Source organism: Apium graveolens, chromosome 11, assembly GCF_009905375.1.
Source record: "Apium graveolens cultivar Ventura chromosome 11, ASM990537v1, whole genome shotgun sequence".
NCBI lineage: Eukaryota > Viridiplantae > Streptophyta > Magnoliopsida > Apiales > Apiaceae > Apium > Apium graveolens.
This window is the reverse complement of record NC_133657.1, coordinates 131,924,643-131,996,731: the sequence shown is the minus strand read 5'-3', so window position 1 is coordinate 131,996,731 and position 72,089 is coordinate 131,924,643. Positions and strand designations below refer to the sequence as shown.

Below are 72,089 nucleotides of genomic sequence, written 5' to 3'. Positions count from 1 at the left end.
CTTTGTTGCTTGCCTTGGTTCCTGACCAATGGTGGTTGGCAACTTGATTATTCCTTCCACGGGGCACTCCACTCCCGCAAATCCATATATCGGTATGTTAGTTGGGGTCAATTGGGAGTCATTATAACCCATCCTTAAAAAGGTGTCATGGATCAAGATATCCACTGAAGCACCATCATCCATAAGGACCCTCTTAACCGGGTTATTTCCTATTATAGGTGTTATGACCAGCGGGTCGTCATGAGGAAATTTCACACCCTCTAATCATCAAAAGCCATTGTTACTCCTGTCCTGGCCCTCTTCGGGGCTTCTCCAACAATATGTAAAACCTCTCTGGCATATGCTTTCCTGGAGTTCTTGGATACTCCAGCAGCAGTTGGTCCTCCAAAAATCGTGTTTATGACAGGTCCTCGGGGTCGTGGTCCTCCATAGATTGCATTTATGACTGGTCCCCTAGGTTGGGTATTCTACCCCTGATCGTCTTGGTCCCTCCTACGATCTTCAAAGTTCTTTCTTCCATTGTTATTCCTATCTCTTCCTTCCCTAGTGTACTTGTTCAATCATCCTTTCCAAATGAGGAACTCTATTTCATCTTTCAGTTGCTTACACTCATCAGTGTCATGACCAACATCTTTGTGAAATCTACAATATTTGCTCTTGTCTAGCTTGGCAGGATCTGCCTTCAAGGGTTTAGGCCAACGAATATCTTGCTCTTTCTCGATTTCCATCAAGATCTGGCTTCTAGGAGCATTCAGCTTAGCGTATTCAGCAAACTTTTGCCCAGGTCTTCCCTTCTTAGGGGTTGAATTAGGGTTTTGCTTAGTTCTAGGATACTTATCCTTAGCGATATATTCCAGATCAGTTTTCCGCTTCTTGCCTCCAGCGGGCTCGTTGCTCACTACGGTCTTCCTCATGCTCTCTTCCAACTTGATGTTCTTCCCGGCCCTATCTTGGAGCTGCAACATGCTCTCATGGGGGCGCTTGGCCAAGGACATCTTGAAGAACTCATCCCTAGTTCCATGTTGCAGTGCTATCATGGCTACCTATCATCAAGGTCCGGGACTTTTAAAGCTTCCTTTGTGAAACGATTCAGGTAGTCTCTCAAGGATTCTTTCGCTCCCTGCACAATACTCATGAGGGATGCTGAACTTTTCTCATGCACTCTCCCGCTGATGAATTGCTTAATAAAATCCTGACTTAATTCTCTGAAGGACCCAATAGAGTTCGGGGGCAAATGACTATACCATCTTTGAGTCATATCCGACAGGGTTTGAGGAAAGGCCTGACACTTAATAGCGTCATTCATGGGCTGCAACAACAGTGCATTGGAGAATGTCTTGACATGATTAGCGGGGTCTCCCGTGCCATCATAAGCTTTGATAGTGGGCATCTTGAACTTCCTTGAGATATGGGCATTCATTATTGCTTCAGTGAATGGTGGAGTAGGATCATCAGGATCCCTAAGGGGAAGAAGATTGCTTGGATCAGCTCTTGGGACTACAGGCCTTCTTTGTGACGGACCATCCAGGTCTATGATTGGAGGAGAATTTCTCTCCCTAGGTGGTAATGGGGGCCTGGGAGCCTGGTGCGCCTCTAAGTCGCACTTCAGCCTTTGAATCTCAGCCTCATGGGCCTTGATTCTCTCCTGCACTTCTTGGGGATTCACCCCTTGGGTGCTCCTAGGACGTGGGTTACCATCAGCCATCGGCTCTTTTCCAGCACGTCTCCTTCTTGGGGCCACTTCATCATCCGAAGATTCGGAGTCTCTCTCAGTATAAGAACCGTAAAATTCCTGATCCTCCGGGATAGAAGCTAAACCTTGTATGTAGGGGGTGTTTTCCCCCATGCTTCACTCCATCCAACATGTCCACTTCCTCCAACCTCGGGGTAAAGGGGCATCCCATAAGGGGGGTTAGTGGTCACAATAGTTGAATACTCATACCCAATGGGTCGAGAATTCACAGGCGTATGTAGTTGGAAGTTGGGGATTCGTACCTTGAGGAGCCGGGGGAATCGTCCCTTGAGGTTGAGGTTCAGTTGCCCCTACCTGGGCTCCTCCTTGGGTGATGGCATAGGTTGAATGCGGAGGTACCTCCATGGTTGACGAAATCATTTGGGTTGTCCCCGCGGGTGTTCCTCCTTCAAGGATGTTGCTTGTTCTCCGTGTTCTCGGCATGATTGTTGTTGTGCCTTTCCCATAGACGGCGCCAAATGTTATGGATCAAAAACTAAGGTATAATAATTGTTGTATTTATTACTAAGGAACGTGAGTTCGAGGCTCGATTTGACTGCTCTTGTGTTTTGTGACTCGATCTGCCTTAACAGGATGCCTACGTACCTTGCTATATGCCAAGGATCAAGTCAAAAAACATAGTTCTGATTGATGGGGTGAGTCCCTTTATATAGATGTTGGGAGTCCTTGAATTGGACTTGGGTTAGGAGACTTGGTGGTCAGGTATCAGAATTATAATGGACTTTGGAGTCCTAAGAAGTAGGAAGCTGATTCCTTATCCCATCAGGTTCCTTGGAGGCCAATCTACAAGGATTTATTTCTCCACTAGGACTCATCTTTCCAGCTGACTTATCCATTTTTAATTAGTTATGAAATTAATTAATATTTAGGGTTTTGGGTCTTCTCAAATGGGATTTGCTGCTGGCCCAATTCTGATATGATTAATGCAACATTAATTACATACCCATGCCTTATTTTCTTCCCTATCAGAAAATGTTTTCAAAACAAATATTTATGTTTTACAAAATCTTTTCATAAAAAGGGTTTTTATTTAAAGGCTAAATAAGTTGTTTGATTCTTTACAAAAAATGCCTCCAAGAAGAAATACCTGTTCTACCAACCAGAATGAAGAAACCAATAACAACAATAACACCCAAGACAACAATAACCAGAATGCTAATCCAGGTCCCATAGACCTAACTGTAGCCCAGATTCTTCAGATCTTGGCCCAACAAATAGTTCACCTGACTCAACAACGGCAGAGGCAGACCAACCCTTAGGTAACCTTTAAGACCTTTCAGGTGGTGAATCCACCAGAGTTTAAGGGTTCTGTAGACCCTATTGAGGTAAGAGTCTGGTTGAAGGAAATTGAGAAGGCATTTGCCTTAGTCAAGGTGAGAGAGGAGCAGAAGACTGAGTTTAGGAGTTACTATTTGAAGAATGAAGCCACCTACTGGTGGGAAACTGTTAAGATGTTGGAAGGTACAGATGATGTTATATGGGATAGATTCAAGGAGCTGTTTTTAGAGAAGTATTTCCCTCAGTTTGTTCAGGATAGTCCTTCTCAAGGACTATCGATTACCAGTCCTTGAGAAGGACAAGCTGACAGGAACAAACTTCCTTGACTAGAAAAAGAACTTGAGGATTGTCCCCAAACAAGAGCGCAAGCTCTATGTGATAGATGTTCCTCGCCATGCACCTCTGCCAAAAGGATCATCTCGTACTCAACATACTGCTTATCAGAAACATATCGATGATTACACGGATGTTCAATGTCTCATGTTAGCGACCATGAGTGCTGAACTTCAGAAACAATATGAGAATATGGATTCTTATGATATGATTGAGCACCTTAAACGTATGTTTGAAGGACAAGCTCGTCAGGAGAGGTTTGATACTTTCAAATTATTGAACGCATGTAAGCATGATCCGGTTGGACCGCATGTTCCAAGGACGATAGGGTATATTCAGTACCTTGCCAAATTGTGTGCCTTGATTGCTATGGAGCACCAGATTGATCTAATTTTGAAATCTTTAAACATTGGTTATTCTCAATTTGTGATGGATTACAATAGAGATAGATAAGAATCCCATCAAATTGTTGGCAATGTTGAAAACTGTTGAGACCAACATTCAGAAGCCATCCCCTTCTCCTATGTTGATGGTGAATAAGAGGAAGGCCAAAGGAAAAAGGTAAATGGAAAGGAAAAAAGAAGATGGGATCTAAATCTAATGCAAATCTGAAACCTGATCTGACCAAGGCTTTGAAGACTAAAGGTGGTGTTCAAAAGGTTGGTGATTGTCACTATTGCAAGAAACCAAGTCATTGGAAGAGGAACTGTCATGCTTATTTGGAGGATCTGAAGAAGAAGAATGTTGTTTTTGGCGCTTCTGATTAAGGTATTTATGTTATAGAAGTCAATTTGTCTACTTCTACATCTTAGGTATTAGATACTTGATGTGGTTCTCATATTTGTATAAATATGCAGGAACTGTGGGGAAGTAGGATATTGGCTAAGGGAGAAGTTAACCTACGTGTTGGCAATGGAGCAAAGGTTGCTGCTTTAGCTGTAAGGACTTATCATTTATCGTTGCCCACTGAGCTTATGTTAGAGCTAGATAATTGTTTTTACGTGCCTGCGATTTGCGAAATCCTTATTTCGGTCTCTTGTTTGGACAAGAAAGGTTTTTCATTTTTAATTCAGAACAATAGTTGTTCCTTTTCATTGAATAATGTTACCTACAGGGTTGCACGTTTGTTTAACAGTTTATATGTTCTTGATCTTGATACTCCTGTCTATAATATAAATAGTAATGATAATAAACGTATTAAGATGATAGACTCAAATCAAACATACCTCTGGCATTGTCGTTTAGGTCACTTAAATGAGAAACGCATTTCCAAGTTACATCAAGATGGCTACTTGGATAAGTTTGATTTTGAAGCATACGAAGAATGCAAATCTTGTCTCATTGGAAAAATGGCTAAAGCTCCTTTTACCGAACAAGGTGAAAGAGCCATCGACCGATTAATATATATACATAGTGATGTATGTGGTCCAATGCGTACGATGGAAAGATATTGCTTTTACTAATTCATTACGTGTACTGGTATTTTAGTAGATATGGATATGTGTACCTTTTGAAGAACAAATCGATTCTTTTGAAAAGTTCAAAGAATACAAGGACGAAGTGGAAAAGCAAGCATGGGAAAGTATAAAAGTTCTACGATCAGATCGTGGAGGAGAATACTTAAGCCTCGAGTTTAAAGGTTTCTTAAAGGAATTTGGTACCATATCACAACTTACTCCTCCTGGAACGCCCTCAATGGAATAGAGTTTCTGAGAGGAGAAATCATACCTTGTTGGACATGGTGCGATCGATGATGAGTCTAGAAGATCTTCCAATAAGTTTTTTGGGTTATGCTCTAGAAACGGCTGCATATACACTAAACCGAGTTCTAACTAAATCGGTTTAAAAGACTCCATATGAGATATGGACTGAGAAACATCACAGCATGTCATTTATGAAAGTATGGGATGCGAAGCATTTGTGAAATGCTTGGTGTGTGACAAGCTAAGATCAAAATCGGATAAATATTATTTTGTGGGATATCCTGAAGAAACAAAAGGGTATAGTTTCTATAATCCTACTGAAAATAAAGTGTTTGTTGCTCAGACCGCTGTATTTCTTGAAAGAGAGTTGCTTTCCAAGAATGATAGTGGGAGGACTATTGATCTCGATGAAGATCGAGATATATAAAATAAAATTGAACCAGGGTTAGAAAATGGGCAGGATAAATATCAAGATGTTCATGTTCCAGAAACACAGGTTGTTCGTATTCTAGTAGGGTTCGTCATGAGCTAGAGAGATATTATGGATTTCTCTTGACTCTAAATGATGATGTGATGCTCATAGACAATGATGAGCCTCTTACCTACCAAGAAGCTATGAATAGTACAAATTCCGAGAGATGGCTAGAGACCATGAAATCCGAGATGGAATCCATGTAACAAAATAAAGTATGGAATTTAGTTGATCCACCCAAAGGGGTAAAACCTATAGGGTGCAAGTGGGTTTTCAAGAAGAAAATTGACATGGATGGTAAAGTACAGGCCTATAAGGCGCGACTAGTGGGAAAAGGTTTCAAACAAATTCATGATATAGACTATGTTGAGATTTTTCACCAATTTCTATGGTCAAGTCCATCAAGATTTTGCTCGCAATAGCTGCTTACTACAACTATGAGATTTGGAAAATGGAAGTCAAAACCGCTTTCTTAAATGGGAGCCTTGAAGAGGAGGTATATATGACACAACCTAGGGGTTTTGTCGATCTAAAGTTTCCTAAGATGGTCTGTACGTTGCTTCGATCCATTTATGGATTAAAGCAAGCCTCAAGGAGATGGAATCATCATTTTGATGAAATAGTCAAAGAGTTTGGATTTATTCAAAACGAGGATGAACCATGTGTTTATAAGAAGGTTAGTGGGAGCCATGTGATATTTTTAGTACTATATGTAGATGACATATTACTAATAGGGATTGATATACCTTCTCTATAGTCTGTTAAGACTTGGTTGGGAAATAGTTTCTCGATGAAGGACTTAGGCGATGCTACCTATATATTAGGGATCAAGATCTATAGAGATAGATCAAGAAGATTAATCGGCCTAAGTCAGAGTACATGTATTGATAGAGTATTGCATCATTTTGGGATGCAAGAGGCAAAAAGGGGATATGCCTCAATGTCTCATGGGATAATGATATCAAAAGATAACTTCCCTAAATCAATAGATGATAAGGGCGTATGAATAAAGTTCCATATGCTTCGAAAATTGGTTCTATAATGTATGCAATGATATGTACTCGTCCTGGATGTTTTATATTTTGAGCATGACGAGTAGATACTAGTCCAATCCAGGTGAGGGTCACTGGACGACAGTCAAGAATATTCTTAAGTACCTTAAAAGGACTAAAGAATCATTCTTGGTGTATGGAGGTGATGAGAAGCTAGTTATACAGGGTTACACTGATGCTAGCTTCCATACAGACAGAGATGATTTTGTATCTCAATCAGATTTTGTATTTTGTCTAAATAGAGGTGCTTTTTTAGCTGGAAGAGTTCAAAGCAAGAGACAATAGCTGATTCTAAAATGGAAGTTGAGTATATTGCTGCTAGTGAAGCAGCCAAGGAGGCTGTTCTGATACGGAAATTATTAACGGGACTTGGTATGGTTCCATCGATCACATAACCAGTTGATCTTTACTTTGATAATAATAAAGCCATCGCGCAGGCTAAAGAACCAAATTCCATTCCCGAGAAAAGCATATACTTAGGAGATATCACCTTCTTCGAGAGATTAACGAAAGAGGATATATATATATATATATGTAAAGTGCAGACTGATGATAATATTATAGACCCACTGACTAAAGTTTTGTCGCAGTAAAAGCATGATGGTCATACTAGTTCCATAACTATTAGATACATGGGTGATTGGTTCTAGTGCAAGTGGGAGATTGTTAGCGTGTGTCCTAGAGACAACACTATTATGCTTATGTTATGAGACATTTGGATTATTAATTATGATTCTATGGTTTATTCTTTAGAAATTTATTTTATCTTTATTTTCTGCGATAAAATATTGGATTAATAAATATCTTTGGAATATGATATATAAATCTATATCTCTAAGTACGTGACTTAGAAATAAGATTATGAGAATTATATTGATATTCTTAAAGGTCCCTAGTCAAGTATTATTGTTATGGGATGATAATAATATATTGAGACTAGTGTTTTTGTTGACTGATGATGACATCTCATTAATCATAGGTATGGTGATACTAAAGTCAAAACACGCCCGCGAGGATTGGCTCAGTTGGTTAAAGAGGGGATAATTATCCTCTTGGTCACAGGTTCGAATCCCAAGGGAGGAGAATTTATGATTATGCCTCATGAACCAGAGCATGTCACTTAAGTGCGGTTTATCTTGGTTCACGTGGTTTGCAGGCTATTGCGTGAGTTCGTGGGGTTTACCCAGTACGCACCTGAAGGGTAGCGACTGTGAGTTCCCTATGATAAAAAAAAGAAGTCAAAACACAGGCACATGTATTAGATACATGATGCTGGATTGACCCGTTGTCAAATACTACATGTTTATAGTGTCATAAGTTAATCTCATAATGATAATGATGTATTGGTCCTTATACCTGAAGTCATTATATTTCTATACGAGAATTGATACACTTTAATTTTATCAAAAGTTATCATTGACCAGGTAATAATAAAAGTAGTCATTGGATATATTATGAATCGTATGAGAAATATGAATGATCTAGATGGGATTTAGCCCTCCTATATTAAGGAGTGATATTTTTGGCCTCTTGATTGAGTGAGACTATAAAATGTATGGATGTGCTCAAATATTGATTCATTTAATAGTTTACTCATTAATCAAGGAAATACGGATTAAACATTATAGAGGATGACAAAGTTCATGCCTCGAGTTTGATCTATAATATAAGGTTAAAGGGATTATATTACATTGTACACTATTGACGAAAGGTTTAATTGGATAACGAATTATTATACTACTTGGGTAACAATGATGTATTACTAGATGCCGCTGATTGTTTATAATTTTATTATTAGATATTAAAATTATTGCCAACGTAATAATAACCTAAAGGGTCACACACTAAGAACATTTAAGATAAGTTTTAATTTAAGTTTCGAATTTAAATTATATGATTATAAATTCAATATTAGTTATTTAATTAATTGATTTGAACTTAATTAATTAAATCATAAATTGAATTGTAATCTAATAACCCAATCAGTTTTGGTTTTACATGAAGCCCAAAACGGATTAGGGTTAAGCCCAAATATCTATATCCCCTATATATACATGATGTTGTATAATTTTAGAGTTAAGAGGTTGAAAATCATTTTCAGTAAAACCCTAGCTGCTCTATACAAGGAGAGGCTAGAAAATAGAGATAGAGAGGGGCAAAAATTTCGGCTAGTACCGGCTCCGGTGATCGTTGGGCGATCAGGCATTCGTGTGGACATCTTTGGAGTACAGACTTTTGTGTGAAAGGGCTGCTATGATTCATTCATCCAGGACCTCCATTATAGTCACTTGTAAAGATTTTTAAGGTACATATTCCGTTATGGATAATCATTCACTAAATATACATAGATCTTGCGGCAGGGATTCGCTTTTTTTTTTGCTTTTTACAGCTTTTTCCATTACGTCTTGTGTTCAAATCCCTACAACATGTGCTCATGTGGAAAGACTGGAAGCTATCAGAATTTTCTTAGCTTATGCTGCTCATAAGAAATTCAAAGTCTTTCAGATGGATGTCAAAAGTGCTTTTCTGAATGGAGAAGTGGAAGAGGAAGTATATGTTGAGCAACCACCTGGATTCATTGATCCAAAATTGCCCAATCATGTCTACAGACTTGAAAAAGCACTATTTGGACTCAAACAAGCAACAAGAGCCTGGTATGAAACACTTGCCAAATTTCTGATTAAAAGTGATTTCAAGAGAGGTACAATTGATAAAACCTTATTTTATATTAATAAGGGTAAAGATCTGCTTTAGGTACAAATCTATGTTGATGATATAATATTTGGGTCTACTAACAACAAATTGTGCAAGTTATTTTTTTGATCTTATGAAGTAGGTATCAAATGAGCATGATGGGAGAATTAAGCTACTTTCTGGGATTGCAAGTTACACAGACTGATGAGGGTATCTTTATGAACTAGTATAAATATATAAAGAACCTATTGATTATATTCAACATGCAAGAAAGTACCACAACTACAACTCTCATGGCCACAACTACTAAGTTGGATCTTGATCAAGGTAATGAGATTTATATAACTGCTTATAGAGGTATAATTGGTTCATTATTGTATCTAACTGCAAGTAGGCCAAATATTATGTATGCTACCTGTTTGTGTGCAAGATTTCAGGCAAAGCCCAGAAAACATCATTTGGTTGCTGTCAAAAGAATTCTGAGATATTTGAAAGGGACTCAATCTCTTGAGAAACTTTCGTTATTGGGTTAGCCATACATATGAAAGGGACTCAATCTCTTGGTTTATGGTATTCAAGAGAATCGGATTTTAATCTGATAGGTTTTTCAGATGCTGATTTTGCAGGATGCAAAAATTGACAGAAAAAGTCAGGTGGATGTCAGTATTTAGGTGGAAGACTTGTTACATGGAAAAGTAAGAAACATAAATATATTTCCACATCTACACTTGAAGGTGAGTATATTGATGTAGGCAGCTGTTGTGCTCTGATTCTTTGGATGAGAAATCAACTGATGGACTATGGATTGTCTTATTTAAAATTCCTATTTACTGTGACAATCAAAGTGCCATAGCCATGACATGAAATCAAGTTTAACATTCTCTCACAAAATACATCAGTATCGGATATCATTTCATCAGAGAACATACCATGGAAAGAATAATTGAGCTTCACCTTGTTCCTACTGATCAACAAGTAGCTGATATCTTTAAAATGCCATTACTAGCAGCAACTTTTTCTAAACTCATACATGAACTTGGGATAATCAGCTATGAGAAGAAATGGCTAGTCAAATCCTGACCGAACCAGTCAGATCCTGACAAGGTAAGTCATATCCTAACACAGTATATAATGCCACGGTTTGTCAAATCATGACAAGGACAATCAGATCCTGAAAAGGCATAACAAATCCTGACAAGTTGTATATTGATGAGGTAACCATATCATGACAAATTTCAATACTGATTGTTAGTAATTTATGATTGTATAAAATATTTTTCTTAATTCATACTTGATTTAATTCAGTATATTTAAGAGAAATTTTCGTTCTTGAATTAAGAGTCATTTATTATTCAAGGTAATGTGTTAAGGTATATGTTGTTTTAGAGGCGCAGTAACACACTATTGCTCCTTAAAAGTCGTGCACTAGTAACTATTTGAACATGTTATCTGGTCCACTAATTACTCTCATCCAATTAATTATTTCCATTATACAATTTGTATTATTGTATGATTATACAATATCAGTTTTCTAAAAACTACTCATATTCATAATACAAACGATACACACAACTTGTACACCTTCTACTCTCTCTATGCAAAACTTACACACTTAATTTCTCTGTGACACCCTAATTCTCATCAATGGCATATATTAATCCCATCTCCAAACTTGTTTCTACGAAGTATATTCTTCATGAGCCAACTTTTGGTCCAAACAACTTCAAAGAATCATTATCTTATTATGATATCCACTCTGATTTTCATATGATTCAAAGGTTTGGTTTAAACAGGTAATATAGATTTGGACTACTGCTCGCATTGATTCAAACAAAGGCACCATCTTCTTTACTCATGCTGACAAGGAGTATGAAATCACGGCTGAAGTGGTGGAAAAGGATTTGGTTCTTCCTGAATTAGGTGACAAAACTGTAATTGTGACACCTACTGCTACCTTGTTTGACTTCATCGGGAACATTGGTCATAGTACTGAATTTACCAAGGAAAGAGAGCTTTTTGGGACTAAGCTCAGAAAAGAATGGAAATTTTAGTTTGATTACATCAGTCGCTGCTTTCTTAGTAAGGTATTAAATTTTGATGCATTTCTGTTGGTTTCTTTGCAGTTGGGTTATTCTTTAATTTTCAGTCAGGTGTTTGATTATGGGAATACTATATTGCAATTCATGATATCTAGGTTAGGTGATAAAGATGGAATCATGGGTTATACAAGATTTTTGCAATTGATTTTCACACATTTGTTGCCTGATGTCACTTTGGAAAATGATGAATTAGTTTCAGTTTTTCAAATCACCTCTAAATCTATGCATGATTTAGCAAAAAGAAAGGATAAGTTTGATGAAATAGATGATTTACCTATTCAAATGTCGCAATTTATGTAAAGAGTTATGCCACACAGATACTCTATGTAAAATCCTGACGATGTGGAACAAAACATAACCCATCATGTTCCTGACCCAAGTGTAACGTCTGGGAAAAATTACGTCTGTATTATATCATATTTATAACAAATTATGTGTGTTAATGTGTCATTTATATGTAATTAGCTGTAAAACCCTAATTACTATATGTTACGTGCATTCTGTATCGTCCAGGTATTTTCAGGGTATTTTTCAGATATTTTATTTTGCATTTATAGCTTTCATATCAAAAGTTATACGACCCGAATCTTGATTTTATAGCTGATATTTCAAATAAAATTGTGGGCCATATTTTTTATCAAACGGCTTGTACCATCGCATTATTCTGAACATCTAGGTATTTTACAAATTTTCTCGTTTCGCGAAAAATAACTTTTTCGGGCCCCATTGGGTGTTAAAACCCCCCACAAAAATCACATTTTTATTTTTATAAAGTTATAGGACTTTCATTTATACCATTTCTTTGTATTTTTGCATTATTTATAATTTTTGGGAAATTTTGGCATATATATCATATATATAATATTTTTAAATTAAATATTAATACTCAAAAATTATAAAATTAGGGGCCAATTAATTCTAAAAGATGTAGAATTAGGGCCTTAATTTTAATTAGGAGTACTAATTTTAATACTATAAATAGCCTCATTTTATTTTAATTATTATTAATTAATCATTAAAAACCAGATTTTCCCAATTTTCTCTGAAATTAGGGTTCTTGAGTTCGAGAATCAAACTGTGGTTTTGATCGATTCTGGTAACCAAAAGGGGTCGTGTTTGTGCTCAATCTTCATAGTTTTTCAAGCTCTATTCAATTTTTTAATCAAATCGAATCAGGAAGGTATGAAACTCAAACTCGATTATGGGTTTCATGAACCGATTTGGGATTTTAATTTCTGGGGATTTTTTGATGTTCTTGATGATTGATATATGTTTATATGTGTTAGTGTAAGCTATATTCATCATCAATTTCATGTTTTATGTACATGTTTGATCGATTCAAATTTTAGGGTTTATACCCGTTTTAATTTTGGTGTTTTTGATTTATTGATATTTGGATTATGAAACTTATATGGTTAGTTTTGTCTTGTTGAGTAGTGAATTTTAAGTATTTTTACGTGATTTTTACAGTTCAGGATAGTTATGACGAGTTCGATGGGTTTGACCCGTTTGTAATTCGCGTTGAATGATTTTATGAACTATATGATAATCTTTGGTTATGTTTGATGTTGTAAATAGATTCCTAATGTCTTTAGCTTCGTTTTGATGTATAGAACATCGAGTTTTAATTTCAGGTTAGTTAAATCGGATTTTGGCCGGACTATAAGTCGGTTTGATCGGAAAACTTAGCCTGAGGGTTATTAGGTGATGTTAATGGTTAAATAATGTTTAGGAAAGAATTTGGAATCGATTCCCAGTAAAAACGAGTAAAAACATTTCGTGATTTGGCCTGAAAATGACTTCATCGGAATCTGGAAAAGTTTGTGGGAGTTGGATCATTTTCACCGGAGATGACGTTCTAGGAATGATTATGTGATGTGATTGTTGTGGTTGAATTGCTGAGTTTATTTCAAATGAAACTGACACAAAACGTAGCAAAACGGAGTTGAATTGAGGGGTAATTAGACTGGCCGGAAAACAGGTCGGTGACCGGAATCCTCACTGGATTCTGGGTTCATTCCGACCCGTTTTCTGTTCTTGGTGACCCGGCTGCAACCCGGTTTACAACCCGGATTTGATCTGTTTTTGTCAGAATTGATTTTTCTGACAAATGTTTCTGGATATTATCTTATTTTTATTTTATTTTAATTATAAAATCAGTTTTATTTATTTTATAAATTAATTAATTAATTAATTAATTGATTTATATTATAAATAATTCTGAAATATTTTCTAAAAATCAGATTTAATTATTTTCTTAATTATTTATTATTTATTAATTATTTAAAAATGATTAATTATTTTGATAATTAATCAAAAAAAATTCAATAAATCATAAGAGATTCATTTTAATTCCAAAAATTATAGAAAAATCATTTTTAATTCTGATTTTTCTCAAATAATTATTTAAAAATTATTTTAGGGCTTAATAATTAGTAATAATTATTTATATTGAATAATAAATTTATTTTTCCGTATTTAATTAAAATTAATTAGACCGTTAGTCCGATTCGAGCAAAACAAAAGCCCTTTGAGTCGGAAAAATGAATTAATTTCATTAAAAATAATATTAAAACCTAATTTCGTCTAGAAGCTAGTTGACCCTTGATATTTATTTGATTATAAGCCGAATTACGAGCAGAGACGAATCCGATAAATCCTGAAAAATAGGAAATGAGTTAGATAATGATCGGTTAAGCGAACAGCGATTGGATTTTGATTCTAAAAATTATTTTAACCATAAAAATGATTATGTGGCTTATGTTCTTATGTGTATTATGTGGTTAATCGAGTCTTTCTTGTTAATAAATGATAACGAGTCAATAATAAGCGCATGGGTAGACAATAGGAACGACGTGAAGTCAGTTTGAGATGCAATTGAAGTATAAAATGACTAAATCAGTCTATTTATCTAGCAGAAGCCAAGCCAGCAAGGCAGATTGATTCGGTGATAGACAAAGGTGACATATCTGAAGTGAGTCACGTAGAAGGCAAGTTTTTTCCCCTATTCTAATTTCAAAATAGTGACATTTCTTTAGATTCATATCACACTTGCACTCTTTTGATTTTTATTCATAAACATTGATACACACTTGTTATTCTCTTGTTTATATTTCATTTTGATTCTTGATTTCTCCTTTTTCTTTGAATTCCTTATTCATATTCCAGTTGTTACACATACGCATTGGTATATTCTGGTGATTAGATTATATCAAAGTATACCGATTATTCCGGTTACTACTCCATAAACTGGATAGTGATGTTTTGGGATTTAGTTTTACTTGATCCTAAGGACCGAGACATAACCGGATCCTTGAGATGGGTCGTAGAGCCTGGATGCCCGACTGGATCTATATAGGGAGATATAGATCTGCACTGTATCCTGGCTGATCAGCAGGGTATAGATGCGAACTTGTGTCCAGTTTAGTTCGTTTGTATTCACCAGGAGTGGCCTTCTTTCTATTCTTGCGGGCTTATGTCTTTATAGATGTACCCAGATTACTGATTCATTTAAACTGCTTTAACACTGTTTATATTTTGCGGACTTGTTGAGCAATTTTTGGCTTACCCTTTTTTGTTGTTATTCACCTTATTGTTTTCAGTTAAGAAGGAACATGAAACCTATCAGGACTCGAGTAGTAAAGAAGCGGGTCAAGGCGCGGGATCCTCTCATACCCAAGATGTTGATCTCAATCCAGGAAGAAAGCTTTGAGTTTCCCGAACAGGTGGAGTGTAGATAGTTAGTGTATGTGTGTGTGTTAAAATAAAAGATAAACTTAGTTTAAAACTAATTAGATAAATGGTTTGTAATAAAGAGAGTTGTAAGGATTCAAATTTGGTTTGTAATAAAGTAGTTAGTGGTTCTTGTTTTCACACTTCAACCTAAAAAGATCATGGTTAGTGTTAAAGGGGTTTAGATATATTTCATTATTATTGTTATTCAGATTGTACAGGTTTGGTGATTAGCTAGTAACCCCGAGATTTATACCCCGGGTTTGGAGGGCATTACAGGTTTGGTATCAGAGGTGTAGGTTTGGTCCCTGAAAATAAGAACATTAGGGTTAGGATAAGATAGGGAGATCACATAGGATAGGAATAGTCAAATAGGAAGAGTAGTGTTAGGATTTAGATCATATTATAGTAGGAAAATATAAGTTCTAGAATCATTAAGTGACCTTTCTTCTTTCTTTAGTATATTATCAGATGGCATCGTCAAGTTATTCAGGTTCATCTGAGAGGACAGTTACAGGACCTGTTGCACCAGTTATTCCACCAGTGTCTGAGTATATGTTTCCACCTCCTCCACCATTTCTCCAGGAGCCAGCACCACCAGTGCCAGATCTGATTCTTGATCCAGTAGAGACGTTTGATCCACTAGAGTTCTTTGAGCCGATGCTTCTACCTCCACTTTTAGTAGAGCATCAGTTTATGCCAGAGATGGAGCCAAAGCTTCCACCACCAAGAGTGTTACCTCCTATTCGAGTGCATGCCCCAGAGCCATATATATTCTAGATGGTTCCAGTTGAGGGTATGGGTGAGCATGATATAGAGTTACAGTTGGGGTTACCACAACAGGGTGTTATAGGGATGTAGAGAGTTCCGTCATAGGAGTCAGTAGGTCATGTTGCATAGCCATATATGATACTTTATCATGACTACAGTGTTGTGAGAGAGGATGTTGAGTACTGGAGAGCTCAGTGTAGAGAGAATATACATTTGTTTGATCAGAGAAACCGAGGACCATTAGCCACACTACAGCCAGATTATATGATGAGGCAGAGGTTACAGTCTACCCTAATGAGTGCTATATTTGAGTTAGATGCTCTGACACATGACGGGCTGCCTTCCTTTGCGGAGTTTTATAGGGTGTTCCATCTAGCACCAGCAGTGGTTCAGGTACTCCGAGACGAGTTGAGGCGTATACCGCCGGGGTTTTGAGGTTCTGACTACAGGAGACAGATGTAGTGTAGATGACTGATGTACATAGATGCAGCTAGTATAGTAGTAGTGTATGTGTGTAGTAGTAGCCTGACTTGTAGCAACATCCATGACTACTTGAGCGAGACTTTTTATATATCAAGCATTCACACCTGAGGCTGGTGTTAGATATATAAAATGAACTTTTTTTTTCAAATTTCCTTTTATTTAAATTTTAGTGTTTACAGTTTTACAGCATTTATCTTTACTTTATTGTTTTACAGCTTTTCGTACTTTAAATTATGTGGGAAAAAATCATCATTTTATTTAACTGTTTATATTTCGTATTTTTATATTAAGCGAACTATTTTTCTTTTTCTGAACCATTATCTAAATTTTGTTAATACAAGATAAATTGTTTTCTTACCTACTGTTAATTGTTTAATAAACTGTTAAAAAGACATCATTTGTTTTATTATCAAAAAATGGCACCAAAGAGAAAGACTAGAACCGAAACCTCCAACAGCAACTCCGAAGAACAGACCAATGATACCATGAACCAAATGTTCCATCTGATGCAACAATAAATGGTAATGATGTAGCAGCAGATGCAGCAACAATAGCAACAGATTCAACAGCAAATGTTACAACAGCCACCTCGTCCTGAACCTAAGATACCACCAGCTATACCCGTTGTTATTTTGAAGCAGTTTCAGTCGGTTAAGCCTCCAGAATTTGAGGGAACAGCAGATCCTATTAAGGCTATGATTTGGTTGAAGGAATTAGAGAAAGCATTTGCACTCGTGAAGGTAGGTGAAGACCAAAAGACTGATTTTGCTAGTTACTTGTTGAATGGAGAAGCGAACTATTGGTGGAAATCTAAGAAGGTCTTAGAAGGTGAAGACGTTGTAACCTGGGATAGGTTTAAAGAGCTGTTCTTAGAAAAACATTTTCCTCGCTATGTGAAGAATCAGATATAGATTAAGTTTTTGGAACTAAAGCAGGGAAGTATGTCCGTGACAGAATATGAGGCCAAGTTTACTGAGTTTGCTAGATTTGTTCCAGAACAAGTTGATACTGAGGAGAAATGAGTCCAAAGATTTCAAGAAGGATTACGACCATGGATCTGTGGCCAAGTTGCAGTTTTGGAATTGACGACTTATACCGTCGTGGTCCAGAAGGCCCTAATTATTGATAGAGAAAGCGAAAGATCTCAAAAGGAAGGAGGACATGGAAGTTTTAAAAACCGCTCCAGCAGGAAGTCAGAATTCCAAGCTCACACAAATATGAATTTTAAAAGGATAGGACAAGGCAACCAGGAAACAGGTAATTGTTTCCAAGCTCCCAGCCAGCAGGGAATTGTCAGAGTCCCAGTTCCGTATTGAAAGACTTGTGGTCGGAAACATACCGGTGCCTGTATCAAAGCAGATGTGACGTGCTTTAAATGTAAGTAGAAAGGGAATTATTCTAATAATGTCCAAGGGGAAAAACATAAGTTACTTGTTTCCAGTATGGAAAGAAAGGACATATCGCTAGGAATTGCAAAAAATCAGCAATGGCAGCTAGTATTCCTAAAGTGTTGGCATTACCTTCTCCACTGCCGCCTAATCAGCCAAGTGCAAGAACTTTCAACATGACAATGAAAGAAGCCGTGCAGAGTCCTAGTGTAATTGCAGGTACGCTTTTGGTAATTCAGTAAATTCAAGAGTACTAATTGATTCTGTAGCTACACGATCTTTTATTTCTGAAGAATTCCTTGATAAGTTACATTGCGAAATTGAATGGTTGGGCGAGACGTTAATTATAAAATTAGCGAATGACGACCAAGTTCCGGTAGATCGAGCATGCCCTACGTGCAATATTGAAATAGCCGGAAATCATTTCTCCGTAGACCTGATTCCTTTTAATTTAAGAGAGTTTAACATTATTCTGGGAATGGATTGGTTAGCTTGTAATAATGCTCAGATCGATTACGCAAACAAGAAAATGAAATTACGAATTACGGAAAATGCAACGGTAATGTTCAAAGGCGAAAAACAGCGAAAGAAATTCCTAACAATAATGCAGACCAAACGATTGCTTCGACAGGGATATGAAATGTATTTAGCCTACGTGTTAGATACAGAGAAACAAAGTCCTAAAATAGAAGATATTACAGTTGTATGTGAATTTTCTGATATTTTTTCAAACGAGCTCCCAGGGTTACCGCCAGTCCGAGAGATTGAGTTTATGATTGATTTAGCACCAGGTACAGAACCAGTTTCAAAAGTTCCATATCAAATGACACCAGTCGAGATGAAAGAATTATCAACACAATTGCAAGATCTTCTAGACAGAGGAGTCATAAGACCCAGTGTATCCCCATGGGGTGCACCAGTATTGTTTGTAAAGAAGAAAGACGGCACCATGTGACTATGCATTGACTATCGGTAATTGAATAAGCTGACTATCAAGAATAAATAACCTCTACCGAGAATTGATGATTTGTTTGATCAACTAAAATGAGCCGCATGGTTTTCTAAGATAGATCTAAGTTCAGGCTATCATCAATTAAAGATCAAAACTGAAGATATCTCCAAGACTGCTTTACGTACTAGATACAGACATTATGAGTTTCTCGTAATGGCATTCGGTTTGACCAACGCGCCAGCAGCATTTATGGACTTGATGAAAAGGGTATTCAAGAGTTACTTGGATAAATTCGTGATTGTATTTATTGATGACATCTTGATTTACTCGAAGACTGAAGAAAAGAATGTCGAGCATTTGAGGATTGCTATAGAAATTCTAAGGAAGGAACAACTGTACGCGAAGTTCTCGAAATGCGAGTTTTGGTTAAAGAAAGTATAATTTTTAGGAAATATCATTAGAAAATAAGGCATTCAAGTTGATCCAGCAAAGATTGAAGTTGTGTTAAACTAGGAAAGACCAAAGACATCAATAGAAGTTCGAAGTTTCTTGGGATTGGCAAGATACTATAGAAGGTTCGTCAAGGATTTTGCGAAGATAGCAACGCCACTGACCAAGTTGACTCGAAAAAGTGAAAAGTTTGTATAGGATGATAAATGTGATGAAAGTTTCCAGGAACTGAAGAATCGGTTAGTAACTGCACCGGTACTTGTATTGCCAGATGAGCATGGAAATTTTGTCATTTACAGTGATGCTTCATACCGCGGATTAGGATGTGTACTAATGCAACATGGTAACGTCATTGAATATGCCTCGAGACAATTAAAACCTCATGAACAGAAATATCCTACGCATGATCTGGAATTAGCTGCGATCGTATTTGTATTGAAACTTTGGAGACACTATCTTTATGGTGAAAAATGCGAAATCTACACGGATCACAAAAGTTTGAAGTACATCTTTACGCAGAAGGAACTTAACATGAGGCAATGCTGATGGCTGAAAGTGATTAAAGATTATGATTAGTTATCATCCAGGGAAAGCGAACGTTATGGCAGATGCGCTGAGCCGAAAAGAAAGATTGAATTTGTTAACTTCATCTGAAGAATTAGCCAAGGAGCTTGATAAGTTTGAAACTGGGATTCGTGTTCCCAATGAATCTACCGAAGCTATCTACGCGATGACTTTTCAACCAGAATTATTGGAAAAGATTCGACAATGTCAAGAAGAAGTAATGAGTCAAGATGACAACTTAACGGGAGAAGAAATCACAACCCAGAAAGATAATGAAGGAATTCTACGCTTTGCATCAAGAATCTGGATTTCGAATATGAACGAACTGAAGGAAGAAATATTGCGAAATGCGCACAGTTCGAAATACTCCATACATCCGGGAAGTACAAAAATGTACCGCGATCTGAAAGAAAATTTTTGATGGCTAAATATGAAGAAGGAGATAGCAGAATGGGTAAGTAAATGCTACACATATCAGTGAGTTAAAGCAGAACATCAACGTCCCAGTGGATTACTGCAACCATTAGATATTCCGGAATGGAAATGGGAATATCTAGCGATGGATTTTGTGGTAGGACTTCTAAGGACCAAAGCAACTCATGACACAATATGGGTAATCATTGACAGACTAACGAAGTCGGCACATTTTCTACCGATTAATGAAAGATTTTCACTCGACAAGCTAGTACACTTATATCTCAAGAAAATTATGATGCGACATGGAGTTCCAATATCTATTGTGTCTGATCGATATCCCCATTTTAATTCAAGATTTTGGAGACAATTTCAAGAATGTCTTGGAACCAAATTAAATATGAGTACCTCTTATCATCCGCAAACTGATGGGCAAAGTGAGAGAACTATTCAAACAATCGAAGACATGTTACGCGTTTGTGCGATTGATTTCAAAGGCAGTTGGGATGAGCATTTACCTTTAGTCGAATTTTCTTACAACAACAACTATCATGCAAGCATTGGAATGCCGCCTTACGAAGCATTAAATGGAAGAAAATCAGATCACCAGTGTATTGGGATGAAGTTGGAGAACGTAAGATTTTGGGTCCAGAATTAATTCAACAGACTAAAGAAAAGATAGAACTTATTCGAAAGCGACTAGATGCAGCGCAGAATCGATAATGCAAATATGCAGATCAAGCTAGGAAAGATATAAACTACCAAGAAGGAGAGCACGTGCTACTCAAAATATCGCCATGGAAAGGATTAACCCGATTTGGCAACAAGGGTAAATTGAAGCCACGATACGTTGGTCCATTTGAAATCTTGAAGAAAGTCGGAAAAGTTGCTTACGAGTTAGCCTTACCGCCTCATATGCAACATATTTACAATGTGTTTCATGTGTTGATGCTTAAGCGATATAATCCTGATTCTAGACATGTAATAGAATATGAACCGATAGATATCCAATCTGACTTGTCTTTTATAGAACAACCGGTAAGAATTTTAGATCGGCAAGAGAGAGTATTGAGGAATAAGTCTGTATCTTTAGTGCAAGTTTTGTGGAGAAACTCTATGGTTGAAGAATCTACCTGGGAACTTGAGAGTGAGATGTTAGAGAAATGTCCTTATTTATTTCCTTAGCGAGATTCTGAGGACAGAATCCTATTAAGGGGGGAAGGATGTAACATCTGAGAAAAATCACGTCTGTATTATATCATATTTATAATAAATTATGTGTGTTAATGTGTCATTTATATGTAATTAGCTGTAAAACCCTAATTGTTATATGTTACGTGCATTCTGTATCGCCCAGTTATTTTCAGGGTATTTTTCAGATATTTTATTTTGCATTTATAGCTTTCATATCAAAAGTTATACGACCCGAATCATGATTTTATAGTTGATATTTCAAATAAAATAATGGGCCTTCTTTTTCATCAAACGGCTTATACCATCGCATTATTCTGAACATATAGGTATTTTACAAATTTTCTCGTTTCGCGCAAAAAGACTTTTCCGGGCCCCATTGGGTGTTAAAACCCCCACAAAAATCACATTTTTATTTTTATAAAGTTATAGGACTTTCATTTATACCATTTCTTTGTATTTTTGCATTATTCACAATTTTTGAGAATTTTGGCATATATATATTATATATAAAAAATATTTTATAAATTAAATTTTAATACTCAAAAATTATAAAATTAGGGGCCAATTAATTTTAAAAGATGTAGAATTAGGACCTTAATTTTAATAAGGAGTACTAATTTTACTAATATAAATAGCCTAATTTTATTTTAATTATTATTAATTGATCATTAAAAATCAGAAAATTCCCAATTTTCTCTGAAATTAGGGTTCTTGAGTTCGAGAATCAAACTGTGGATTTGATCAATTCTGGTAACCAAAAGGGGTCATGTTTGTGCTCAATCTTCATAGTTTTTCAAGCTCTATTCAATTTTGTAATCAAATCGAATCAGGAAGGTATGAAACTCAAACTCGATTCTGGGTTTCATGAACAGATTTGGGATTTTAATTTATGGGGATTTTTGGATGTTCTTGATGATTGATATATGTTTATATGTGTTAGTATAAGTTATAGTCATCATCAATTTCATGTTTTATGTACGGGTTTGATCGATTTAAATTTTAGGGTTTATACCCATTTTAATTTGGGTGTTTTTGATTTATTGATATTTGGATTATGAAACTTATATGGTTAGTTTTGTCTTGTTGAGTAGTGAATTTTAAGTATTTTTACGTGATTTTTACAGTTCAGGATAGTTAGGACAAGTTCGATGGGTTTGACCCGTTTGTAATTCGGGTTGAATGATTTTATGAACTGTTAGATATATTTGATAATGTCATGGCTAATATGATTTATGTTTAGTTTTTTCAGATCTTACTTAACAGGACAAATCAGTACTTAACTGGGAATCAGTACTTATACTGGAAGTCAGGACTTAAGGATATCAGTACTTATATTATCAGGAGATAATCATCAGAAGATGGATATCAGAACTTAAGTGCTGAAGGACGTTCAGATAAGGACAGTAGCTGATTAAAGGAAAGAAGATCAAGATAAACATAAGAAGAGATATGCAGGAAGAAGGAATTCTATGAAGAATAGAATACTTGGAAGAAAAGATATCTGATTGATATATTTTAGGAAGCAGAATTATATTCCATATCAATTAGCGATTATCTTGTAACTGTGTAGTATATAAACACAGACATAGGGTTTACACTATAAGTGTTATCATATTCGAGAAGATTATTCATTGTAACCTTAGCAGCTCTCGTGATATTTGTTCATCACTGAGAGGTAACAGTTCCATACTGTAACAGAGTTTATTGTTTCAATAAAGTTTGTTTTCTGTTACTTGAAATACTAAAAGTTCGATTTGATTATATTTTACACTGTATTCACCCCCTCTACAGTGTGTGTGACCTAACAAGTGGTATCAGAACTTATCTGTTAACGCACACAGAAACTCCAACTAAGCCTACCAAAACTGAAGAACCTCCAAAGACACAAATTCAAAGTCGGTATGAAACCATCAGAGTTCCCATACTGAGACCATCTGAATATGTCATATTGAAGGTGAGGATGACCATGTTTCTGGAAGCTACAGATCCAGAATATCTTGATAGAATCAAGGAAGGACCTAACAAACCAACCAAGCTCGTTGTTGCAGTTGCAGGTAAAGCAGCAAAGACCGTACCAAAGGAGAAGAGTGATTATACTGCTGAAGATATCGCATCAATTGCTAAAGATGCTAAGGTACGACACTTACTGCATAGTGCCATTGATAATGTAATGTCAAACAGGGTAATTAACTGTAAGACTGCTAAGGAGATATGGGATGCTCTGGAAACAAGGTGTCAGGGAACTGATACAATTAAGAAGAACAGGAAGACAATACTCACTCAAGAGTATGAACACTTTGACTCAAAGGCTAATGAGTCATTGACTGATTTATATGATAGATTTGTCAAACTCTTGAATGATCTGTCACTGGTTAATAAGGAGTATGATCTTGAAGATTCAAACCTTAAATTCTTGTTAGCTCTTCCTGAATGTTGGGATTTGAAGGCAACAACAATAAGAGACAACTACAGTCTTGATGAAACAACTCTTGATGAAATTTATGGAATGCTCAAGACTCATGAACTTGAGATGGAACAAAGAAGCAAGAGGAAATGAGGAAAGTCAAGGACAGTTGCTCTTAAGGCTGAAGAAGAATCCCCCACGGCAGCTACCTCAAGGAAAGACAAGGGTAAAGCTCTTTTAACAAAGTCTGATACTGAGTCATCAAATTCTGAAAGTGATGATGACTCAGATTCTGAAAGCTTGCCTGAGACTGATGCTGATCAGGAGATGATGAAGTTGTGTGCTCTTATGGTGAAAGGGATTACAAAGATTGCATACAGGAAGTTCAGGAAGGGAAAGAAGTTTTCCAGGAAAGGCACAAGTTCTGATAAGAAGAATTTCAGAAGATCTGAGGGCAGAGGAGGAAAGTCTGATAGAGGAGATTATACCAATGTCAAATGCTATAACTGTGGGGAGAAAGGCCACATATCTCCTGATTGTAAGAAGGTAAAGGGTGACAAAGGCAAGGCTCTTGTCACAAAGCAAAAAAGCTGGACAGACACCTCAGACTCTGAAAGTGAGGAGAACTATGCATTGATGGCAAATGCTGATAAAGAAAGTGCTGAGAGCAGTTCTGAAGCTGCTGAAACAAAGGTACCTCAGACTACTTATGCTTTTCATACTGATGATATTAATGAGTTGAGAAGATATCTTAAAACCATGTTTGTTAGTTATAGAGATCAAACTTTAACATGTGAAAGATTAACTTCTAAAAATCTTGCTTTTAAGAAAAGAAATAATTTCTTAGAAAAAGAGTTAGTTATGTTCCATCAAACTCAGAAGGATAGAGATGATGCTCTTTATGTTAGGGATGAAGTGCTAAAAATGAATGAATCTCTAAAACCTGAGTTAAAAAAGGAAAGAGAGATAATCAGGACTTGGACTAACTCTGGCTGAACAACTCAAAATTTGCTAAGTAGTGAAAATTGGAAAGAGGGCTTAGGTTATGGAGAGGATAAGAATGATAAAGGAACTATAGAAATTAAGCCTGTTGTTAAGCAAAAGCCAAAGTTAAAACCTATTAAGTTTATAACTGTAAAGTCTGATAATGTGAAATAAGAAGTTAAATGGAATTAACTTCTGACAAACTAAAATAGGAAAAGATAGCTGAAGTAAACGTAGGCTTAATGACTAAGAAGCAGCTTAGCATAAGCTGAAAGATGTTAAGAATGCAAACAAGGTTAAATCACCTAGGAAAAATAGGAATGGAAAGGAAGGTGTGAATAAAAGCAATGATTATAAACCTGTTCCTGATGCTCCTAGGAAAACGTGTCATAACTGTGGAAGTTCTAACCATCTGGCTTCTTTTTGCAGGAAGAATAAGAACATAAACTCCTTACCTTCAAAATCAGGAGTTAAGAGTCAGTTTGTTAGATATAAACCACAAAATCCTTGTTTTTATTGTGGTAGTTTATGGCATTCCATTTATACTTGTAAGGAATATCATAGTTTGTACTATGATTATTATCAAATAAAACCTTCTTTGAAGAAAGTTTCCATTGTTCCTTCTAGTGTAAATTCTGATTCAAAGTCTGATAGTGTAAGTTCTGATAAGAAAAATGTTAACATAAACTCTGATGCTAAATCCGCTGCAAATGTTAACAAACTTGATAAGGCCAAAGGATCCAACCAAGTCTGGGTCCTTAAAACTAATAATTAATGGTCTTTGTGATTGCAGGGCAATAGGAAAAATATCCTAGTTCTGGACAGCAGATGTTCAGGACATATGACTGGAAATAAAGCCCTGCTATCAGACTTTGTGGAGAAAGCTGGCCCAAGTGTTTCTTATGGAGATGGCAACATTGGAAAAACATTGGGATATGGCAATATCAATCTTGGGAATGTCATCATTAAAGAAGTAGCTCTGGTCTCAGGACTTAAACACAATCTGCTGAGTATAAGTCAAATCTGTGACAGAGGTTATCATGTTGATTTCTTTGAAGAACACTGTGAAGTTGTGAGTAAATCTAAAGGCAAGGTTGTTCTGAAAGGATACAGGCGTGGTAACATTTATGAAGCTAAGCTTTCAACAAGTACTGATGGTTCTGCAATCTGTCTGATGAGTAGAGCATCAATTGAAGAAAGCTGGAATTGGCACAAGAAACTCTCTCATTTAAATTTCAACAATATAAATGAGCTGGTCAAGAAAGATCTTGTGAGAGGACTGCCAAAGTCAGTATTTGCTCCTGATGACCTTTGTGATTCTTGTCAGAAGGCCAAACAAAGAAAATCTTCATTCAAGAGCAAAACTGAATCATCAATTCTTGAGCCTTATCATCTATTACATGCTGATCTATTTGGTCCAGTAAATGTCATGTCTATTGTAAAGAAGAAATATGCATTGGTCATAGTGGATGAGTTCATTAGATACACATGGGTGTATTTCTTGCACACAAAAAGTGAAACTGCATCTATCTTGATTGATCATGTCAAACATCTGGATAAATTGGTCAAAGATTCTGTGAAAACAATAAGGAGCGATAATGGCACTGAGTTCAAGAATTTGATAATGGAAGAGTTCTGTAAAAACCATGGAATTAAGCAGGAATTTTCAGCTCCTGGAACTCCACAGCAAAATGGAGTTGTTGAAAGGAAGAATAGAACTCTCATTGAAGCTGCACGTATAATGCTTGAAGAAGAAAAGCTTCCAACCTATTTCTGGGTTGAAGCTGTGCAGACTGCTAGTTTTACTCAAAATGCAACACTCATTAACAAGCAAGGAAAAACACCATATGAGATGGTGAAGAAAAGAAGCCAAATCTGAAGTACTTTCATGTATTTGGATGCAAGTGTTTTGTTCTCAAGACTCATCCTGAACAGCTATCCAAGTTTGATCTAAAAGCTGATGAACGAATATTTGTTGGATATCCACTTTCCACAAAAGCCTTCAGAGTCTATAATTTGAGAACAAAAGTGGTAATGGAATCTATCAATGTCTCTTTTGATGACAAGAAGATGACTGGTCTTAAAGATTTTATTGACCATGATCAGCTGAGATTTGAAAATGAAGACTCAAATTCTGATACTGAAAATCCTGACAGTCTAAGTCCTGATACTGTAAACTCTGATGGATTAAACTCTGATGTTATTGAAACTGTGGTGACTACGCCAAAGGAAGATGCACCTATGCAGGGGGAGCATACTCAAGATCTTACCACATCTCAAGAAGCATCAGAACATACATCTGGTTCTTCAAGTTCTGATTCGTCAAGTTCTGATAAGCCAAGTTCTGATAGTGCTGAAAATCTAAATTCTGAAGAATCCAACTCAGAGAGCATAGTTTCAGGGGGAGCATCAGAAAATGAAAATGAAGACAACATGGATCATGGGGGAGCATCCAGTTCTAGAAAAAACCTTCCATCTGCAAGGAAGTGGACTAAATCACATACACCTGATTTGATAATTGGAAATCCTGATGCAGGTGTCAGAACTAGAACAGGTACTTCAAACGAATGTCTTTACAATTCTTTTCTCTCTCAGACTGAGCCAAAGAAAGTGGAAAAAGCTCTTCAAGATGCTGATTGGGTGCAAGCAATGCAGGAAGAGTTAAATGAATTTAAAAGAAACAAAGTCTGGACCCTAGTGCCAAGACCAAAGAATAGATTTGTTGTTGGTACAAAGTGGGTATTCAGAAACAAAACTGACAGTGATGGCATAATTACAAGGAATAAGGCAAGGCTGGTTGCAAAAGGATATTCTCAACATGAGGGAATTGATTATGATGAATCATTTGCACCAGTTGCTAGATTAGAAGCCATAAGGATATTGTTGGTTTATGCTGCTCACAAGAAGTTTACTGTCTTTCAAATGGATGTGAAAAGTGCTTTTCTTAATGGAGAATTGGAAGAGGAAGTATATGTTGAACAACCTCCAGGCTTTGTAGATTCCAAACATCCAGATTACGTCTACAGGCTTGATAAAGCACTTTATGGACTTAAGCAAGCTCCCAAAGCATGGTATGAGACTTTAGCTCAGTTTCTTCTGGAAAGTGGATTCAACAGAGGGACTATAGACAAAACACTGTTCTACTTTAACCATGGAAAGGACTTACTTCTGGTCCAGATTTATGTTGATGATATCATTTTTGGGTCTACAAATGACAGACTTTGCAAGAAGTTTGCCAAACTGATGCAGTCAAGGTATCAGATGAGTATGATGGGGGAACTTAGCTATTTTCTGGGCCTTCAAGTCAAGCAGAATGAAGAAGGCACTTTTATTTGTCAAACTAAGTATACCAGAAACTTGCTGAAGAAATTTGGAATGCAAGATTGTTCAAGTGCATCCACTCCCATGGCCACTGCAACAAAAATAGACAAGGATACTAGTAAATCAGTAGATATTACTGATTATAGAGGTATGATTGGCTCTCTACTCTATCTAACTGCTAGTAGACCTGATATCATGTATGCTACCTGTCTTTGTGCAAGATTTCAAGCAGATCCAAGAGAATCTCACTTAACAGCTGTAAAAAGAATATTCAAGTATCTTAAGGGAACAGCTGATCTGGGATTATGGTATCCCAGAGAATCAGATTTTAAACTAATAGGTTACTCAGATGCAGATTTTGCAGGTTGCAAAATTGACAGGAAAAGCACAAGTGGAAGCTGCCAATTTCTTGGAGGCAGATTGGTTTCTTGGTTTAGCAAGAAACAAAAGTCAATTTCCATATTAACTGCAGAAGCTGAATATATTGCTGCAGGAAGCTGTTGTGCACAGATTTTTTGGATAAAAATCAGTTACTGGATTATGGGTTAACATATTTCAAAATCCCTATTTACTGTGATAATCAAAGTGCTATTGATATGACAGGTAATCCAGTTCAGCACTCTATGACAAAGCACATCAGCATCAGGTACCACTTCATAAGGGAACATGTGGATGAACGTACAGTGGAATTGCACTTTGTTCCAACAGATCAACAACTAGCAGATATCTTCACAAAACCATTGTGTGAAGCCCTTTTTACAAGATTGGTAAATGAACTTGGAATGGTTTCAGGTTCTTTCTCTAAATCTGCTTAGTTTTGTTCTGTTATATCAGACTTTATGATCAGTATTTACAGAATTTAATCTCTTTGTGTATTATGTGCTTAATTGACAAATGTGTTTAAGTACTGACTGTTGTCTGAAATATGTTTCTAAACTCTGATAAGTGATATGTCTGTTTAAGTAACTATTCAATCCTATGAGGATAACTGTGCTAGATGCTGAACTAGTAGTCTTCAATAAACAAGGGATCCCATGTAAGAAGTAATTATTTCTATGGAAATCTATTGACACAAGCAAATTCTGATAATTGAGCTTAGTTGAGTTTACTTTATCTATCTTATTACTAAGTCACAAACTAGAATAATGCTACTCATCTGTTAAGTTCTGATGCTAGTAAATCTGTTGAATGTACTAAGTGCTGATAAACCTCACTTATCAAAAGAAAAATCAAAAGAATCAAGGATTAAAAATCAGGTACTCCTTTGAGATCTAGAGTAAAAATGTGGAAGGAAAGACCCAAGTGCATTGCTGGTATTAAGTAATATGCATCAGAAAAGCAAATAAAATATTTTCTTGGTGACTTTTCACACTCTATGATTACTGGAGAAATACTCTGATAATAGCATAAATTCTGATGAGCAGTCATGACTCCCTTACACTGAGAAGCCACTGTAAAATGGAATTCAAAAAGATGCATAAAATTAGCACACAATAGTTGAGGTGGACTCATGCATGAACTAATTCAGCAGTAGGTTTCAGAATAATGACAGCTCTTTAGCAAAGTTTTAGTTATGCCTTATTTCTAAGATGTACTGAAGTGAATCAGACTTTACTCCTTGTCTGATATTTAGCTTAATGCACACACTAAACACTCCATATGAATGATGAAAATCACTGTGGTGATCTATGTTGTTTTAGATGAACAGTTATTGTGTCACATTGCACAAATTCTGAGGACAAGTTCTGATTGCATGTTCTGATGATTAAGTTCTGAAGAATATAAATCAGAATTTGTGTGAGGACTTACTAAGATAGGCATTCATTTTTTGAGTTAAGAAATTATGTTCTGATGACCGTTAAGTTCTGATATAAGTCTAAGTTCTGATATTAAAGTCTGATTCTTTACTTGACTTATTTATGGATATAATTTAAAAACAGTCTCAGTTTACACCTGATATATTGAAGTGGAAGATTATGAAGCAGTAGCAACTCAGGAAGGGGATCAGGAATCTCTGATCTCACAGGAAAAGGAATTTGTTAAAGTCATTTCTTCTTCATCAACTCCATCTCAGGAAGCTGTTTCTGAAAAGGTCAACACACCATCTGTATCTCCTGTTGATCCAGGCACAAGTGCTGATATTGATGTTCAAAACTTGGTTGTGCCTGAAGTAATTTTCTTAGAAGCTCCAACAGCAACTAATCCTTCAACAACACCTGTTACTGATGTTGTTCAAACTCCAGAGTTATCTACTACACCTTCTCTGCATCTAGATGCTGATGATCAGAATTTAGGTGAGCATCAGGATATGGCTGTTGATCAGAACTTAGAACCAGATCAGCAATTAGAGGATGCTGAAGCCTCCATTGCTACTCACACTGTTGTTTTATCAGAAGATACTGATTCTGTAAGTTCTAATATTGCAAATGCTGGAGATACTGGTGATGCTGCTCCAAATGCAGATGCTGATGCAGCAGGTCCTTCAGGACATGCTCCTCAACAAACTATTCTTAAGTCTGAACTTCTTAAGAAGTTTGTTACCAGAGAAGCACCAGTGCCTTGGAGTGAAACTCCTGCAGGACATGAGTGGACTAAGGAATGGAACTCAGTTTCCTGTGTTCCAAATGAAAAGCATCTTGCTGAGCACTTGACTAAAGCTGATGAACTGTTAAATTCTGATGATTTCAAAACCCAGCTTAGAGTCACTGCATTGAGTACTAAACATCTACAAGGTCTTCATTCAACTACTCATGCTGAGCTACACAAGATTCAGGAAGAATTCATCAAACAGGAACAAGTTCAAAAGATTGATAAGAAAAAGTTCTTCCAACCTACCTTTGACAGGATTACTTATATTGAGACGACTCAAGAGAAACAACAAGCTCAGATTAATGATATTCTGACAAATCAAGCTTCTCAGCAATCTCAACTTACTGAAATCCAAGCCTCAGTGGAATTGCTTGTCTCTCTTCTACTTCCTGCTGATGCCAAAAAGGGGGAGACAGTAATTAAGTCCAAATGCAAGACTGACAAGACACTGAAAGGGAAGGATAATGAAAAGGATGATCAAGGAAGCTCTGGAATGGGTAGAGGTCATAGTCAAGGTAGAGGTTTCACATCAAGAAAAGCTGAAATCACAAGTCACAGGACAAGTTCTGATACTGGAAAAGAATAAGTTCTGCTACTGGTAAAAGGATAAGTTCTGATGAACTTTTAGATCTTAATGAAGAAATGTCAAGACAGTTATTTCTTCAGGAAAATCCAGGAATGGACTTGGAGAGTTTAATGGAAGAAGAAGCCAGACTTAAATCAGAGAAAGTCACATCTAAATATGAAGCTTCTGGTAAAAAGCCACTTCCAAAACTCAAAGGCATTGTGATCAAAGAAAGGACACGTACTGAAGCAACATTGGCTAAATCACAACCGCAGATAGATCCAAGATCCAAGGGTAAAGAAAAGGTTGGTGAACCTATCAAGGTTTATGTGCCTCCTGAGAATGAAGAAATCACTGATGAAAAGGATGATCTTGCTCTGACTTCAAGAAAAGTTCTTAAAACAACCTCTGACATGGCTCAAGTTGTTCAGAGTCAAGAAACTGTAAGTTCTGATATTCAAAAGAAGCAAGTAACCTCTGACACAGCTCAAGTTAACTTGATATCAAAAGATAGACCAAAGACACTCCTACCAGGATTCACTAAAGCAAAACAGACTCAACCTTTGAAGACTGCTGCAAGTGGTTTTGAAGCTAGAGTAGTTACTGGAAAGGAAGCAAGAGATAAAACTGGATTGGGAAGTGCTGATAAAAGAAGAATACAGAACACTACCAATGATCCAACTTCCTTGAGTGAACCAGGTATTGGAGCAACTCCTGAGAGATTGAATCAACTGGAATCTGTACAAATGGTTTACCATACCTACTTGAAAGAATACATCTTGTTGTACTTCATGACAGATGGTAGGGTTTATCATATAAGGCAAAATGCCATTCCATTGAAGTATTTTGAAGAATTGGAGCATGTACTATTCTTACTTCAAGTGGATGACAGATTGACAATAACTGCTGCAAACTATTTGAAGGATCAGATTCAGAGACAGAAAAGGCTTTATTCTGTTAAGTCTGACAGCACATATGTTCCAAAGTACAGAGATCACAAGGGTGATATAGTTAAAATGAAGCCCAATTCTGCTCAAATTATAACTACCTTTCTAGGGTACAGGGCTGTGGAATTCAATCTTGAGTCTAATAAAGCTTATCTGATCAGACTGGATCAGGATATAAGAAAAGCAAAGATTAATGATCTCAGGGCTGCAATCTTTCAAATTGGTGAAGATAATGCAGAGCTTAAAGATGCTAAAAGGAGAATGATTGATGAACTTAGATATGCTGAGAGATGTTTGTTGAAGAACTATCTCAGAACAACTCCTGACATCAGAGAGATCAGAAGATGAAGCCAAGTCAAAGATCTACAACTGCTTAAATTCTGATATTTGTACAGACTGAAGTTGTTATCAGAAATTAAAGATTGGTAAAGCTTTAAGGACTGTAAGTTGTAGTTATCTAGTCTAATTCTCATGCATTTATACTTAATGTTTTTGACATCATCAAATATCTGTTAAACTTGTATATTTTGCTAATTTACAAGTTGGGGGAGATTGTTAGATATATTTGATAATGTCATGGCTAATATGATTTATGTTTAGTTTTTTCAGATCTTACTTAACAGGACAAATCAGTACTTAACTGGGAATCAGTACTTATATTGGAGGTCAGGACTTAAGGATATCAGTACTTATATTATCAGGAGATAATCATCAGAAGATGGATATCAGAACTTAAGTGCTGAAGGACGTTCAGATAAGGACAGTAGCTGATTAAAGGAAAGAAGATCAAGATAAACATAAGAAGAGATATGCATGAAGAAGGATTTCTATGAAGAATAGAATACTTAGAAGAAAAGATATCTGATTGATATATTTTAGGAAGCAGAATTATATTCCATATCAATTAGCGATTATCTTGTAACTGTGTAGTATATAAACACAGACATAGGGTTTACACTATAAGTGTTATCATATTCGAGAAGATTATTCATTGTAACCTTAGCAGCTCTCGTGATATTTGTTCATCACTGAGAGGTAACAGTTCCATACTGTAACAGAGTTTATTGTTTCAATAAAGTTTGTTTTCTGTTACTTGAAATATTAAAAGTTCGATTTGATTGTATTTTACACTGTATTCACCCCCTCTACAGTGTGTGTGACCTAACATGAACTATATGATAATCTTTGGTTCTGTTTGATGTTGTAAATAGATTCCTGGTGTCTTTAGCTTCGTTTTGATGTATAGAACATCGAGTTTTAATTCAGGTTAGTTAAATCGGATTTTGGCCGGACTTTAAGTCGGTTTGATCGGAAAAATTAGCCTGAGGGTTATTAGGTGATGTTAGTGGTTGAATAATGTTTAGGAAAGAATTTGGAATTGATTCCCAGTAAAAACGAGTACAAACAGTTTGTGATTTGGCCTGAAAATGACTTCATCGGAATCTGGAAAAGTTCGTCGGAGTTGGATCGTTTTCACCGAAGATGACGTTCCAGGAATGATTATGTGAAGTGATTGATGTGGTTGAATTGCTGTGTTGATTTCAAATGAAATTGACAAAAAAATGGAGCAAAAAGGAGTTGAATTGAGGGGTAATTAGACAGGCCGGAAAACAGGTCGGTGACCGGAATCCTCACCGGATTCTGGGTTCATTCCGACCCGTTTTCTGTTCTTGGTGACCCGGTTGCAACCCGGTTTGCAACCCGGGTTTCATCTATTTTTGTCAGAATTGATTTTTCTGACAAATGTTTTTGGGAATTATTTTATTTTTATTTTATTTTAATTATTAAATCAGTTTTAATTAATTAATTAATTAATTAATTGATTTATATTATAAATAATTCTGAAATATTTTCTAAAAATCATACTTAATTATTTTCTTAATTATTTATTATTTATTAATTATTTAAAAATAATTAATTATTTTGATAATTAATCAAATAATTTTCAATAAATCATAATAAATTCATTTTAATTCCAAAAATTATAGAAAAATCGTTTTTAATTCTGATTTTTCTCAAATAATTATTTAAAAATTATTTTAGGGTTTAATAATTAGTAATAATTATTTATATTAAATAATAAATTGATTTATCCGTATTTAATTGATATTAATTAGAAAGTTAGTCGGATTCCAGCAATACGAAAGCCCTTTGACTCTGAAAAATTAATTAATTTTATTAAAAATAATATTAAAACCTAATTTATTCTAGAAACTAGTTGACCCTTGATATTTATTTGATTATAAGCTGAATTGCGAGCAGAGACGAATCCGATAAATCCCAAAAAATAGGAAACGAGTCAGATAATGATCGGTTAAGCGAACAACGAGTCGATTTTGATTCTAAAAATTATTTTAACCATAAAAATGATTATGTAGCTTATGTGCTTATGTGTATTATGTGGTTAATCGAGTCTTGCTTGTTAATAAATGATAAATGAGTCAATAATAAGCGCCATGGTAGACAATAGGAACGACGTGAAGTCAGTTTGAGACGCAATTGAAGTATGAAATGACTAAATCAGTTTATTTCTCTAGTAGAAGCCAAGCCAGTAAGGCAGATTGATCCGGTGATATACAAAGGTGACATATCTGAAGTGAGTCGCGTAGAAGGCAAGTTTTTTTCCCCTATTCTAATTTCAGAATAGTGACATTTCTTCATATTCATATCACACTTGCACTCTTTTGATTTTTATTCATAAACACTGATACACACTTGTTATTCTCTTGTTCATATTTCATTTTGATTCTTGATTTCTTCTTTTTCTTTGAATTCCTTATTCATATTTCACTTGTTACACATACACATTGGTATATTCTGGTGATTAGAATATATCAAAGCATATTGATTGTTCCGGTTGCTACTCCATGGACTGGATAGTGATGTTTTGTGATTAAGTTTTACTTGATCCTAAGAACCGGGACATAACCGGATCCTTGAGATGGGCCGTAGACCCTGGGTGCCCTACTGGATCTATATAGGGAGATATAGATCTGCACTGTATCCTGGCTGATCAGCAGGGTATAGATGCGAACTTGTGTCCAGTTTAGTTCGTTTGTATTCGCCAACAGTGGCCTTCTTTCTATTCTTGCGGGGTTATGTCTTTGCAGATGTACCCAGATTACCGATTCATTTAAACTGCTTTAACACTGTTTATATTTTGTGAACTTGTTGAGCAATTTTTGGCTCACCCCTTTTTGTTGTTATTCACCTTATTATTTTCAGTTAAGAAGGAACATAAAACCTATCAGGACTCGGGTAGTAAAGAAGCGGGTCAAGCCGCGGGATCCTCTAATACCCAAGGTGTTGATCCCAATCCAGGAAGAAAGCTTTGAGTTTCCCGAACAGGTGGAGTGTAGATAGTTAGTGTGTGTGTGTGTGTTAGAATAAAAGATAAACTAAGTTTAAAACTGATTAGACAATGGTTTGTAATAAAGGGAGTTGTAAGGATTCAAATTTGGTTTGTAATAAAGTAGTTAGTGGTTCTTGTTTTCACACTTCAACCTAAAAAGATCCTGGTTAGTGCTAAAGGGGTTTAGATATATTTCATTATTATTGTTATTCAGATTGTACATGTTTGGTGATTAGCTAATAACCCCCAGACTTATAACCCGGGTCTGGAGGGCGTTATACCAAGCATCTTAATCGCTAAACAGCAATCCAAACACTCAACCACCTCTGATTCTTTTCAAAAAGAATCAGTTGTAAAATCTCAACAACCAGCTAGAAATGATGTATCTGGTGGACAGTTAGGTTCGAGGGTTGTTCTACATTCACCTAAAGAAAAGGAGGAACAAGGTGAAAAAAGAGAATGTCTGGCTCTAAGAAACACATTCCCAAAGGCAAAAGAGTAAGACATGCACTTGTTGAGGAAAAGAAAAATAAAGAGAGGGCAGGAAGAAGTCATGTTGTTGATGCATCAGATACTGATAAAAGTGATGAGACTCCACTTGTCTCCAAGCTGCATGTTAAGCTAGTGGAGGCTACTGGTACTGTGGAAGGAGATAAGCCTGATGCTGAGGAGGTACTCCAAAGAAAGAAAATAAAGCTTATCAAATTGGATGACAAACCTCAAGCTCAACAAAAAAAGTTCAAGGTGCAGAAAAAGCTCTATGCTACTCCTGCACAATCTAGTCTGTATCCTGATAGTGAGAAGACTGATGTTCCTGAAATAGTGATCTCTATTCCTGACACATCATCAATTCTTGACTCTCCTTTAGCAAAATTTATTGAAGTTTCTTCTAAAAGAATGAGACAGTTGTCAAAGGAGGTTGGTCTTGACACTTTGGGAAAGAGAAAAGATGAGGACAAAGCTGACTTTATGAGGAAGAAATTCAAGTTCCAGTCTCCACAGAAAGAGCCAAGCACACAAGAACATGATTCTCAAAGAGTTTAAGCAGTTATTCAAGATCTAGTCATACAAGAACCACTCTATTCAAGTGAGAGTGCAAACACATTCATTCAAAGGACAATTCTTGACATTGCTTAAGGTGGTCCTCATTTTGTGGACGCTGAGGTTAAAGCCCATGAACAACAAAAGAAAGCTCATCAGGAGCATTTGGTAAAGCAGGATGCAGTGATAAATGATCCAATCTTTGAGAAAATCCCACAAGAACCTTCAATTCAAAGGGTTAAAGAAGCTTCACAGCCTCAGGTCCCACAAGAACCATCAATTCAAAGTACTGATGCATATCAAGCTGCAATTCCTGATTCCAGGTCAAATCCTGACGTTGCTCATCCTGATTCTGATGCAGCAAATCCTGACACTTCAATTCCTGATCCTGGTGTTGACATGGTGGCTGCAAAGAAGGCCACTGGAGCTAATGGTGACTCCTCTTTCTGCTATACCTTTGGAATTAAACACACAAGGCTCTTCTCAGGATACTGGTCTTCCTAAATCAAAGGTTTATAAAAAGCTCAAAGGCATAGTTGAGGATCCAGTTCTTGATGATCATGATATTCTTGAAGAGTTTAGCACTAACAGTGATGATGATCATGATATTCCTGAAGAGTTTAGCACTGACAGTGATGATGATAATGATAATGATCTTGATACATCTCAACTTAAAGCTATTTTGGAAGCTTCTAAACATTCTACATATGGATCTTCATATGGCCATGCTACTCTTAATGTTTACAGAGCTCATGAATGGAATCGCTCATGGAGGTTTGCAAATGAAAAGATTTCTTATGATGCTACTCACACTATGGTAGACTATGATATTAATTCTATTTCTAATCCTGAGTTAAAAACCGCTGTTAAAGCTACTACAGTTCCGATTAAAGGAATGCATTCTTCTCTTTCTGCTCTCAAAGATTTAAATACTAATTTGAAAGAAGAAGTTGCTGACCTTTCTGTTACCATCAAGGGCACCAACAAGAATAATGGCCTAGTTAAAAGAATGTTGCATATAAAGTCCACTCAGGAATTGATAAATGGGAGGTTGAGTGCAATTGAATCTAATCAGAAAGCTACCAATCAAAAATTGGATGTTATTTTCTCCTTGTTACAGGGTCTTGATGCCAAAATAGGGAGATAATAACTCAGAAAAATGTGCACGTGAATCAGTATTGAGAAAAGATGATGCCAATCCTGATGATGATGGTAGAAATCAAGGCACAGAAATCTCTGATGATGTTGTGGTACAATCAAGAGATGGAATCAAGACTCAAACATAAACCACGCAGTCTACTCAGTCTCTACAGATGGTGCAAGGACTTTTAGAATTAAGATAATGACTCACTCTCAAATACTGATGGAAAGGAAAACTATATCTGCAATTCCTGGGGAGGATAAAGTGATAAATGATAATCCTAAATATGCTCAAAGGTTCTACAGGTTTTATAAGATAAGGGCGGGTGAAATTGTGACTCTTTATCATAAAGATAAAAGAGTTGAAGATCTATTTGACAGAAAAGTACCCGCTCACTTAAGTGAAGAATTTCCTAATATGATAGAGGAAGAAATGCTAAGGCAACATGAAGAAATTCTGAAACAATATAAAAGTATTAGCGTCCCTTTAGTGGAAGTGAAAGGGCTAGAGGACTTAAAAGTGCTAGAAGAGGTAGAGGAAGGACTCCTAGAACTAATCAAGCCATTGTTCCCTCTCAAAGAAGGACAAGGTCAAGTGGGGTCAGGATTGAAGAAATTCCCGAGACATCTCAGCCTCAGGTTTCCAGAATTCTCATTGATCCACAATTTCTAAATCCTGATCCAAGAACAAATACAATAAAACTAGTGACTCCTGACATAGATGTATCTATTGAGGAATCTGAAATGCCATTGGTTAGAAGATCAAGGCAAATTCAAATTACTGCAGCTCGTGACAATACAAAATCGACAGTGCTATTCCTGACACAGTCAATCCTGACAGTTCAGTTCCTGATCCTAACATGAGGTCAAATGCTACAAATCCTGATATTGATAAGGATGAAGATCAAGAATGTCTGGATCACTTGAATATTCAGATTCTATTTATCTTTTTTGATTCTCATAACTTTGAAATTGAGGAAGAAGAAAGAAGAGAAGAAGCTAGAATCAGGATAGCATTGAAAAGGCTAATGATGAGTTCAATAATATGCTTTCGAGATCTGGAAAAATATTGATGGTGTAAAATGCTCTGAAAGGGTGAATTTCATTCACGGAGGAATCAGACAGGAAAATCAAGTTGAAGCTGTTGTGGACAACAATGCAAATTCACCTTCCTGGATGAGACAAGCACAAGGTCTCAGACTGTTGGGGCCACACACAAGAGCAGAAATTGAGCACTATGAAGCTAAGTTTATAAATCCAAGAATGATAAATTTTACATTAGATGATAGACCTGTTCAGAAAGTTACTGATGATCATCTTAACTGGCTTGAAGCTCTAAAAATTATCATTGACAAGCATGATGGCTCAGAACCAAAAAATAAACTTATGCTGATGTTGGAAGGAGATCAAGTTCAAGTACTTTTTTCTGATGAGCTATTGATGATGTCAACCAAAGAGCTGAAATATATTCATTATTTGGTAATGGTTGAAAATCAGTTGAAGAATTCAAGATAGAGGCTTTAAGTACTTTGGGCATTATATTCCTATTTACATGAACTACAGACATCAGGAAGTGAACATAAGAAGGGGTGCAACTGTGTTTAAAACAATTCTTACTTCAAGACAGTTGACATAAATCCTGATGGTCTGAGAACCAGTTATGTACTACTTGATGATTTAATGATAGAGAGGACTTCAATTGAAAATTTGAGAGCTATTATATATCAGTTGTCTGAAGAAACTGATTATGAAAGAAGTTTGAAAATCAGGCTGAAGCAACTTCTTCGAAAGAAGATAGATAAGAGAATCAAGGCTTTTGTCAAGAAATACTCAAGGGTTTATAAAGAACAAGGAAACTGATCTTAACAACAAATTACTGAGTATGCTCTACAACTTACTACTCAACATTTTATCTTTCTGATTTTGGCATCAAGCTGAGCATATAATTAATGCATGTTCTACAAAGCATAAATTGGGGGAGATTGTTAGGAGAAAATGCTCTAAGTCAGAATCCGGATCTGCTGGATATCAGGATTCGTCAACCGTCAGGATTTGGATGGCGTCAGGATTTGTATCAGGATGAAGACAGTCATCAGGATATGACTGAGTGTCAAGATTACAGAGCAAATCAGGATATAATGATTTATAAAGTCCCGGTAATTGAGGAGTAGTTTAGTGTTGATTCCTGATTTGTAGGAACGTAGCTGTCAATTGAGATATGTATAGAAACATGATAAATATCTTTTTGACATATCTTGTAATTGATAGGGCAGCTGTGTATTATATAAACATAGAATAGGTTATCATTGTTGATAGGCTTTAACACAAGTATCATTGTAACCTAGCAGCTCTTAAGAACATTAGAATTTCTTGAGAGAATTTTTGTAACAGTTTATATGAGAATTAATAAACTGCTCTTGATCTTATACCATGATTTTGATTTATTGATATAATTCTATCCAAACCCCTTAAACAATTATATACTTACTGGATAACACATAACACGGTCTCGAGGTCCAGCAAGATTGTTTCTTCATTCTCTTTCTCGTGACGCTTAAAAAATGAGGCTGGATTGTATCCTGATATATTGCTTTGAATATCCCTCCAATTTGTCTTGCATGAAAATGAAATGTTTCTTCTTCTTCTTCAGCATCTAAGTTCACATGCAAAGTTTGTCTTGACTTCTCATTTTCTTTTCTGAGATTTCTATCAACCCATGTGCTGTGACAATCCTAAGTTTTGACCACTGTCACGTCACTATCGGCGGATGTGTATATTTTTAGCCATTGATAGTCACTAGCTACATAATTCCTTAGCCATTGGAAGTCTCTTGCTGTGACTTTCCCTAGCCATTGATAGTTGCATGCTTAGCAATTGATGGGCAATCTCGATAGCAGTTGATGTTATTCTCTCATTTAGCAATCGAAGGCTCACTTCACTTAATTCATAATTACATGGCATCAGATATTTACACTTAGCCACCCTATTCTAGATTATCCATTGAATAATTTTAATAAATAAACTGATGTTTAGAAGAAGAAATTTTTATTTATAAATATACAAATAAGCTTAGAAGTTTGAATTCAACAAGTAACAAACATTTAAATAACCAACTAACTACCTTTTTTCAGCTAAAACACATTACATTCTATTTTATTTGACAAAACTCCCTCCCTTTTCCAAAATAACACTGGTAATTCTTTTTAATAAAGTAAAATTATAACACTGTAATTATTGATGACTAACCAAATATTTTTCAAACTAAAACATATTATCCTTTTTATATCTTCTACTTTGAATGTTTCTTTTCCAAAAATCGGGATTCAGACTAATACATGAATAATATTGTAAAAATCGATATTCGGACTTACTCGGTTGTGATAAAAATTTAGGATTAATTAGGAATCGGGAATTAATCAGAAAGAGTAATCGGATTAAAGATTAGACGTATTTTAATTCTAAAATATTATTTAATACATTATTATGATTATATTAGTTATTAGTTATTTATTAACAAATACATATTTATTGTATCATAAATTATTTAATTAATCATATTTAACTGAACATAGTACTTTAATTTTAATACATTATTATAAATATCCTTGATAGAGAAAATTTATAAGAATTAATCAAATTAAAAAAACACTTTTCAGAAAAATAATCTGGGATCAATCGATTAAATATGTGATTTTTAAAATACTTTATTTTTATGTCCAAATCACTCCATTGTTTAGGACATCTCTGAAAGTCTCTTAATTCATTCTTCAAAATAATATTAAAAAACTGGCTCTTAATAAGTTATTATAGACAATATTATTTATATTAGCTCTTTATTCATAATTTATTATTAAATTAATTTCACTCTGATTAAAATTTTTACAATAATTGATGAGCATTTAAATTTTAATAATAAAATATAAGTTAAGAATTACTGTTATTCTTAAAACAGAGGAGTGAGAATTTCATGAAACTTAGTTTTGAGCCATTTTTAAAACATATTTAAAGAGTTTATCGAAGATGCTCGTTCTTCCCAGACACCCACTAGGATAACACATACAGAAACATATCTACAGTTTGTTAACTGATCACTTCATTTCCCCAAATCAATCACATCTCATACACACACACACACCAATCTGAAACCCTAACCCTAATTTTCCAATTGAATCTCCAAATGAATTTCTTCAAATCCATCTTATCAGAAGAAGATCCAGACCCATCACCCACCCAAACCAACCAACCCGAATCCCCAATTCAAGATCCCCCAATTCCAAACCCAAACCCTAATTCTTCATCACCATCATCATCATCCGATTCAATTCCCACATGGAGCTTTGGCGGCTTCATGAAAACGTTATCGACCCGATCGGAATCGGTGATTGAGACGTACCGGCGTGATCTTGAGGAGTTTCGAACCGGTTTACAGAAGGAAACTGAGTTGTTTAAAGAAGTTGCGACCCGGGCCGTTAAGGAACTGCCCGGGTCGATTGAAGTGGGCGCGTCGGTTGCCCATGGGATGATTAAATCAACGGCTGAGATAATTTTTGTTGAAAATTCTGATGTTGATAATGATGATGGGAGTAGTAATGTGGGTTTGAAGAGGAGTGTTGGGTCAGGGATTTACAGTCGGTTTGATGCGCAATTGAGAGCGATACAATGTGATGTAGGGAGTTATGTGGAGGATCCGGAGGATACCGGGGAGTACGAGAAGTGGAAAGCGGGGTTTGTGTTGGAGGAGAAGAGGGAGGAGGTGGAGAGAATTAAAAGGGAGGATGGGGAAGTGGAGGGGATGTTTGTTAAGTTGGTTGAGTCGGGGGAGGTCGAGGAAGGGGTGTTTTGGTGTAGGTATTTGTATAGGGTGTGGGAGTTGAAGAGACGGGAGAATGTGAGGGAGAGGCTTGTGAAGAGAGCGATTGAGGTTGATGATGAGGAGGAGTTGAGTTGGGATGTTGATGACGAAGATGATGATGAGGGGGATGAGAGTAGGGTGAAGACGGAGGGGGGGAATGTGGGTGTTGAGAAAAATGAGAGTGGTGGGGGGAGCGGGAAAGAGGTAATGGAAGGTGTGAAGGGAGAGAGTTCGGAGGTTGCTGATGTGAGTGGGAGTGAGATGAAGGTTGATGAGGCTGTTAATGATGGGAATGTAGTGGAGAAGGGTGATGAGGTGGTGAAGGCTGAAGGGACAAGTAGTGAAGTGAGTAATGAGAAGTCGGAAGTGAAAGTGGATGAGAATGTGGTTGTGAAGGGGATAAATGGTGCAGGTGAGTCTAGAAAAAAGAGTGATGTCTCGGTTGTGCCTGCTCGGACATTGTCGAGAGAGGAAGAAGATCTTGAATGGGATGAGATTGATGATGTTGAAGGTAATGATGAGAAGAAAGTTTCTCATGGTGAGAGTGCAAGTAAGGCTGATACACTGAAGAGATTAAGTGTTGCTGAAGTTGACGATGATGAGGATTTGAGTTGGGATATTGAAGACGATGATGAGCCTGAGAAATCCAATGCTAAGTAAATAGCAAGACTGTTACTAGTCTGAATGGTTATGATATTTGTTCTATTTGTTACATGTTTCTTACTCTTGTTTTTTTAAGCGAGTTCTTGACAGGGATTTCTGAATATGTAAAATGTCCAAAATCCTATATCGCTGTAATACTGGAAAAAAGCAAATTTGTTTATAATAAAGTGCATCTGTATTCATACCTCTCTATAGGCTTTTGTGTTTTAAGTCAATTTAATTAGACAAATAGTATGTTGAGGATCAGTGATTGTGAAGAAAGAAGTATACTGGAATAACATTTGTAGTCGCAGGATATATGCTTTTGATGTTGCTATATAACAAGGCAAGTCCCCCTTCCCTTTGATCTTTGGATTATAAATCTGGAATCACCGAGACACTGAACTGTATAGTTTGTTGCAAGGCCCCTGGCAAAATTTTAATACTGTCATTCCAATTACTGCTAAGGATGTGGATTCAGTATTTCACTCCGCCGTAACAGTTACTGCTAAATCAGAACAGTAGAAGCACCTGATTTACTTGATCTAACAATGTCAGTATCCACAACTTACATGGAGAAGAGCGGGAAGTTCGTATTTAAATGATTATTCAACTTTTTCAAGAAGCAACTTTTGCACTAGCTCAGTTCCAAGAATCATTAGAACATATCAAGGCATCTAAAAGAAGTTTATCTTCCTTTAAAAACTCTAAATAAAGTTTATAATGTTTTAAAGAAAAACTTGATATTAATCTGTCCCTCTCTTGGGGGCTAATGCACAATTTTTACTAAAAACTAGACCATCTCTAGCGCACTACTACGATTTGCAGCCAACAAAGGTATAACATCCAACAATACTCTAGCCTACTGTTTGTTTTGATAGGGAAAGAGCTAGGAGACGCGAAGGCGGAACTAAATTTCAGGACCCTGGCGCTTCCTCGCACTATGCGACGATCTTAAACAAGTACACAGCATGAAGGGAAGTATCGTCCCTGCTTCCGTTTCTTACTCATAGTAACTTGTACTACATTCCCTCTATGCTTATCATGTCAGCCTCAGAATTGACTTCACGTTTTTGTGTTTCAACAGCAGAAGAAAGTGCAAGGAGCCGTGCCTTTTGAGCACGAGGAGGCAGCTGCTTCACATGTTTTCTGGAGTAATTAACGTTCCACGGCAAAAAAAACCCAGTGCCACCCTGTGACATCCTTTTAGGGCTTACGACCATTGGACGAATTGGAGGTAGCATAACATTTGGGGTTCGGAGAGCACCCCAGTCTGGAATTAAATCCCTTGCCTCATAGATATCATGTGCTCCATTTGCTGCAGCATAAGCATTAGGGACACCAGGTTGCCACAGAGTCATGGCTCCAGACATTGCAGGCATGGGTGATGGAATGTTCTCACGGGCATCCATTCGCACTCTGAAAAACGTGATGCTGATTCTTTTGTTCAAAGATGAACACAGAACGTGCCTTGCCACATCAGCGCTGTTACCCCTCATCACTAAAAATGACCTGCAGTGTGAGCAGAATTTTATTTGTGATCAATGCTGGTGAGAGATTTGTCTTTAACAGGAAAAGGTGGCAATCAATATCTATTCTAGTGCAGGCGAAAAAGTGAAGTTATAAAATACAAGGTATTCTGGTACATACCCCTCCTTCAATGACAGCATCAACGAGCCTTCATACTTTCCATTATTATAACTTGCAAGAGTACGTCCGAAAGCCATTTCTGACTCAGACAAGAGAAGAATAGATATAGGCTGGTCCAAGTGGGGTGGTTTCATAAAAGGCTGCGAAAACTCCCCCTACAAAATAACAGAACTGAACTTTAGTTCTTAGTTTATCGAGAACCAACTGGTAAAAGTTACATAAACTAAATAGCACTCTGCAAACCTGAATTAAACTGTGTGAATTATCTTCTTAATACTTATCAACTACTAGGTCAAAAAAGAAGAGAAGTGAAAATACTATCGGAATAAAAACTACCTCATCAAAAAAGTTAATAACGCAGTTGTTAGGTTTCCTATTCTCTGGAATAAGCTGCCACTGAACCAGATGATCTATGAGAGCATGCAAAGTTTCCGGAATTGGCTCAATATGACCTGCCGATAGATATCTCAGTATGAAAGTATATGAATGCAGAATTAGCAATAAATGTAGCAAAGGTTCTAAAAAAGCAAACCAGACATGTTTAAACAATTATAACGTTTTTACTTACTCTTAAAACATTGATTTGCAGCGTCTTCCTGTATGGCTCCAAATAGAGGAGCTCCAAGCTGAATTAGCTCTCTCTTTAGTCCGCCCTTAACTTGCTGTCCAACCTGGTTGTACTTTATAAAGGTCTCACCTATATCCATTCACATGAAGTCAGTCGTTAAGAACACATCTTAAACAGGGGTTAAAAAGATTACGTGTCTTGCCCGAGAATCTATTTCAATGTAAGAGATATAAAATATAAAGGCCGATGCCTATGAATCTTACATTAAGGCTTAACCCCATAAAAGGAATGTTAATAATAATCATCAAAAGTTTTTAATTGATATTAGGATCCTGAATTTTTTTATAGAGCTGAACAGAATATCAACTAGGATCTACTTGTATTGAACCAGCTTAAGTATGTTCTTTAGTATATAAATAAGAAATGATTCATAGGCCAAACGTGGCAGTAAATCACCAGTAACATGCACGAGATCTACGAAAACATATGAAGACTTCGATGAGTTGAAAACTTGTTGTACATGAACATCAAGGGTTAGTAACTGTAAGTACAATTACTTGCAGTGATAAATAATAATGAATGGCCAAACCTTTTCAAGCAAACCTACAGAAGATGTCCTCTAATATCTCAATACTTCGTTTCCCAAAACCAAACAACAAGTTTAACTATAAAAGCATCACGAATCACGGGATCCACCTGATAACTGGCCATTCTGACCAGCAACACGGAGTTCATTCACATAGTCTGTCAGCTTAGAGAGCTCATCGTCAGTGAAAATGTTGTCATACAACTTCAGGCCTCTCACTACATTCACCTGAAATCATGATTTAAGTAAGAATCATCATATTACCAATTTACATTGAAAGCTGATTTCTATGTCAATTTCTTAATTTGTTTACAAATAAAGAACTTGCCATTTGCCCTCTGACCGACTCTTTGGCTATGAAGCCTTTTGTCAAGTTAATTTCAGAACAACGTGCTTCACAGTTCTCATGCTTTGAGCATATCTCAATGCAATGCAACCTGTGCTGCACTTCTTGAGAACCTGCAGCTAGAATAGATTTTATTAGCATCACCTTTTTATAAATAAAGCAGGATAAAAGTGTAACAATAAAAATTTAGTAGTTAAAGATTTCCCTAACAATTTTTCTCATGGAACAATCGGAATAACAAGGAGAAAAATTCTAATCAAAGACCAAATAGCTGGGTATTGGATAGTCAGTTAACATTTTCACAACGTAACAGGAACGTGCTGTCAATTCATTTTGAAACTACAAATATATTTTCAAAAGCAGAGGAGAAAGTGAAATGATAATTTTTAAAGCTCCTACTAATTTTGTTACGACTTCAAGTAGTAGATACGGTGACTGAAGTTACTAACAGGAACTGATAGCAATTAGTAGTTATGTCATGGCTTCGTCTGAATCAGTGTCGCAGCCACATCAGGAATGTGGATGCCCCCCTCTGCGATTCTGATGATTGTTCAATTTAACTGAAATTAGCACCGAAATTTAGTAGATTAGTTAATCTTCATGTTATACCTTTGCACCCTACTCTGGTCTAGATTAAAAGTTGCCCTCAGTGTAATGGAACACTTGCACAGACAGGTCAGTGTGATTCAATATTTGGTTTATACATGGCACAATGAATAAGGCAACATTTAATAATCACATTGAATTATTTTTTGCATCACCTTTCTTACTTTTGACACCCCCACCTTGGTTTTCACTAATGAAAGGACCACCTTTGATTACTAATTGGTGTTTATTCCCAAGTTGAGTATCTATACTGTTCTTACAAGATTCTTCTGGAGAACTCACTACTCCAAAGTGTTACTACCCTTTATCTGCATTTGCTAAAAATAAGACCTCCACCCCCCCTTTCCTTTTCATTACCGTTTGGTACAGTCTTTTGATTCTGACCAACAAAGACAAAGACCCACAGCACTAACGGAGTAGGGTACATTAGAACACCACAGAAGAGTAACAAACAGCACAGAGAGAGTTAGCACTAACGCAAAGGACAACAACTAAACTATCACTTCAATTTATAAATAGAAATAGGTCCACAAACACAGTTTAATAATCTCTTTTTTTATTTATGCAAATAGTTCTTATAACAGTACACTAATCAATGTATAAGTACAATTAGTAGAACACGACAGAAGTGGTTAATCTTAGACTCTTAAACAAGGGCGGAAAATGAATTGAGTCGAGTTTTTTCTTATCAAACTCGAGTTCTACCGTATTCTACATCAAACCTAAACAACTTCAATAAAATTTTCGGTAAAAAATTGTCGTTAGAACTTGTTATCTTATTATACCGAATTGAATCGAATTTATCAAATTCGAACTAGAACTTTTTACCAAACAATTAGGTTCATTTCAAACTCTACTCTTAACCATTAACTAATTATTCCTACACATACTTTAGTAACTTTGTGACTTGTCCGAACAATGATACTCCACTACCCATTCATTTGTACTTTATTCTTTCATTTCTTGGATCGGACAAATGAGAGTTGAGTGAGTCATAGTCAAACGAGTTGGGGATTAAGAATCACCAACTTCAGAGTTGATACAACATAGAAATGTCAACAGCAACGACAACAAAAAACGGACCAGTGTAAATTTGTAGATTTCGTTAAAAATAAGAAAGGACTGGCAGGTTGTGAGTTGTGACCACACACGCACATAGAGATCATACAAGTACAAGTATTTAATGAAACCCTCGTTACGTATTTCGAGTAAGGTTTTGTGTATCTCCAAACTAACTGTTTTACGTCAAAGTACGGTTACTGTTCATCTTTCTCGAATTTATCACCCAACCAACATTAATAAATCCTCAACTTCAACTTTAACCCAAACCCCCCCGATGAAACACGAAAGTACAGAGTTTACTACTCCCTCTGTCCTTCTCACTTGTGTTGTACAGGTTTAGGTTTATAGTGCATACTTTTGATTGTTAAAATCAATTTTGTAGTAATATTAAATATAAAAATTTCTCATGACTATATTTGTTTTTATAAATTAGATGTAAATTAATAGTCAATCGCTTACCGTGAACAGTGTAAAAAGTTAAAATGAGAAACGTATTAAGGGACGGAGGGAGTATAAATATAGTAGGTGAAAGATATTATATTAAACTTTTGAAAGAAAATAATAATAATTTAAAAGTTCTTGTGATTAAAAAAGTGGGAAAAAAAAGTGAAAAAAAATGTTATATTCAACTTTTCTAGAAAATTAATATTATATTGAAAAGGAATAAAAAGATTCATAAAGATTATGTGACAATAATTGGATTTCCTGTTATGAAATATTAGTAGCTAAATTCAGCTGTCATATTATTAGAAAAATTATTTACATTCAACTAACTGCCTTGTCATAGACTGAATTTTTTATTCACACAAGATGTAAAAAAGGAACAAAGCCAATTAAAGCATATATCTGTATTAAATATTTAGTAGTATCCATCCACGTGGAGGATTCTATTTTTTATTATTAAATATATTGTTTTACCATCATCCAAAAATACACATGACTTTTACGATTAAGGGAAATCATATTTATTAAATTCACATATATACCAAATCTCGACACCGAACAAAAATAATTTTCAACAAAATTAAAACAAAAACACATTTCAACATATATATAGATGCGTGTTTACGTATTTTAAGAAAAATTCACTAAATTTCCAAATTAATAATACTCATAAAAAGAAAATATTTTACGAAAACTCAAAAGAATTTTACCGAACCAAAAAAACCCCGTATCATCAAAAAACTCCGAAAACTAAATGACGGGCTCGGATTAAAATACTCGCAAAATTTTGATTGTCACGAATTTGTATAAACGAATTGGAAAAAACATAACAAGAAATCGTAAAATCGGAAGAATAATTAAATTGTGAAATATGAAAAATATTTACGAAAAATAAGAATCGTTACCTGTATCAGTGATCTCACTTCTAGGTGACTCATTCGATCCACCGGAACCATCATTTCCACCGTCCATTTCCTCTGCCACCTTCTTCTCTTCCACCATCTTCTCTTCCTCCTTCACCTTCTTCGCCGCCTCACGCAGCTCCTTCTCCACCTCAGCTATCGGATAAAAATTCTGCATCTGCAACACTGGTATCCAGTTCATTCTTCGCCTGTGAATCGCAGCATAGACCGCTTCGTAATTTTTGTTGTCAGGCCCTTGTAGCTCAGTTATGTGGTTCAGTAGCCTGTCGATTATCGCGTTGGCTGCGGTGAACTCGCCCCGAAACCACGCGATAATCGCGTCTTTAGCGAAAGTTTCAGATATGGTTCCGGGAACAGGAACGGCTTGTCCTGTTCCTGGTATTATTAGCATGGGGATTTTATCAGTCTGGGACATTACGCCGGCCGCCGGCGACATTTCTTGACTTGTAGAGAAGATATTGATACCAAAATCTCAGGTGATTTTATTTAGGTGGTATATGCAGAGAAGCGGGGTCTTCAGCTTATAAAGGGCGAGTGTGTTGTTATATATAAGCGCAGAGAATAATGTAGGTGAGTAAAGCTGTGTGTATAGGCCCAATATGATATTATACATATGTATCGACGGCCCTGAACCGGGACTCGAAAATACGCGCGAATAATATGTATTGAAATTAAATTTCCGTTACTTGTTTAAATTTTAACGGTATATTTATATTATTTAACGGATGAAGGATAAGTCATAATTTGAAAATACGCGGGAAGACAATGTTGAATTATAATCGTTTTAGTAATTTAAATTTTGATAATGAACTTTCATTGATTTTTAAGAATGAAAACTGTAATCGCAACTCGAAAATATGCGGCAATATAATTTATACAAATCGAAAAAATAACTAATTTGATTGAAACACCATTTATGATTTAAAATACTCGGGAACAAAATGTTAAAATACAATTCTCGTTAATAATCAGAATTGTGATAAAAAAAATTCACTGATTTTTAAAAAAGGAAAATATATTATAACTGTAAAGATAAAAACTACACAATTTTTTTTAAATACCAAATATATATGTATATATAAATATGGGCATATAGGTCCAAAAATTATACATATATTGAACGGGTGTAACCAAGACTCAAATATATGCATATATGCATTAAGATATTATACATGTGTGTAACGGAAAGGCCCAACCGAGACTCAAAAATATGTGGGAATAATACGTCTTAAAATCAAATTTCCGTTATCAATGTTAAATATTAACAACCAATTTTGTTACTTTATGGATAAAGGATAAACTACAAATTTGAAACGTGGGAAGAAAATATTAAAATACAATCGTATTAGTATTTAAATTTCAATAATAAATTTTCATTGATTCCTAAGCAGGAAAACTGTACTCGCAACTCGAATATATAACATAATATAATTCATATAAATCGCAAAAGTAACTAATTCGACTGAAACACCGTTTACGATTTAAAAATATGCAGCATGATAAAATACAATCCTAGTTATTAATCTAAATTGTGATAAAAACAAATCAACGATTCTTAATAAATAAATAAATATTATAATTGTAAAGATAACATTCATGTAAACTTTTTTTAAGCATGAAGAACATATGTATATACAAATATGTGTGTATGGATCCAACATATATAATATGGACGGGTCTAAACTTGAATAAAAAATACGCTGAAATAATATGTTTTAACATTAAATATTTTTAGTTGGTAAACTAGTTTTGGATTGAGTTACCTAGGCAAAAAGTCCTTACACGCATCAGTGCTATCAGTTTTGTATTAGTTTTTGGTCTTCAGGACTTAGAAGTAAAAACTTCCCATTTAACTTTCTATTTCCTAGACAACGACCTTATTCTTTCCTCCCCAAAGATGTAGCCCTTATTAAATTGAGTCGCGGCTTCACAAGTTTCTCATATTTTATTGTTGTCCCATGCTTTATTTTGAATTCCCCATTTAATTTGATAAATCATCAACGTTGAGTCTCCGCAAACTTTTGAAGTTCTTGACCCTCGGGGTTTCAGCTGAGACAATTCTAGCCACCAAGGCCTTATACCTGTCTTTGTTGTTCATCATTTAAGAATTCCAATATCATGAAAAAATTCTATCATAGATCCATCATGATCTTGCACTACTTATTTTTATTTTTGACGATCCATCAAAATAGAGAACCGAATATCACTTGAGTATCATCTCTTTCCCTTGTTGACATATTTCCTTGCCCTCACGGGGTATCTCTTCCTGCCCCCGACTTCTTAGTTGTTAGTGGGGCATTCAACCATGAAGTCAGTCAAATCTTGAACCTTAAACACGGTTCTTGTTTATACTGAATTCGCTAGGCTTAGTTGTCCACATAAACAACCTTCCACTAGCCTAAGGGTTGTGCATTCTGCCCCCCAGGGCTAGTTTTTTAATATTACACACTTGGAAATACAATTTAATTTCCTCGCGTCGTGGTCATGGCTAATACGAACTTCTCAATAGTGGAGTTATTCACACAAAACTTCACTGTCCTAGTAGGTGGGTTGTTGAACCTCCATGTCTTTTCTTACAGGGATAAATCTCAATTACGCAATTGAGTTTTTTCATGTATAGATTCAGTACTTCTCCGGGTGTTCTAGTCATCTTCTTCTTTAATTCCTCAAAGATTACCTTGCTTGTATCAGTTCATGAAGAATCCTTTACTTTTTTCCATGCAGTGAAGAGGGGCAAACACTTGTCACTGGATTCGGAGATGAACCTCTCCTAAATTGCACTTTTTAGTTTCTCCGTGTTCTTAATGAAAGATGAAGGTTCCATAACCAGGATTCTTATCAACATTGGCCTTGATATCTCACTTGGAGATGTGATCCAAAGATTTCCAGATCCTACCTCGAAGGCACACCTTGTAGGATTCAACATCATCTTGTGGTGCATCAGCACTTCAAATACCTCTCGGAGGTGTTTTATGTATTCTACCTTGTCTAGGCTCTTAATTTTATTATACCATAGACTCTCATGGTCTGTCAATAGAGATGCTCAAAATTTTTTACTTTCTAACCTTTGGTAGGTGGCATCTAATTTCTCAAAATAAAAGCAGCAAAAAGATACATAATATTAAAAAGTTGGTGAGGAGTGGTACCTTAGTAATTTTGACCTTATAATTAGCTTATTATTTTATGGTTTCTCACCTACCAAGGGTAAAAAATTCCTCTTCGTTCTCTAGATCCGTTGTTGGATTTCCTCCTTGCTCGTCGGCCTTTCAGAATTCCATGTCTTCTATTGGGAGGACCTGCCCCCGATTCCATCATGCCTTTAATCGTGGCAACATATCATGAAACGCAATTTGGGAATCAAGGAGTCTCATTTGCCAAAACTTTTAGAGTTTTTATCATAGTGTGACGATCATCGGGTCTTCTTAGAGGAATTTCATCCTTTCTAAATCAGAATCATCAAAGTTAATGGAAATGTCCACTGTCGCTTCTTATGGTGTACTACCTTTTGGGAATAAGCTTTCATTGAGCTTCTTCAAGTCCCGTCGGTCATTAGTCTTCTAAAGATCATTTTGATTACTGGCATTCGGGGATGCATGTTTCTCTAGAGCATCTTGTTCAGTTGTTCTCCCCTCTTATTCTTTATAATCTTTCACTTTATTGCTTCCTTCACTATCTTGGAGAACCTGTTCGGTATTCCTCTCTGGACTAGAAACTCAGTTTTATTCCTTATCTGACGGCAATCGTCGATGTCCTCTTCATGAAATTGTGAATACAAATTCTTGTTCCTCTCGTTAGGGTTGACGCGTGGTGGCTTTAGCTATTGACTATTTTATCTTCTCATGTTTATCAAGATTCGGCTTCTCGGAGCATTATAACGTGCATACTTGGTGAACTTTGGTTCTCTGTTGTTCTTTCTCAGGGGAGAGTCTCCATCAGGATACTTTTCATTAGCACCACACTTTTGATCATTCTTTTGCTTCTAGTTGTTATCTTCGTCGCCTCCTATCAGGGGCCAAATTCTTCTTCATGTTGTTTATTTTCTCCTTCCTACTGTTGCAACTTGTGTATGCTTTTCATATTGGTTTCGGCCAATGATAACTTAAAGTTAACATCACAGGCTCCTTGTTAGACTATCATTGACATCCTATTATTCAAGTATATGGTGATCATGGATTTTATTTGAATCGGTCTAGGTCATACAATGATTCTTTTTAACCTCGTTTCATATTCATGGGGGACGCAAAATAGCTTATGCACTCTTGGACCATTGTCGAGTCATGCCCCCCGGGGTTTAAGAAAATGTCATGTACTTTATAAAATCATGCATCGGTTGTTGTAGTAGAGAGTTTGAAAACTTTCCTACATGGTTTTCCGGATTACTGAATCCATCATACGCCCAGATTGGGGTACCTTCAGCTTCCTTGAAATTTAGGTATTTGTAGTTTCTTTCGTAAAGAGATACGTTGGATCACTCAGGCCTTCAAGGGGCATTAAATCTTTCGGATCAACCCTTAAAATCTCCATCTTCCTTTTTCATGGAAGGTCGTTCAAACCAACTATACCGGGGAATCAACCCCCGGGGCTCCAAGCTTTCCAAATTTTGAAAGTAGTCGACTTTGTTGCTCCCTTTTCAGGTTTCTTTTCCTCCATTAAATCACGAGTTTGATGAGACAAAAATTCTCTTATCATCATCCTAAGCTTTCGGTCCTTGAGGCCCTCGAGGCTTGGGACATCCTTCTTCGGTCGGTCACTTCCTGGACGTCACCTTCTTGGAGTGGCATTCTTATCACCTCATATTTCACCATCCTCTGTACAGGGATTGGAATAATCACAAATTTGGTCATTGATGGGTTTTAATCCTTGAACATAAGGGGGTGTACAACCTTTGCAAGGTTAATGCTGAATTCTGCTTCCTTGGTCATATTCTTTAAATCCATATCCCGGATCATCCATGGTTTGAGAAAGAAGAATGTTGGTAGAGTTAAGGTCTCAACTACGATATGAAATTGGGGATTCGACCCTTAAACTTAAGGATTCTATCTTCTGAACTTGGGGATCTTAAATCGTCCCTTCGGGTTAAGATCGCACCTCTAAACTTGTTAAATCTTGTTGATGTGCTCCTCATGAGCTCGAATTTTATTTTTTGCAATGGTTTGAGGAATCATCCCTTCGTGCCCTCGGGACTGAGAATGTATTCTGAAAATGGGCTATTTTCTTGGTAATCTCTTTCTTGGCTCGGTCTCTTTACCAGATGGACAATCACTATCCTAGGTGTTGGGACAAAAGAAATCTCAGACTCTTTTATGAATGGGGCTCAGCCCTTGCAAATACCGAAATGCATACTTCTAATACGGTCGACGCTGAAGTTTACTCTAATCAGGTGGGTTAGCATTCCTCCCAGACGAAAACATAATTGTTAACATCCGAAATATGATTGATGATTCATCCCTCGGGTTTCCACTCTTTAAGATTGGGTATCAGCCCTTTGAATCAGCGTTCGGGTCACAAGAAATCCAATAATTACGGGACTGGCTTCTTAATTTTGTGATTGAAAGTTGCGATATAGTGGAAGCGATAACTTGAGTTGTGGCTGGTAGATCGTGATTTCTCTATGATTCAAGATTTTTTGGGGTTCCCAGATGTGTACTTCATGAGCATGGATCCTCTTCTTTATTATTTGGGGATTCATCCTTTCACGTCATCGGGGCTAAGATTGCCCTTTGACAATAGGTTCCTTATTCGGCCTCTCCCATCTCAGGGCGATCAACTCTTCGTATGAACAATCACTATACTTGATACAGGGATCATAAAAATTGTAACTTCTCCCTTCAGTGAGGTTTGGCCTTTACAAATAGCGAGGTTCGTACCCCTCATGTACTCGGTGTTGCGTTCCTCCTTAAAGCTTCACATCCCCTGAGGTGGACGATCATTCACCCTTGAGGGGAGCATAATTATTAACATCTGAAATTTAGATGTTCATTAGTGAGAAAATCATCTATAGTTTGGGACTCTTTTCTTAATTATGCATCCCTTGAGGTTGGAGACCGTTGTCTTTTTTTTAATCAACGGTTGGGTAATGGGGATCTTCGTCCCTAAGAGATTAGTCCCTCAGATATTGAGGTTTGACTGTGGTGGAATCTCAACGTTGTATGTGATATTGTGCATCTCAACAGGTGGTTTATCGGGACTTCTTCGTGCTTTCATGATTGTCGTCTTCGTCCCCACAGTCGGCGCCAAATGTTATGGATAAAAAACATGTATTTATTTATTGTGTGTATTTACTGTTAGGGTTTGATAAGCTTCGAGCTTTAATGATTGCGTTTGCGTTTCGTGGCTTGAATCCGCCCTCACAAAATGCCTACATATCTTGGCGTATGCCAAGGATCAAGCCAAAATGTAGTTCTTGGTGATGCTTCCCCTCGGGGCTATGGCAGCGAAAGCTCACCAAGGACGTAGTGACTTTCATGTCCTTCGAGGACTGAGTCTAAAACGTCGTTCCATGTAATAACCTCATGGCATATAGGATGCCTTCGCGGCTTTGTGACGTGTGGAGCTCTTATCCAGAGAAAACGTCCCCCTGAAGTCGAAGGGGTAAGACCCTTTATATAGACGTTGAGAGCCTATGAATTAGGATAGAATTGGGTGACTTGGTGGACATGTCTCCTTCTTTGATTGGACTTTGAAGTCCTAGAAAGCAGGAATTAGTATCCTTCTGAATTTAGCTTGCTTGGAGGTTATTTCTTGTAGAAGTAGTTACTTATTTGAACACATTCATTGGGCTGTTTAATTAGCCCCCATATTAATTACAAAATTAATAAATAACTAGGATTTTGGGACTCATTAACTGGACTTCTCTCTTTGACCAAATCAGATTTAATTAATGCGATATTAACTCTGCAATTAGGGTTATTTTTATTCTCTATTAGTTATAATCTATAACTTCTGTTGGTGGAACTCGCTGTGAGTTCAACATAATAAGTTTATTATAGTTATGTTATTTCTCCGCGTTAAGGGTTGTCCCTCGCTTGAGACATTACAATAGGAATAATTTCCCTAAATGCAACATTTGTACAATTTTTGAGGAAAAACATTATTACGACTTTAAATATGTGTCTTTTAAATTGTTATCCCAAAAGTATATTAAAAAGCAACATGTAGATATAAATTGTACTTTTTATTTTTCATAAGTTAAGAATCGAAGATACACATGAATATAATATACTAAAATCAATTTTTGGGCTAATTATTTACATTAAATATGATAATATAAAGATTTTTATTATTGTTATGATTCCTCAAATTCTAAGTTTTTGTCAATTTTACCCCGTAACTGCACGTTTTTTTGTTTAAGAAAAATGTGCAATTACTTTTTTCCACAATAAGTAAATATGTATAATTTGATGTTGTTGGTTGGACTGCATGGCGGTGACATGTCAATTATCGATTTTGGGAAAATATGTGAAAAAATCGAAATGGAATTGAATTTTATAAGGGTGTGTTTGGCTTAAGAAAAGTGAGAAAGGGAATATTTGGGGGTAGGGTAAGAAAATGAATGTGGTGCAAATGCGATTTTCAGATAAATATAGGGTACTATCTACGTGACTACGTTACAAAGCGTTGTCCATAATTTGTGGCCTTCGGATCCACAAAAATAGCTAGAAGTTTGTTCTTTTATGATTATTAGCATAAATCTCGTGCGATGCACGGTTTCCGTTAATATTTTAAATTTTTATTTATCCAGTTATATTATATTTTTAAAATATTTATATAAATATATGATGATTATAAATTTATAATAAAAATAATAAAATAACATGTGGTCGTAATTTAGTAGAATAAATAAACTAATTTTAATAGTTTAACAATTTAGTAGTTTAGCAGATATATAACACTATTATTTATCTCTTTTAATAATAGGATAAGTTGTTTTCGTAGTTTAGTAGGATAAGTATACTATATTTAGTAGTAGTTTAATAATTTAGTAGTTTATTATATATAATACTATTTATCTATTTTTGTAATAATCAAAATTAGGGAATTATCGTTGAACTAAATTAGCTCTATTTCGGCTATTATATTATAGTATAGATTATGATGATTAAAAATATCTTTAACATGTAGTGTTTGGCGGAGACTTCTCTCAGAGCTGATAAAATTATAAAATAAATATAATTAAGGTGACAGAACAATGAAAGTTAAAATTACAAGAAAATTTTGAGTACCAGAATTGCTGATTTGAAATTGAAGTAACATACTATTGTAATTGTATTGTTGTCCGTTGATGTCTATCAATTCCAAGCTCAACTCAATTTTATCTCTAATTAGATACCAGCAAGCTAACTAGTTAAATATTGTTGTCATAAATTTTAAATTCAAACTTAATTTCAGTTTATTTTAAATTCTAATCTGACCGTTAAATCTTTTGGAGAGATACTGAAACCGGTAATGGATTAAAATCATATGAAATTCGAAATGTTCTCGTGATTATTTAAAATCTTACAATAATCATTGAAGTACTAAACTAAAGAAAAAAAAGGATAAAATAGTAACTTATTAAAGAACAAAAATTGAAGTTAAAGATCTAGTTTCTATTCTTGAAATTGTATTTGTGTTATTTTATTATCTCACGCTAATCATTTTATATTTTATTAACTTGAATTAGGAGAACAAGGTTGTTCGATAATTAGAAACTTCAAACAAGTTTGCGTGAAAACGAATTATTATACCATTTGTTATTATAAGTGCACTTTCATTTGATTGGTTATAAAGAGCACGTGTGGGTGATTTTAAATATCAAGATTTAAGTCGAGTTTGACTTTATAATTAAAAAAATTAATACTTTGTAATAAAAAAATCATTCAAGCTCAAAAAACAGTTTAAATCAGAAATCGGTGGAATGTATTTTCTTGAACAACTAATTTTATCTCATTAAATTTAATTCATAAAATTAATGTCACCAAACAAATTCACTTTTCACTTTATTTAATATTTTTTGTTATAAGTAATTAATTCAAATTTTTGCAAACGTGACCAGATTGCGAAGTATGCTCTTTATATGTGTGTACATAAACTATGGGTGATAGGATTGAACTAATTATAAATTCAACCTATACACTTCTATTTTCTATTTCCATATATCGACCGATCTTTAACAGGCAACGATTTCTGATTATTTTTTTAAAAAATAAATATATTCACCCGAACTCATATTTTTAATTGCATAGATAGAAGTAGAATTTAAGAGAGCCGATTTATATTATATTTTTTAAATGAAAAATAGCTAAAATAATTAATTATAAAATAATGAAATTTTTACAATTTCCAAAATTTAACCCATGTCACTTTATTTCAGACAATAAAATTTATCGAAATAACTTTATAAATATTTATAATTTTTAAGAACATTTTAAAACGAACAAGTTAATACACAAAAAAAGAAAAAAAACTGCAAAAAATTGAAAACAAAGAAAATATTTAGCCAAAAAGGATATCCCGGATTTTGAATCCGGTTGTCTGTGAAGAAAACATTGACCGAGCTGATCAGCAAGTATTTATTCATTCAAAACATGTTATATAAAACTCATATTGAATATCTAGGGGTGAGGCCGGGAGCCCCCCTATCTTCGTGTCTGGACAGAAGAGTAGAATAACTGTCCGTTTAATTTATAACTTAAAATTAATAAGTGACTTAAAATTGATAAGTATATAATAATTATAAATTATTTAAGTATTTGGTTAATTTATTTATAAATTAATTTATTTTAACTTAAATGAATTAAAATAAATAATTTTTAAATATAATTATTTAATTCATGATTTTCAAATTAACTTAATATTTAAAAACATAAATTTAAAAACTAAAATTAATAAAAAAATTAAAAATCAAAATAAGTTGAGAAATAGTACGTCGTTACTAACATTCAACTTATTAACTTATAAATTATAAATTCAATTTATAAATTAGATCGATAAAGACATACTTACAACTTATAAGCCAATAAGTCACTTATGGGGGCCAAAAGGCCCTAAAATTGTGAAAGGTTCGGTGAGAAACGCATATTAATGCAGCTATCTAGTTTACGAGATAATGATAATAAAAATTGGAAGGAAATTTGATACAAAAATATACAGTTGTAACCTATATATAAAAAAAAAGCCAAGGGGCTAAGTTATGATCATGATCAGTTTTAGCTTGCAAACAGGGTGAGCAACACGTAACGTAACAATCTAAAACAATCTAATTGAACATGTGAATACAATCTGCGATTAATACATGTAATGAAACAAATGTGTGCGTGAGTAAACGAAATCAAACGGAGGAAGAAAAGATATAAACAGAAGAAAGATCCTCGAGTCCAGTTGAAACTGTCTCCTTAAAGCTATTTCGCCTCTCACCGTATGTGCGAGTCGATAGCCTCCCAGGATAAAACGAGGTAGCGGCGGCGTTACGGATAACGAGCACCTTCAGCGAGCTTGAACGGGTACGAAACTATCACCGAGAGAGAGAGTTTTGTGTTTAAAGGCGAATATGTTTTTGGTGTGTCTAACCCTAACGCCTTAGAGGTGTTTATATAGGTGTAGATAGACTTGTGCGCTACTCTTTTCCATAATTAAATATCATTAATTATGGAATCGGTGTAATACTTGCAAGCTACTCTATTCCATAAATAATCTGAAACAGAATCAGATTAAATATATCAAGACATACAACATATCAATTAATCTGAAACAAAATCAAATTAATTTATGCCATAATATTTGAGCCAAATTCTAATGGAAAATAATAATTTCCATTATTAAGAGAATATCATCATATCTCACACATCTTTTAGTCATAATGCTCAAAAATATGACTTACCAATATGGGACTTATACCCATATTTTCCAACAATCCCCCACATGGGTGAGATTGGTGATCTTAGTAGCACACAACAGACAGACAGACAGACACGGAGTTTGACTTGGTGATAGTTTCTTCGATCAGATATAGCATACAATAGGTAGAGAATGCTCCTTGAACCTTCGCTCGAGTAAGCATACCGACTTTACTGGTAGACAGTAGACGTGCTTGTCCTTGAACTGTTCGACCGTTTGTGTAAACGATGATATACTTATCACTATATCGTTTCTGACTCGTTCAGCTCTCATGAGTATGTCCATTTTGGCCATGGAACATCGTCCTGGTTCTGCAGAAGTTTCTAAAGAATTGTGCCTCGCAATTCTCCTTTGAAGCGGCCTCACTTCTCTCCCACATAGGTGATCTTTATCTTATAGAGTAACCCGCGTTTACTCAACTGGATTCCATGCGTTCACTCCTGAGCTCCATGTATTCATCAAAGATCATTAAAAGCTCAAAGCTTAACCTCGTACCTTACGGGTCTCACTGTTTCCTCATCATAGGAACAGGCCAGGGGTTACCCCCATAGTGATTTGGTCATCATGATTTAGTTGTCCCATTGAACCAAGTTCTTGGGATCTCCAGTCAGCAATGGTTGGGTGTCCACCATGATGCCGTTAAGCAATAGGTTTAAGGCCCATCCCTCTCGATGATTTCTCAACCACTTCTCTTGATAACCCTTTGGTTAGTGGATCCGCGATATTATCTTTTGACGGTATATAGTCAACAGTGATAATTCCGGTTGAGATCAATTGTCTAATGGAACTGTGTCGTCGTCGTATATGGCGAGACTTTCCATTATACATCGTGCTCTGTGCTCTGCCAATAGCAGATTGACTATCACAGTGAATCCCTATTGCAGTTACAGGCTTTGGCCATCTTGGAATATCCTCCAGAAACTGACGTAGATATTCAGCCTCTTTGGCGCATTTATCTAGTGCCACAAACTCAGCTTCCATCGTGGAATGAGTTATCACCGTTTGTTTTGAGGATTTCCATGATATTGCCGCTCCAGCTAATGTAAACACATAGCCACTCGTAGACTTAAGTGCTTTCTTGCTAGATATCCAATTTGCGTCAGTATATCCTTCTAATACTGCTGGGTATCTGCCATAGTGCAGTCCATAGTCTCGAGTTCCCCTCAAGTACCTTAGTACCCTTATGATCGCTTTCCAGTGATCAGCTCCCGGATTACTCGTAAACCTGCTCAACTTGCTAATTGAGTATGCAATGTCTGGTCTTGTACAACTCATGAGGTACATCAGACTACCAATTATCCTCGAGTATTCCAATTGGGAAACAGCTACACCTTTGTTCTTGGATAGGTGCAAAGTCATATCCACAGGTGTCCTAGCTTTCTCAAAGTCATCCTTAAGAAACTTCTCAAGGATCTTGTCAACATAATGTGGTTGACTTAATGCGAGACCCTCTGATGTTCTAGAAATTTGAATTCCCAGAATTACATTTGCTAGTCCCATGTCTTTCATGTCGAATCTTGATTTCAACATGTCCTTGGTAGATTCGATCACTTTATCATTGCTTCCGGCAATAAGTAGATCATCTACATATAGCGTCATCATGACATAGCCATTGTCATTCTCCTTGACATAGATGTTCTCGTTATCCTTGTAATAGGCACAACTATCACATTCATTGATTTTGAAGTCATTGGCCAGCACGACCTCATCAAATTTTTCATGCCATTTCATAGGCGCTTGTTTCAAACCATACAATGATTTCACCAATTTACAAACTTTCCTTTCTTGTCCTGGGACAACAAACCCTTCGGGTTGTTCCATATAGATTTCCTCATCTATGTCCCCATTTAGGAAGGCTGTTTTCACATTCGTTTGATGTACAGTTAGATTACGCATTGCAGCAATAGCAAACATCATCCTTATGGACGTTATTCTCGTTATAGGAGAATATGTATCAAAGTAATCAAGGCCTTTTTGTTGCTTGTATCCTTTAATTACAAGTCTGGCCTTATACTTATCAATAGTGCCATCAGTTTTAAACTTCTTCTTGAAAACCCACTTGTTACCTAATGGTTTGCAACCAGTTGGCAAGTCCACTAATTCCCAAGTATGATTTTGCATAATTGAATCAACTTCATTCTTGATGGCCTCTTTCCACATAGGTCCATCAAGTGAGGTAACCGCCTCCTTATAGGTTTTTGGGTCACCTTCTTCGAGCAAATAGGTCATAAAATCAGACCCATAGAATTTCTCCGTTCGTTGTCTTTTGCTCCTTCTCACTACCCCCACATTTTCGTCTTCACTTTCGTCACTCTCATTATCGTCATCTACAGACTCATGAGATCGTTTAGACGTCGTAGGTTGTTGGTTTCCTGGATTACAGGGAAACATCGTCTTAAAGAATGAGGCATTCCTTGATTCCATAATGGTATTCTTTTGAATATCAGGAATCTTGGATTCATGAACAAGAAACCGATATGCAGTACTATGTGGAGGATATCCGATGAAAATACAATCCACAGTCTTAGGACCTATCTTCACCTTCTTCGGTGTAGGGATCAGTACCTTTGCAAGGCACCCCCACACTTTCAGGTGTTGGTAACTTGGTTTCTTTTTCTTCCACATTTCATAAGGACTTACATCCTTATTCTTGCGCATCGTAATATTTAAAATATTATTTGCGCTTAAGATGGCTTCCCCCCACATCGATTGTGGAAGCCCAGAGCTTAAAAACATCGCATTCATCATTTCTTTCAGAGTGCGATTCTTCCTTTCAGCCACACCATTTGACTGAGGGGAGTATGGTGCAGTGACCTCATAAATTATACCATATTGTGAACAGAATTCTCCAAATAGTTCAACATATTCACCTCCACGAATACTTCGTATCGTTTTGATTTTCTTAGTCTGTTGTGTCTCAACTTCTTCCTTATGGATTTTAAATTTATCTATAGCTTCGCTTTTCAACAAATATACATAGCAGTATTTTGTACAATCATCAATGAATGTAATAAAATACTTGTTTCCTCCTCTTGTTGGAGCGAATTTTAAATCACATATGTCGCTATATATTAGGTCTAACACTTTGGTGTTCCTTTCCACACGTTTAAATGATGATCTCGTTAATTTTGCCTAAACACAAGTCTCACACTTATGTTTTGAATCGATAGTAAGTTTAGGTATGTATTCTTTTGCACTTAAACGTCGTAAAGTGTCATAATTGACATGTACTAATCTAGCATGCCATAAATTAGGAGACTCAAGCAAGTAAGCAGAAGAATTCTTCATTTCATTATCGTCCTTAACGGACATTACATTGATCTTAAAAAGGCCATCGGTTAAATAAACCTTGCCTACAAACATACCACTGTTAGACAAAATTACTTTATCTGACTCTATTACAATGCGAAAGCCATGCTTACTCAACAGAGAACCAGACACAAGGTTCTTGCAAATATCAGGCACATAAAGTACATTCTTCAAAGTCAGATTCTTCCCAGAGGTCATCTTCAGGATCACCGTGCCTTCACCCTCAATGGTAGAAGTTGCTGAATTCCCCATGTAGAGCTTCTCACCAGCATCAGAAGCTTTGAGGCTAGAGAAAATTGCCTTGTCTGAGCAAACATGCCTAGTAGCACCAGTATCAATCCACCATTCACGTGGATTAGAACCGACCAGGTTCACTTCAGAGATCGTATCACAGAGGTCTATATCACCCATATCCTTGGAGATATTCTCTACCATGTTTGCTTCTTTCTTCTTGTTGGGCTTCTTGGGCTTCTTGCAGTCAGAAGACCTATGACCAACTTTATCACAGTTGTAGCACTTCCCCTGAAATTTTGACTTCGAAATCCCTCCTCTGGGTGCCAGCTTTGCCCCTTTACTAGAATTAGTCTTCTTGGGCTTGGAGCTTTGAGCATGCTCCACCATGTTTGCCTTCTCAGTGGCAACATTAACTTTCTTCTCGGACCCTCTGTTGTCTTCTTCAATACGAAGTCTAACAATAAGATCCTCCATAGAAATCTCCTTTCGCTTGTGCTTAAGGTAGTTCTTGAAATTTTTCCATCCAGGTGGAAGCTTTTCAATAACAGCAGCAACTTGGAAAGACTCACTTATGACCATTCCCTCAGCATGAATGTCATGAATGATCACCGGCAGTTCCTGCACCTGACTGACCACAGTCTTAGAGTCTGCCATCTTATAATCAAGAAAGCGGCCAACAATCCACTTCTTTGCCCCAGCGTCCTCGGTTTTATACTTATGGTCAAGTGACTCCCATAAGACCTTAGCTGTTGGCTTCGCGCTGTATACGTTATACAACGGGTCAGACAAACAATTTAACACATAGTTCCGACAGATGTAGTCGGAGTGCTTCCAAGCATCAGCAGCATACACAGTCTGCATGCTACTCTCAGCAGTGAGCAACGGTGGTTCTTCCTTAAGGAAGCGATCCATATGCAACGTGATCAGATAAAAGTGCATCTTTTGTTGCCAATATTTGAAGTTCGTTCCGTTGAACTTCTCAGGTTTTTCAGCATGTGCAGCAGGCACAGTTGGCATAACAGGTGCAGCAGGCACCACAGGTGGAACAGATGGTACGTGCGTCTGTACTACATGTGTATGCACACCAGTAGGCACCGCAGGTATGATCGGAGGAGTGAATCCTGCCGATATCTGTCCAAGAGGAACACTAAACTGTCCAATGACAATGTGTCCCACAGACACATGTCCCGAAGGCACATGTCCAACAGGCGTTTGACCCCCATCAGATCGTACGATCCGTGCGTTAGGGTTAATCGGCTGCTGGTGAACCCCATCAGATCCAGTGATCTGTGCGTTGGGATCAGCCGTCATGTTCATCGAATCGTTCACAGTTTGGTTCTCCATTGATCTGTTACTCAACAAAACAAGCAGATACAGATGTATCAGTCACAGATGTATATAAAATAAATAGCTTTAAGATTGTGAATACAATCTGCGATTAATACATATAATCAAACAAATGTGTGCGTGAGTAAACGAAATCAAACGGAGGAAGAAAAGATATAAACAGAAGAGAGATCCTCGAGTCCAGTTGAAACTGTCTCCTTAAAGCTATTTCGCCTCTCACCGTATGTGCGAGTCGATAGCCTCCCAGGATAAAACGAGGTAGCAGCGGCGTTACGGATAACGAGCACCTTCAGCGAGCTTGAACGGATACGAAACTATCACCGAGAGAGAGATAGTTTTGTGTTTAAAGGCGAATATGTTTTTGGTGTGTCTAACCCTAACGCCTTAGAGGTGTTTATATATGTGTAGATAGACTTGTGCGCTACTCTTTTCCATAATTAAATATCATTAATTATGGAATCGGTGTAATACTTGCAAGCTACTCTATTTCATAAATAATCTGAAACAGAATCAGATTAAATATATCAAGACATACACCATATCAATTAATCTGAAACAAAATCAAATTAATTTATGCCATAATATTTGAGCCAAATTCTAATGGAAAATAATAATTTCCATTATTAAGAGAATATCATCATATCTCACACATCTTTTAATCATAATGCTCAAAAATATGACTTACCAATATGGGACTTATACCCATATTTTCCAACAGAACATGCATCACAAATGTACAACCTTCTTAGTAAAACTTGGCAAACAAGGCATCAAGGAGCAAAAATCACAATGAAACACACTCACTAACGGTAGCATCGAAGATTAATATGGGGTTCATGGCATCTTCTTTTTACAAGAATTGGATGGCAGATCGCACCGCTTTATTATATTATGGACCATCCAAATTATTAGAACTAATAATTTGGATTATATTTTATTTGCTTTTATTTATACATTCCCCGTGATTTTTACCATTTAAATTATTAAAAATTTTAAAAATGTCATGTAAAAGTTTAAAAATAGAGACTGCCAATTCAAAATTTACACGTGCCTCTTGAAAATTTCCGACTCCGTTTCAGTTCTTGTAGTACTGCACACATCTCACAATAATAGTCTTTTGTGAGAATTTTTTCCATCACAAAACATATTCACTTGATTTTCAATTCAAATATATTGAAATTATTTCAAAACTACTATTTTTAATAGTTGTATAACGAGGGTTGATTGTCTACATTCATATATTTATAAGCGAAAATATATCATCAAACACATATTTTTTAATATGCTCAACTATTTAAAAAATACTTGTATTATGAAATTAATGGATAAAAATATAATCCGTGAAACCCCAATTTGTAAGTCGTAATAGTTGTCGTGCACGATTATGGTATTATGTTTGTTACTCGTCATCACCCGTATATACCTTGTACATTGGTCGATCCTGCAATTCTTTTACTCAAACTCCCACTTCCAAACATGAACATATTATGTGTTTGCAAATTCTGAAAATAAATAAATTATCATTTAAAATGAATAAATGAATTATAAGTGATAAGTAAAAGAATACTTATAAGTTAAATAAGTGTTTGGATAATTTTATTTATAAGTCATAATATTTTTTTCTTAAATGAACTAAAATAAATTATTATTAAATGTGATTATCTTAATTCTTGAATTTTAAGTTAGATTAACATTTAAAAATATATATTTTAAAATTGAGGTTAATAAATCAACTAAAATTTAAAATAAGTTAAAAAAAGTATGTCGTTATTAACATTAAACTTATCAGCTTATAAATTATAAATTTAACTTATAAATTGGTTAAACAAATACTCACATATAAACAATTACTTACTTATAAGTTATAATTGGCTTATAAACGGTTATTCCAGCATGCCCATAAACTCAGAGGCACCATACAAACTGTTCTATTATGTCACTTTTAAACAACTTTTTGGTTTCACGCAATTTACTATACATAACTTTTGGCACCGTACGGCTATTGCTGTTTTCTTCTTTTGTCAAACTTTCAATTGTTGGTGCTAAAAAAGTTAAAATTATAGAAACTAACAATGAGTCCATGACTAATATTAAGGGTGTAAAATTTGGTCAGTTGTTTTTAAAACGCGACACTATTTAGGCAAACATATGCTATCCTCACCTAGTACAGTAACTTTATTTCTTTAAAAACGCTTACGAGGGATCATTTGCCTCTGATAATTATCATGAAAAATCAATGTATCAAATCAATCATTATATGTAGTACACTATAACTATCAAATCAATTATTATCTGTATTATACTATAACTTGTGCGAAGTACAGTCCGATTAATTTATTTAAATTTTTTTAAAGATTCACAATAATACATGGAAGTTGTTTTAAAATATCCATTTTACTACTTAGAAAATACAAAATATGCCGTGCGTGATGCAGAGGCGAATCCTCTAAGGGGTAAGGAGGTCATCGACCCCCTTTAAATTTTTATTTTAGTTAAATATGTATATTCAAATTATATAAATATCGTCCAATACTTAAAGTTTTTTGATGTTAAAAGTCTTTTTTTTTGGGACAACATTTATAAGTGAAAGTTATACAATTTTTTTTAAAAAAATTACGAGTTACAAATGAAAGTAGAAGTTAGGAATAAATGACAAAAAGAAAGATAGGAATAAATATTGGGCGATATTTCTTTTTAAACCACTTTAACACCATTAATTTGATTTTGATAGAATTATAATAAAGTTAATATGGGGCGGTGATCTGCAAAGCCTGCATCGAATCTGGGGCGGTGGTGATTATTGCAAGAGCTCACATTTCCCAATCAAAGATTGTTCATCTTTCACGGGTTTACACTTTCGGCATGTCTATAGCTGGTATCCGGTATGTAGATAGCTGGGGTGTTTTCGGCATGTCTATAGTTGGTGTTCGACATGTAGATAGTTGTTGTGCCGCTTTTCTAATATTAGTTTATGTGATTGGTGTTTTTGAACATTGAGCTAACAATGATTTTTATGTGATATGATCAATTGCGATGTTATTATATTCAGAGATGTTGGTGCAATTTGGATCGTTTGAGATGTCTTTGATTTCATTTTTAGCTTCAAGTATTTTTAAATTCTATGTGTTAAACGATCAGGAAACAAATCATCTAATTGTTTTTAGTATGTTATTTGTTTAATCACCTGGTTGTATCGACAGTTGGGGGTTTGTCCTGGCTGTATTATATTCAAGGTAATGAAAGCTTTTTGTATTTGTCAAAAAAAATAATGTAGTTAATATGAATTGTATTTCTTTATAATCATGCCTTAATCTACATAATTCTTTATCAGCTTTTGACTAAAATTCTGTCATTCAGAATTTGATCAAATACGTTTTCTAATCACTTGAAGGTCAGCTTTTTAACTAGATAGTAGACACTAAACCAAAGTTGATTTTCAAAATTTGGATGGTATTATTGACCTTGTTCAAAAAATGGTTAAAAAATACAAACATAGGGGTGTAATTCGGTCCGAGCGAGCCGGATTTCGATTCGGATTTAATTGAGACGAGTCGGCTCGTTTAGTTAAACGAGCCTAAACCTATACTCGAACCCGACTCGTTAATTTTCTCGAGTCGAGTCGATCCGGCTCATTTAGCTAAACGAGTCGGTTGTAACGAGTCGGGCGAGTCGGCTTGTTCAATTTTACACTGAATCGAGCCTAAAACGATACCTGAATTCGGCTTGTTTAATTTCACGAGTCGAGTTGAAACAACTCATTTAATTAAACGGGTAGAAAAGTCTACCCGGACTCGAGCTCATTTACGAAACGAGCCGAGTGAAGCCCAGTAAAACGAGTTCGAGCCGGACGAGCTCCTGATCTGCCCGTATCGTATTACAACTTTACACAAAGATATTGAATATCTTTGGATTTATATGTCGGTAAAATTGTCAGCGATTATAACGGTTGTTGCAACAATTAAGAGAGGATTTTCAGCCGAAAATATTATCAATAATCTAATATATAAGATTATATTTTTTATTTATTTTTCGAGCCAAGTTCGAGCTTATTTCGAGCCGAACTTGGGCAAAACATGCCAGATGCTCGGCTCGAGCTCATTAAAAAAGTTTTCTGACCCCCTTATATTAGAAGTTGGATCCGGCATTGGCGTGATATCCAAAATACCCACTAAATACAAATGTTGATAATACATTATGCAGATGCATGATTTGTATGTATATATTTTTTTATTACTAGATTATAGCCCATGTCGTGCACAATTTTTTAAAATTTACTCTTTTTTAATTTAAAAAAAATTGAAAATTTACCTTTTTAATTTTTTAATGTACATATATATATATATTGTTACTTATGATGTTGTTGCAATACTGTTTTTATTATTTATAATTTGTTGTAATATAGTTTCAAAAAATATACAAATATTGAGAAATATATACGATATGAAATTGAATAACAGTTATATACTGTAGAATATCATATCATATTCTATCTACCATTATATCATCGTATCACATTTTGGTGTTTGAATAGTAGTAAAATAATGTAATAATCTATATTTATAATTTGTTAAATCTCTAATCATACCTTATCTAGAGTTGTAATAAAATACTATAGCAAAACAATAATCCTTTTATATTTATGATTTATTAAATTTCTAATCATATTCTATCCAGGGTTGTATTAAAATATTCTATTGCAATTGGTGTTTCAATATTAGATAAATAATGTAATTATTTTCTAATTATGACTGTATTAAAAATATATTTATATTTATTCTAATAAAATATAATCTTAATCGTCTATTTTTTTTATCGTAGCTAACCCGCAGCCGCTACCCTTCAGGTGCGCACTGGGTAAACCCTATGGGTTCACATAATAGCCTGCAAATCACGTGAACCAAGGTAAACCGCATTTAAGCGACAGTCTCTGGTTCAGGAGGCATGATCATAAATTCTCCTCCTGTGGGATTTGAACATGTGACCAAGAGGATAATTATCCCATGTTTAACCAACTGAACCAACCCTTGCGGACGTCTATTTTTAGTTATAGCTGATCAGCACAATTGTGATTATTTTGACGGTACATGACGAAAATTTTGTGATTAAAAATTCTTTGCTCTTATTATATAGAAAGAATATAATAGGTATAGGCATGTTGTATATAAATCCAATGACGTGTTGTTCAAAATATCCACATATATATTTGGCACATATTTTTATTTCCCGCCGGTAGTTATTTTTGGACATCCAACCATTAAAAATGATGTAATTTCAGCATTATCTCATCATACATCACCGTGACTACCTAAGTATATTAATTATTACAGTATAATGGTTTATTTAAAAAATAAAATTATAATAAAATTCCAACAATTATATTAATTTATTAAAAACTGTAGAAAGGAATTTAGAGATGAAGTTAAATAAATGTGAAAATAAATTTGGAATCAAAATTATTTTTATTGTTGTTTTATTTATATACAATTATTAATATAAAAAATAAAAAATTATAATATACATGTGACAAATACATTATTTATATTAGAAATATAATAAAAAGATTATAATTATAACACGATTTGAACAATTTTATTATTTTGTTAAAAGATACTATAGAATTATTTGGAAAATAGGATTACTAAGCTCAAATCAAAATATGAATTAAAATTATAATATAATTTTAACAATTAAGTTATATCATTAAAAATAAAATAATATAGAGTTATAATATCATAAATAGAATTATTGGTGGGAAACCAAAATAAAGGTACGTTATTTATATTAGGTTTGTAATAAAAAATATATATAATTATACTATGATTTTAATTTTTTTTATTATTTTATTAAAAGTATATTATAGAATTATATGAGATATAAGATTATTGAGTTAAAATCAAAATATGAATTGTAATTATAATATAATTTCAGCAATTCTATTATTTTATTTAAAATAAAAGAATATAGAGTTGTATCAAAAATGGTAAAATCAAAATAAGGTGAAAACAAATTTTGATACCATTTAAAAATATGGTTTGGCTTATTAATAAGTACTGACTTAAATCACTGTGATGTGTGGTTCATGCTAATATTTAAATATTTTTAAAATTTTATTTATTCCATTATATAATAATTTTAATATATTTATATAAATATATAATAATTATAAATTTATAATTAAAATAACAAAAAATAATTAATAAGAAACTGTGACGCAAGATTAGTCGGGTTGTAGACTACGTCTAGTATATTAGAAATTTAGTATTTTAGCAATAGGCATATAACACTATTTATTTTTATTTTTAAATAATCAAATTAAAAAATAACTTTAAACCAAATTGTAACTCATTCCAATTAATTATTATAATTTAATATAAATAACCTTCTGGATTCCTTAAAAAATATTAATAAAAGGTGTTCATTGACAAATCAATTAGTTGAGAATGTGAGAATGGATTGAACGTTTAGTACCACTGTGGTCTGTTTATAAGCAGAGAACGTGTGCCTGGCAGGTTGCATACGTTGGTTTCTGTAAGATTGATCGAGTAAGATGACGAGCACCTCCACAACCTGCACGTCCGCATAACCGACATTGCATTATAACTTTCAGAAATCATTATCCACTCTAACAGGCAAGCAGCTAAGTTATATAATATGTCATGATTGTTGTCAGTTATCTATCCGCGATTTCTTTTTATAGAGAGCATTGAGTGAAGTGGGGATCAGGTGACGTACCTCGTGCAATCCCAGATACAGGCACTGCACCACCACCTACAGCTAACAGATTATCGAGCATGGCACAAAAGTTGGGATTAAAATTAATACACGTACACGCACCCGAATAGGGATGGACTCGAACACAGTTTAAAAAACACAGACATCACTACAATGGAATGTTTGGAGGCCTCACAGGCCAGCAATTAATAGTATAAAGTATAAACTATGTCCACACCACCTAATGTTATTATTATTA

At 35.4% G+C, this 72,089-nt stretch overlaps 2 protein-coding genes across 2 annotated transcripts; one reads left to right on the top strand and one right to left on the bottom strand.

Moving 5' to 3' along the window:
• The first annotated feature begins 41,665 nt into the window (after positions 1-41,665).
• Positions 41,666-43,376, top strand: LOC141697442 (uncharacterized). The gene has a single exon (XM_074501827.1). The coding sequence runs from the start codon at positions 41,853-41,855 to the stop codon at positions 43,185-43,187; it is 1,335 nt and encodes a 444-aa protein (XP_074357928.1). The 5' UTR covers positions 41,666-41,852; the 3' UTR covers positions 43,188-43,376.
• Positions 43,377-43,847: 471 nt separating this feature from the next.
• Positions 43,848-49,911, bottom strand: LOC141696671 (RNA demethylase ALKBH10B-like). Its single transcript, XM_074500785.1, has 7 exons — positions 49,337-49,911; positions 46,302-46,432; positions 46,084-46,201; positions 45,388-45,516; positions 45,156-45,271; positions 44,820-44,974; positions 43,848-44,681 (listed from the first exon to the last, which is right to left on the bottom strand). Exons 1-7 carry the CDS (start codon positions 49,788-49,790, stop codon positions 44,192-44,194), a joined length of 1,593 nt encoding a protein of 530 aa, XP_074356886.1. The 5' UTR covers positions 49,791-49,911; the 3' UTR covers positions 43,848-44,191.
• Positions 49,912-72,089: the final 22,178 nt, after the last annotated feature.

Coding starts and splice junctions, on each gene's coding strand:
- LOC141696671 (XM_074500785.1), bottom strand. CDS start 49,790: ATGTCGCCGGCGGCCGGCGTAATGTCCCAGACTGATAAAATCCCCATG. Junction 46,202..46,301: donor AGTCGGTCAGAGGGCAAATG/GCAAGTTCTTTA, acceptor TCATGATTTCAG/GTGAATGTAGTGAGAGGCCT. Junction 45,272..45,387: donor TGCAAATCAATGTTTTAAGA/GTAAGTAAAAAC, acceptor ATCTATCGGCAG/GTCATATTGAGCCAATTCCG.
- LOC141697442 (XM_074501827.1), top strand. CDS start 41,853: ATGAATTTCTTCAAATCCATCTTATCAGAAGAAGATCCAGACCCATCA.